This window comes from Pituophis catenifer, unplaced genomic scaffold, assembly GCF_029215685.1.
Source record: "Pituophis catenifer annectens isolate HBS135680 unplaced genomic scaffold, rPitCat1.0.hap2 SCAF_6, whole genome shotgun sequence".
NCBI lineage: Eukaryota > Metazoa > Chordata > Lepidosauria > Squamata > Colubridae > Pituophis > Pituophis catenifer.
This window is the reverse complement of record NW_027256886.1, coordinates 92,274,679-92,346,767: the sequence shown is the minus strand read 5'-3', so window position 1 is coordinate 92,346,767 and position 72,089 is coordinate 92,274,679.

The window sequence follows — 72,089 nt, the reverse complement described above, 5'->3', positions numbered from 1 at the left end:
ACATTGCTGAAAAAAAGTGACATATGCCTATTTTTCATACTGGCAACCGCTGCTGCAATCCCCGTGGTCACAAAACTCACATGCTTGGCAACTGATTCGTATTTATGACAGTTGCAGTGTCCCAGGGTCATGTGATCACTTTTTGTGACCTTCTGACAAGCGGAGTCAATGGGGAAACCTAGATTCACTTAACAGCCGTGTTACTAATTTAACAAGTGCAGTGATTCACTTAACAAGTGGCAAAAAAGGTTGTAAAATGGGGCAAAACTCACTTAACAAATGTCTCACTTAGCAACAGAAATTTTGGCTAAATTGTGGTCATATATTGAGGACTACCTGTATATCTGTTCTGCCCCAGCTACGGACCCCAAAGAACGCAGCACACACAAAGTCCGTTCAAACCTTGGTTTACTGAATAAACCAGTCTTTTACAACAACAGCTGTTAATTAACTGCATTAACAGCCGCCAAGAATTCAAAGAATAACTGAAAGCTTACTGTGGTTGGCAGAATGCCCAGAAGCAATTTGCAGGAAGCTGATAAGATAAGCAAGACAAGACACAAAGGTATGTGAACGAAGTTGTTCCCTGCAAATTGCTTCAGTCGGCGTTCCTCCTTAAATAGGCTAAGGGAGTGGCCAATTAGCCCCAAGCCTTACTCTTGAGGAGACCTCCTCCTGAGGAGCCACTCCTGCCTTTTGGCAGCTCTGTGCACCTGTGCATCGAGAAGAGGCTCCTCCTTTTTCATCCTCTTCACTTAAGGGAGCTTCTGGAGGTTCTGAAAGCCCTGGCTGAATCCCCGCCTCTGGCACCACATTTTCTCCAGCCTCCTCATTGTCTGACTCGAGTGCCAGCTGCACAGGCTGCTGGTGCAGCACCACACCAGCCTCCTCGCTGTCTGAATCAGCTACTAGCTGCATAGGCTGCGTACAGGCCACAACAATATCTATGCATTACCAGTAAATACAGATACGACCACAATGGAGCCCAAAATTTTGGTTGCTAAATGAGGCAGTTGATAGGTGAGTTTTGCCCCATTTTATGACCTTTCTTGCCACAGTTGTTAAGTGAATCACTGCAGTAACATGGTTGTTAAGTGAACCTGGCTTCCCCCTTGACTTTGCTTGTCAGAAGGACTCATGATCTCAGCACACTGTAATGGTCATAAATATGAGACAGTTGCCAAGTGTCTGAATTTTGATCACATGACCCTGGGGATCCTGCAGCAGTCATAAGTGTGAAACATAGTCATAAGTAATTTTTTTCAGTGTCGTTGCGACTTGGAACGATCAAGAAATGAATGGTTGTAAGTCAAGGACTATCTGTACATAACAAATGCTTTGCACTCCCGTCTTTAAATAAAACTGTGGTTGGGCTATAAGCCATGAAATAATAGGGGAGCTGAGTCTGTATGGATTTATAAATAGCGAAAAGGGCCTTTCTCTTTGGAAGTACCCAAATGGAATTGCTTTTCCCAGGTTACCTATTACTGGTGCCAAATTAGCTTTCTTTTTATTGTCAGCTCAAATCCTTCTCCTAACATAGAGCTTTAGTAATGCAATTATGGGTGCACACAAGAATGAGAAATGTTTCAGTTAAAAAAAAAAAAGCAGGAAGAGTGGAAAAATGGGACTCTGACTTCGGCCCCAACTCAGGTTTCAAACTTGCAATAATTTTAAAAGCAATCCATATAACAGATTCTAAGAGAAGCAGAGCAAGTAATTTAAGAAATCTCCGTCTTTTTTATGTGTCTGTTGTGTAGAAGCTGTTAAACAATTATTTTCTGCAGCCAAGATTCATGAAACAAAAAAAAATATATCTGTGAAATATTGTGTAATAATGCCCAACATTTCACTTAATTGGAAACCAAGCAAATATTCCAACTTCCAACTGAGTTTCCAAGGCATTCTGCTTTAGCTCATACACTCTAATTTGACAAGGGATATGAGAGTAAACAAACAAAATTAATAAAGTTAAGCAGAATCGAAGCTACATTATTTCCAGTGTAACAAGAAAATAGTTTTAGAGTTATTGGTTTCACAGTATAGAGAGAATGCAATAATATTTAGCATTAACACAACACATTTCCAATGCTCAAGACATTATAGATTCATCCAAGACTTTTTCCCAGTGCTAAACCATTATAATTCTGTCCATTATACACACAAGGCCAAGTCTATTTATTGAATTTCTCACCCTGTCTTTCCTTCCTAAAAAGTTCATTCAGCTATTTCTCAAACCAGACCAATCTCATCATGGACTTGTACTTTTTATACATTTATTTATTTTATTTATAGCCTGCCTTTGTCATAAACAATTCAAAGCGGCACTCTATCTAATACTCCTATTTTCTCTATAGCAACCACCATTTTTATTACAGAAAATTAAAAAGAAAGAAAGTAATATAATGAAAGAGAAAAAAAATTCAAAGAGAGAGCTAAAAGTGCAAGGGAGAAAAGTAAAAGAAAAATAGAAAATAAAGATACAAAGTAGTTTCTGATCTACTTTAAAGCAATGATAAGTACAATTATAAATTTACCTCTGACTCTTTCCTAACAACAAAACGTTCGTCTTTCTATAATCTATCCTGCTTAATCATCAAAATTATAATTATAAATTCATTTTTTTCTGTTTTATGCAAAAAAAAAAAAAAACCCACAAAGGTTTTCCAGCCAGCAACAAATATAGATATTGCAATTTCTCTGATCAAAGTCAATTTAGCCATCCCAGCAAATTCCATTGTCTTCACCAACCATTCTTCCATTGTTGTAGTACTGAATCTTTTCATCTTTGTGCATAAAATGATCTCACTGCAGTTATCATGTAGAAAAACAAAGTTCCATGACTTTTTTCCAGCTGTTTGTTCATCAATCCCAAAAGACCTGCTTCTGATTTCAATTGTATATTAATCTTTAAGATCCTACGAATTAGTGTTAGTATTTGAATCCAAATGATTCCATTGAATGTGAATTTTCTAGATTTTTTCTAGATTTTTTTACATGCCTACCAAACATGATAAAATGTTCCTTCTTCTTGTTCACATTTCCAACATAAATTTGAAGTGCCTTTTTACATTCTAGACAATTTCTGGAGTGATATATACCAATGGCACATCATTTTATAAAAATTCTCTTTAACATTATACCAGAGTAAATTTCAAACCTTTCATATTTGTGCATTTATATTGATTGAGACAGAATACTAAATCTGCTCAAAATTAATGTGTAGAGTAGATTTGCTAGAAGAACTTCCATTAATTTAATGTACAATAAAAATTCATTGTCAAACAAACGAAACACTATTTGTTTGTGGAAAGTGAATGCCAAAGCTAATGGATTTCACTTGAGTTTTACAAGATGGTACATTTTACTGGTATGGATTTTCTTTATGAGTTCTTTAATATAATATAGATAATATTACTTGATGAGAAATGATAGACCAGCAAAATGAGGATGCAACAAAGTTATCTTCTAAGCTTTTGGTCCATAAAAATAATCAATACTGTTTTTCATTTTGTAGTGATAATAATCATACTACAAAATTAAGCTAAACTAAGAACACGTGACCACATTCTGTAAATACCATACTCTGACATTAAACTTTGAAGGTAGAATCCAAAAATGAGGAGCAGAAGTTGGCCTGGAGGGGGGGGGAGGAGGAGGAGGAGGAGGAGGAGGAGGAGGAGGAGGAGGAGGAGGAGGAGGAGGAGGAGGAGGAGGAGGAGGAGAGAGGAGGAAGAAGAAGAAGAAGAAGAGGAAGAGGAAGAGGAGGAAGAGGAAGAGGAAGGGGAAGGGGAAGGGGAAGGGGAAGGGGAAGGAGAAGGAGAAGGAGAAGGAGAAGAAGAAGAAGAAGAAGAAGAAGAAGAAGAAGAAGAAGAAGAAGAAGAAGAAGAAGAAGAAGAAGAAGAAGAAGAAGAAGAAGAAGAAGAAGAAGAAGAAGAAGAAGAAGAAGAAGAAGAAGAAGAAGAAGAAGAAGAAGAAGAAAACATCTTTGGAAAGAATTATTTGGAAAGATTTCTGTTTCTGTCCTCACATCATTTATGGTTAGCATATGGAGTTATATTATCTCACGAAGGCTGAGGCACAGTCTTTGCATTCTGGTGCATTCTCCCAGTATCCCATTTTTCTTGATTTGTTTTGTCCAGAACGCAAATTTCCCTTTTTTAATGTCAATTTTATATGGTGTTGGATAGTAATTCAGAACATGGCTTTCTAATATTTGTATAACATAAAATTTTAATTTGATATTTTAGTTCCTATTAAGCTGTAACTCTTTTTTCTCTTTAATAAAACAAAATGGTTTGTACATTCTAGTGAATCATTGTAATAGCATCTGCAATACAGCTTTGCATATTCTTCCATATTAGCCCAACTGTGGCCTCTTCGACCAATGCTTCCAAACCATTCTATGCAGCGAGTGAAATAGGGACCTTAAGTCTAAAATTAGTACCTTGAAATAGTCTGGGTTGATATAAACTAGTTTTTCTCAGTCTCAGCAACTTGAAGAGGGGTGGACCAACTCCCAGAATTCCCCAGACTGCATGCTGTCTGGGGAATTCTGAGAGTTGAAGTCCATGCATCTTAAAGTTGTTCAGATTGAGAAAAACTGATATAAATGATTTCTATACTAGCTATGCCTCCAAACTGTGCACCTTCCAAAAGTGATGGATTACCATTGCTAACATCTCCAGCCAAGATGCCTATGCTGGCTAAGGATGATGGAAATTGCAATCCACCACACTCAGAAGATGCAATTCTGGGAAAGCTACTAACAGTGTGCAAGTTCCTGTTTCAATGGATTGTGCTGGAAGGTCAGTCTTTTTCAGAACGCACAAGACTTGCTCAAATGCCATTAAAACTCGATCTACAGCTCAACGGTACTTCTTCCTGGTCCAGAAAGAGAGAGAGGTCATGCTGTTTGCTGACATCCCCTTGAAGTAATTCATGCCGGCGGCACCAAAAGTGATCCAAAAGTATTTTTATTTATGTGGCTTTGTGCGAAGATGGTTCTTTCTGAACTGAAGGGAGAATAGACGTAGCAGGGATCCATATAACAGGATCACGCATCCAGGAAGATAATGAGACTTCAAACTCATGTGTGAAAATTGCCAGCGTTAACAGCACAAATGTACATTGCCTCATTACTCAGAATTATTTATTGTATGCCATCCTTTGCAAAGCAAGGATGACAAAATACATTCCTGTCCCAGTCACACAAGAGCCTCACAAGGGATTAAAATTAACCTGTGAACTATAAGTTTCATCTGTTCTTGCCCCAGGTATGAATGGGTTATACCCTTGTTTCTTAGCATTGAACACTTTGGGATGGGTGGACTTCAGTTCCCAGAATTTACCAGCCAACATGCCTAAGCCTAGTTTCTTGGGATGTAGAATGGTGGTTATCTGGATTTTAAACCCAGTTTCTTAGGGTGACATAACATGTTAAACCTAAAGCCTGATTAACAAGCACAACTGCTTTGTTCTCCATACTTTCTACATCCAAACCAGGAGTGAAAGCCAGCAGGTTCTGACATGTTTTGGAGAACCGGTAGCAGATATTTTGAGCAGTTTGGAGAACCAGTAGCGGAAATTTTGAGTAGTTCGGAGAAATACCACCTCTGGCTGGCCCCAGAGTAGGAAGAGAATGGGGATTTTTTTTTTTAATTTGATTTATATGCCGCCCTTCTCCGGAGACTCAGGGCGGCTTACAGTGCGTTAAGCAATAGCCTTCATACTTTTGTATATTTTATACAAAGTCAGCTTATTGCCCCCACAATTGGGTCCTCAATTTACCTACCTTAGAAAGGATGGAAGGCTGAGTCAACCTTGAGCCTTGGCGAGATTCGAACCCTGCAGTAATTGCAGGCAGCTGGTCTTAATAAGCTTAATAACAGGGTGCAGTATCCTTTTTTATCCTATTTTGCAGTATCCTTCCCCTGGAGTGGGGTGGGAATGGAGATTTTGCAATATCCTTCCCGTGCCACACCCACCAAGCCATGCCCACCATGCCACACCATGCCCACCAAAAAAATTTGGATTTCACCGCTGATCCAAACTACTATAGTAAATCACATTGGGATTTAACCTAAGGCCCTGGTTACCCTAATAGACTGAGATGCCAGCTTCATTCTCATATCGTCCTGATCCACAAACTATCTATGTTTCATAGCCTAATCTAGCATGTTTTATGAATTTCACTGGAGCCCCAAGGGTTTTTTCCCTCAAAAAAAGAAACTGGACCTTCTTGGTTTTTTTCTCTGAAAACGTTTCACTTCTCCTCCAAGAACTGAAGATGGGGAATAGAAGGATTTATATTCTTTGCAATCATCGGATCATTAACTTTCTGAGAGTCATTGAGTCCACCTAGAAGTGAAACATTTTTAGAGAAAACACCAAGGAAGTCCTGCTGCCTTTTGGAAAAAGCACCTTTGGGACAATCATGACCTGGATGATGGAAAATCTCTGCAGACAATCTCACTGGAGACTTCTGAGCTTTGGGTCAGATGGAGCTTCTGGGGCAGATGAAAATCACTTAAACATCCCCTGAAGACTGGGCATTTCTGCCCTGTTTGATGGCCAAGATCTAAGAAGAGAAGTTGTATTTGGGAGAAACAATGGAGCTTCATATGAGCCGTGGTGGCGCAGTGGTCAGAGTGCAATACTGCAGGCTACTTCTGCTGATCACCGGCTGCCAGAAGTTTGGCAGATCGAATCCCACCAGGCTCAAGGCTGATTCAGCCTTCCATCCTTCTGAGGTCGGACCCAGATTGTTGGGGACAATATGCTGACTCTGTAAACTGCTTAGAGAGGGCTGTAAAAGCACTATGAAGTGGTATATAAGTCTAAGTGCTATTGCTATACGAAGCCAACAAATTCACAGTCCAGAATCCTGCCCCATGTCCTTAACTAAGCCAGTGCTTTTAAATAATCTTCTCTGAAGCCACCCCAGTCTCCCCTGTATTTTTGTGTAGGGAAGTGGGGAGAAATATCTCCTTCTTTGAACCCAACAGATGGGCATGGCTTCTCATCAAAAATAATTATTATAATTCGCTCGTCTACCAAGAATATCCACATCGCTATTTTCCTCTACCATAAGGCCACTAATGCAAACAAACACTGTTTTAAAATCATTTTTCCCCATGCAGCCTCCATAGGGATTGGTGTTATTAATTAATAGAGTCGAAACATGAATCCCAGACTCTTCCGTGCAGCCCATTAACGCCCTCATTTACGACAGGGATCAAAATGCAGTCTCACTGGTAACCGAGGTGTTTGGATAATCTATTTCGCACAATGCAGCATCAAAACAAAAGAACCTGTAACGAGAGCGGTTTGCCTGTTTTCCTCCTGGAAAATAAGAAGCTCTTTTTTTTAGTAAACAGGCATCTTAAAATGGAAGGCTGGGAAAAGAACAACAGTGCCATCCCCTGTTTGGAAAGATCATTGATTGTTCCTACGGTTAGCAAGAGGAAATTCCACAAACTTCCTTCCTTCAGTTCAGACCTGAAACACAGCAATAAAAGTTAATCTCCAAACTTTTTTTTTTCTCTTCTCCATTTAGACCAGTGTTTCTCAACCTTGGCAGCTTGAAGATGGGTGGACTTCAACTCCCAGAATCCCCCAGCCAGCGCTGCTGGCTGGGGGATTCTGGGAGTTGAAGTCCACCCATCTTCAAGCTGCCAAGGTTGAGAAACACTGATTTAGACAGTTTAAAGCCATCGTGCATTTTAGAGCCATTCAAAAAGGGATGGAGTTGTGTTAATAAAACACAGACTTGCAGCTGCTATTAACACCAACGCTCTCTCTGGTTTTCGAAAGGTGTTATTGGCACCGCTCTGCTCTTTGCCTCAGATGCAGGGGTGGGCTTCAAAAATATTTAGCAAGGGGTTCTTTGCCCGGTTGCTGGGTGGGCATGGCCATGGTAGGCGTGGCCTAGTTGGCCTCCTGCACCATGATGGGGGGCGTTTTTGCCCTCCCTGGGCTCTGGAGGCTTTCCTTGAGCCTCTGAGAGGGCAAAAATGGTCTCCCCAAGCTCTGGAGGCCCTCTGGAGGCCAGAAACAGACCTGCTCTGGCCTTCCCAAATTTCCAGTAGACCCGTTTTTTCACCTTCCCCGAGCCTCCGAGTGCACCCTGCACTTACCTGTATCCAAAATGGGCCACGTGGGGACTCCGGGGAGGGGAGGGGTGGGTGGGGCCAGCCAGGAGTGGGATTTGGGGGTTCTCCAAACTGCACAGAATCTTAGCTAGAGGTTCTCCCGAACCCCTGCGAACCCCCAGCAGCCCACCCCTTCTCAGATGTAGCTATCTCTGAGCTGGCATCACAGACACCCATGCTTAAACTACCTCAAAGTGCTCTTCCTGGTGCTCCCCTGAATAACAGCCCACTGGGGAAGATGCATTGTTTGCCAGCCCAATCAGCCAGATGTTCAGACTAGATTGGGCATTTTTATCCACCTGTATTGCGTCCTTTCAGGGATCTGGAATAGACAGATCTGGATATTATTGCAGGATGAAAGGTGTTCTAAGTAAAGCTGCCTTCTGTGATTGACTGCTGGTGATTTTGTCAATGCCAATGGGGTGTTTAAGTGGTGCTCCGGTTCTTTTTATCAAATGTATTTGCCACTCATCTCATGGTTTGGGGCAACTCTTGAAAATTATCCTTTTTCAGAGAGGAGTAGAGGGTAGGAAGAGAAGAGGGAGGGAGAGGAATGGAAAAAAGGGAAAAGGAGAGGAAGGAAGGGTAGGGGACAGGAGTAGGAGAGAAGGTGAGAAGGGGGAAAAGAAGAGAGGAGTGGGGGAAAGGAAGGGGAAGTAGGATGAGGTAGGAGAGGAGGAAGGAGAAAGTAGGAGAGGAGAGAGGGAGGGATGGGAAAGAGGAGAAGAAGAAGAAGAAGAAGAAGAAGAAGAAGAAGAAGAAGAAGAAGAAGAAGAAGAAGAAGAAGAAGAAGAAGAGAGGAGGAGGAGGAGGAGGAGGAGGAGGAGGAGGAGGAGGAGGAGGAGGAGGAGGAGGAGGAGGAGGAGGAGGAGGAAGAAGAAGAAGAAGAAGAAGAAGAAGAAGAAGAAGAAGAAGAAGAAGAAGAAGAAGAAGAAGAAGAAGAAGAAGAAGAAGAAGAAGAAGAAGGGGGTTGTTTTGAAATGAGGGGAGAAAGGGTAGGAGAGCAACTCCGAATGTAAATTAAAATGCCTTATTTTAATGCTTTCTGTAAGGAAAACATGTATATATATGGTTAATTATGTATAAGAAAATGTACATTTTATGTTATGTGTATAAGAAATAAAACTGAAAAACTTTAAAAAAAGAAAAAGAAATTAATCTTTTGTTTTCAGGTGAAGAATAAAGAGGGTAAGGAACTTCTGTGTTTGGGGAGATCTGAGCATATGAATACGACTCAGGTTTCAGTGACAAGGGAACAGCGCAGATTTTGTCAGTTCTGCAGCAACCTCTAAACATTTCCCAGGCTTACTATGAGAAGAGACTAATAAGCAAACCCTTCAGGAAATACGTGTCTGCACTAGGTGTATCTCCCTTTGTTCTCAATTAGCAAATGCCAACGAAACATACATCTTGTTGGCTTTTTGCTCCCATTTCAGGAGGCCATCTGAGCAACATGAGAATGGACTGCCTGCAATATCTGACGCTTGCAAGGAATGTCCCCACAAGAAGAACTTTTAAAATATTAGATCTTTTTCCTCTCCTCACGCAAACATTCAACATCCTCCTGTTCCTTGCAATTCATAACAAATTCAAAGAATTCCTTGGAAGGAAAAAGAGGTCCTGAAATAAGCTTGGTCTTCTGAAAAGAAAGCTTTGCTGTCCAGCCAGGTGCCCGTACTCTTATCCAGGAAGAACCATAGCCCAGGACTTCCAATCAGGGGTGGGATTCAGCCAGTTTGAACCAGTTCAGGCAAACCGGATGTTAATTTTACATCTCATTCGCCAAACCGGGTAGTTGCAAGGACTGGCTGGACCCTCCCCTCCAGGGGTCTCCATGCGGCCCCTTTTGGATGCCAGGTAAGTGTAGGGCCCATGCGGAGGCTCTGGGAGGGCAGAAAATAGGCCTCCTGGAAGTTCTGGAAGGCCAAAAACAGGCCTGTTTCCAGCCTCCAGAGGGCCTCCAGAGCTGGGGGAGGCCATTTTCACCCTCCCAGAAGCTCAAGGAAAGCCTCCGGAACTTGGAGTGGGCAAAAACACCACCATCCCACCATGGTGTAGGAGGCTGGGTAGGCCACACCCACCATGGCCCGGCCCACCCAGGAACCAGGCAGAAAACCCGGTTGCTAAAATTTTTGAATCCCACCCCTGCTTGTTTATTTAATTTATTTAAAAGATTTTATATGAACCACCTATCTTGTAAAACTCAAGTCTGGGCAGCACACAACAATATTAAAACCACAACCATGTAAATAATCTAAAAAGAAAAATAAAGTGCCTGATCTATCATTTCCATCCATTTTTCTCTGGTCTCCGAACCTATTATTCCATTGTCTAGGCTAGTGGGAAAGCCAATTCTTTCCCGCTTCTCTAAAGGTTAAGACTCTTTCTGGATGGAGAAATTTCAGATAGGCATGAGCTCTTTGGGCCTCACTCAAGAGATGGTCCACTTTTCAAGAGGAAAGAAGACAGGATGGAAGCCTCCTTAAGTTCCTGAGAAATAAATCCTAACTTCCTAAAAGTCTGGTATAACTCAGTGACTTTCTTTATTAATATAGACCACAAACTTTGAAAATGTCTGTAGATATGGTGTCTGCCCTGGGGTTTCCACTGGATAGCTGATTGACAGCTTCCATGACTTCAGCTACTACCACTGGTAGATCATTCACGGTGCTGTTGATGTTGACCTGGGGAATCCTGTCTACCACCTCATTTTTAACAGATGATTAAACTGTTGAGGACAGTTTCAAATTATGCATTCCATCTCTAGAGAATCTGAATCTTCTCTGTAATGAGAGTTGTAGTAAGTATACTCAGGAGGTGGGGAGGGACTGAAGTATGTAGAGTGTGTTAAAGGCTTCATAGAACCATTGAGAAGAGCAATAAAGATGATAAGGGGACTGGAGGCTAAAACATATGAAGAACAGTTGCAGGAACTGGGCGAGAAGAGAAGAGAAGGGAAGGGAAGGGAAGAGAAGAGAAGAGAAGAGAAGAGAAGAGAAGAGAAGAGAAGAGAAGAGAAGAGAAGAGAAGAGAAGAGAAGAGAAGAGAAGAGAAGAGAAGAGAAGAGAAGAGAAGAGAAGGACTAGGAGACATGATAGCAGTCTTCCAATATCTCAGGGGCTGCCACAAAGAAGAGGGAGTCAAGCTATTCTCCAAAGCACCTGAGGGCAGGACAAGAAGCAACGGATGGAAACTAATCAAGAAGAGAAACAACTTAGAAGAAATTTCCTGACAGTTAGAACAATTAATCAGTGGAATAACTTGCCTCCAGAAATTGTGAATGCTCCAACATTGGATGTTTTTAAGAAGATGTTGGATAACCATTTGTCTGAAGTGGTGTACGGTTTCCTGCCTAAACAGGGGTTGGACTAGAAGACCTCCAAGGTCCCTTCCAATTCTGTTATTCTATTCTATTCTATTTCAGGTTCTGTCAATCAGCCTATCCCTGTAATTCATCTGCTTTGGTGTTCAGCCAGGCAGCATCTTGCATTTCATGCAGTTTATTCTGGACTCCCCTACAAGCACTGGTAAAAGGCGTTTTTCCTGGCAGCTGATGATAAGTCATTCTGATGGACATGGTGAAGGCAATACTTTTCAAGATGTAAACTCTGTACCTCCTCATCATTCTCATCAAACCAGTCAGGCTGCTTGCGAGCAGAGGGCCCTGGCATCTTCCGTGCAGTTGACTGGACAGCCTCCCTGAAGCATTTCCAGGCATCCTCAGAACTGCCAGCAATATGTAGGTCATCAAGCTGAGCTTCTAAGCCTTCAGCCAGTGCTGAAGTCAGGATGGGATTCTTCAGCCTGGCCACATTCATTCATTCATTCTTTCCTTTGCTTCCTTGTGGTCACTTCTGGGGCCTAATGTGGAGCTTCAGTTTGGAAAGTCTGGGATCTGCCCAACAGTCAACAACACCACATAATACTCTGCATGTCTTTCCTCCTGACAATAACATAGTCCATAAGTTGTCAATGCTTAGATCAGGCTCCATCAGGGGTGAAATCCAGCAGGTTTTGACAGGTTCTGGAGAACCGGTAGCGGAAATGTTGAGCAGTTCGGAGAACCGGCAAATGCCACCTCTGGCTGGTCCCAGAGTGGGGTGGGAATGGAGATTTTGCAATATCCTTCCCTTGGAGTGGGGTGGGAATGGAGATTTTGCAGTATCCTTCCCCTGGAGTGGGGTGGGAATGGAGATTTTGCAGTATCCTTCCCTTGGAGTGGGGTGGGAATGGAGATTTTGCAATATCCTTCCCTTGGAGAGGGGTGGGAATGGAGATTTTGCAATATCCTTCCCTTGGAGAGGGGAGGGAATGGAGATTTTGCAATATCCTTCCCCTCTACACCGACCAAGCCACACCATGCCCACCAAGCCACGCCCACAGAACCGGTAGTAAAAAAGTTTGGATTTCACCACTGGGCTACATCCAGGTGGTCTTGTATATGAAGTAAAAAGCTGTATTGATGAAGAGGATGGTTGTGTGCTGCACAGCTCTTCAGTAAGAGGAGCCTGAAAAGATGTGACCTGTTTCCCTGCCAAAGGTCTTACCCCTCCATGACACCCCATACACCCCTGGCTATATTATATTGATGCAAAGATACGAGGATCAACTTGCTGGCATCAATCCCACCTATTATTTTTAAAAATTCTGGATGACTAAGTATCCAAGGCAACAATTCTCTGGCTGTGCAGAAATAGAGCTTCCAAAAACAGAGGAAAAAGGAAAGGAAAGGGCTACGTGGGCAGGAAGAACCTTGGAGAAGCTCTTACAAACCAAGATAACAATGGGTTCTCCCCTCAAACTCTCCAAATATTATGAAACTGAGATTAGCAAGACTTCACACACGGAGTTTCAGCATCATGCTTGACACTATGCAGTGGGCACAGAAAAGTGTTCAGCAGAGTTTAAGCCAGAATTATTTTTACTAGGTATTATACCAAATAGTTATGATAAAGGGACAATATACCTAATATACCGTATTTTTTTGGAGTATAAGACGCACCTTTTTCCCCCAGAAAAGAGGGTGAAAATCTGGGTGCATCTTATATTCCGAATGTAGCCCCACCCAGCTTCTCAAACGGAGGTTTCAGAGGCTGAAAAAAGCATCAGAAAAGAAGCTTCAGAAAAAAAGCCTCCAAACAGAGCTTCAGAAACGAAGCCCCCAAACAGAGCTTCAGAGGTTTTTTCCCTGAAGCTCTGTTTCGGAGGCTTTCAGAGGCAGGAAAAAAAGTTTTTTCTGACACAGAGTTTCAGAAGTTTCAAAGGCAGAAAAAAAAAGCAAGGCACAGAGCTCACAACAAAGGGCCCTGTTACTAAAATTCACCTCTGGGAACAGCTGATTGTGGGTATTCCAGGAGGCCGATCCACCTGCCAATCAGCTTTTTTCTTATTTTCCTCTCCAAAAACTAAGGTGTGTCTTATCTCTGAAAAATATGGTAATATTACACATCTTGACCGCAGCAAGAATTGTGTAGGCATAGCAATGGAAAAGCAAAAACACCCTTTCAGAGGAGGAGACGATAAGGAAGATACTATGTGTGGAAATGGACAGACAAATGCTAAAAATAAAAGATAACGGAGATACAGAATACTATCCTACATGCGATAGTGTCTATCAATGGTTAGAAAAATGAGGTAGAAGTTGGAATGCAAAAGAATCAGGTTAAGTGGACATGGAAAGAAACATTATGTAGATATTAGAATGATAGATAAGTTGACATACTAGAATATGATGGTCAGAAATTACTGTACAACACTAGCACTGTTTAAAATAGTATATATGTTATTTTGTTTTTAACCTTTGTTTTATGGCAAGTAGAACGCCAGGACAGTGACACTGTATTCAATATGTTCGTATGTAAACAATAAAAAATAGTTTAAAAAAGAAAAGTGTTCAGCAGGGTTGGCAATGCTGGGAGTAGCATTGCATTTGATAATTAATTTAAAAAGTAATGACTCAGAGGTCACGGTCCAACTCTGGGGATACCATTCAAAGGTTCGTGATAGTATCTGTCTCTCTAGCTGAAAAAATAGTTACCGAGAAAACTCCTCTTCCAGGGGTCCATTACAGGAACTGCAAAGAAGAATAACTCCTTTTCCCATATCTGTTTCGAAAATGTTTCCGTGCCAGCGTTCAGCGATATCAAAGGATGTCTAGAAGCTTTAGGCATTGTGTCAGTCTTTGAAGGAGCAGGAGGGTAGATCAACCTCACTGGATTAGAAGTGAAGAGCATTGCCAGGATGGATCTCTTCAAGAGCGATTAAATTGAGGACACCCATCTTGCATGGGTGAAGTATTCTAGGTGAACTGATCTCTTGTTTAGGACAAGCCTTCTGCTATGGAAAGCTGACCATTTATGGTTTTTGCCTGCCCAGCTCCATTCACAAAAAGAGACTCCATCGCTTTAAAGCATTTAATGTTGGAGTATCAGTTGGATGGGCATTTTACAGGGCCGCCTTTGTCCAATCTCTTTGATTCTGCCGACCTCCCTATCATGTGAAGGATGATCCTGAGCCCAATCTCCCTTGAGAGAAAATATCTAAAATCAGGATATATCACCGTGTCATTCATGTTTGCTGTGTTTTGAATGATAAACTTTCCCCCATGAATAAGGTAAATATAGTAAAGCTCAAAAAGATTCTGGGAAAACAATTAGAAAGAAAGACTAGTCCAACTGCACCAACTCAGGAAACTCAAACTGCCCAAGGAGCTGCTGATTCAGTTCTACAGAGGAATTATTGAGTCTGTCATCTACACCTCCATAACTGTCTGGTTTGGCTCTGCAACCCAACAAGACAGACACAGACTTCAGAGGATAATTAAAACTGCAGAAAAAACAATGGCTACCAATCTGCCTTCCATTGAGGACCTGTATACTGCACGAGTCAAAAAGAGGGCGGTGAAAATATTTACAGACCCCTCACATCCTGGACATAAATTGTTTCAACTCCTACCCTCAAAACGATGCTATAGAGCACTGCACACCAGAACAACTAGACACAAGAACAGTTTCCCCCCCCAAATGCCATCATTCTGCTAAACAAATAATTCCCTCAACACTGTCAAACTACTTACTAAGTCTGCATTACTATTAATCTTCTTGTTCCTATCACCCATCTCCTCCCACTTATGACTGTATGACTATAACTTTGTTGCTGGTATCCTTACGATTTATATTGACTGTTTCCTAGAATGATTTGATTGCTTACTTGTACCCTATGACTATCATTAAGTGTTCTACCTTATGATTCTTAACGAATGTATCTTTTCTTTTATGTACTCTGAGAGCATATGCACCAAGACAAATTCCTTGTGTGTCCAATCACACTTGGCCAATGAAGAATTCTATTCTATTCTATTCTATTCTATTCTATTCTATTCTATTCTATTCTATTCTATTCTCAAACCACACAAGCGACTCACCTATTAAGAATGTTTTTGTTGTTTGAACTTTTCAGTCAAGAAAAAGGTAAGAAACGTATTTATATATCAGTCCTTATTTAGTACTGAATGTTCTGGATATTTAAAAACTATGTTCTCCTCTTTTCTCTTTCTACTGGTTAATGGCCACAATATAGTTATTTGATTTGAATTGAATTTATAATCTTTTCACTTGCATAGCAGCTCATGGCACCTTGTTTCTTCCCCTTAATTGTCCTCACAACCACAGTTCACCGCCTTTAATAAATAAACTCCTTATTTACCTTTTTCTAGACTGAAAAACTCAAACATCGAAATCTTTCTCAATAGTTCAGTTGCCTTTGTGGTTTGATAATTGTTTTCCCAGAATTTTTTTGAGTTTCACTGTATTTATTCATGGGGGAAAGTATATCATTTAAAACATTTTACACCTATATATCTCTGGAAAATATACACTACTGTGCTTGATGCAAGAGTATTTTACAAGCTTGGAGAAAAGGTCAGCATTTTTTGCCATAAACATCTGCAGAACATGAACTATAAAGTATTAAAAACATTAGATTAGGAACAGCATCAAAGGAGCAATTTACACTGAAACCATTTGAGCTATCTAAAATGGCCAATTCTTTTTTTTTTTTACTTATGTCTAGTCTGAATAAATAATTCTGCTTTAGCCAAAAGCTGAACTAAAAGGGGAGAGATAGAATTAATCTCTCGCAGGAGTCGCAGGAGTCACGTAAGACTTCAATAAAAGTTGGTATTAAATATGTAATATTTATCCAGAATTTTATCCTGAATGTGTCCTTATAATGCAAGTATCTCCTAGATTTCAGGATGTTGTTTTACAAGATTGTCTCTGGATTAAAGTCTCTAGATTAAAGTCCCTAGTTTGCATAAAACAGGGTGAGAAAACTTGGGGTTGTACATAAACATAGGAATTCATAATTTGCTGATAGTTGAAAAGTTACACTCCAATGAAAAGTGACAATAGAAAAAGCAGAGATAGGTTTGGAAAAATGTGCAACATTTTGAATGAATAACATTCAGTGGCGAGGAAAGCATCTGATTAGATTACATGAATGGATGGATGAGAATGAGATTTTAAAAATACAGGAAAAAAACACTGGGACATTCAGAGACTCAAATTCTGTGAGTCACTGCCTGTAAAATGCCTCTTTTGAACATGCATTTTGAGTTCTTATTTATTCACATAGATACCTAAAAGAAGGGATGAATCTAAAAGCACAATTGATTTGATGCCTTATAGAGAGAGGCCCGCCCTGGAAACAGCGAAGGACCGGCCTGCGGTGCTTCTGCCAGACAAAACAGAGCTCAGGAGGGCTACGTGCAGGCTTCCTGAGCTCTGTTTTCAGTTGTGATGGCCTCCTGCAGCCCTCTGCCAGTGAAAATGGAGCTTGGGAAGGCATGTGCAGGCCTCTTGGGTTCCATTTTCAGCTGTGATGGCCTCCTGCAGCCCTCTGCCAGTGAAAACAGAGCTCAGGAAAGAGGGACCTCCCAAGCTCTGCTTTCACTGGTGGAGGGCTGCAGGAGGCCATCACAGCCGAAAACGGAGCCTCGATGAGTGACAGCGAGCTGGCCACGCCCACCCTGGCCACTCCCCCTGGCCTCTCCAAGGTCAAGCATAATCCTGATGTGACCCTCAATTAAAGTCTAATCTAACACCCCTGCCCTATACCATTTCAGACAAATGTTTATCCAATCTCTTCTTAAAAACCTCCAGTGTTGGAATACCCATGACATCTGGAGGCAAGTTGTTCCACTGATTGTTTTTGCTGTGAGGATATTTTTCCTTAGTTCTAGGTTGGATCTCTCCTGGATAAGCGTCCATCCATTGCTTCTTGTCCTGCCTACAGGTCAGGGGGGAAATCTACTTGCCTTCTCTATCGGTTTGGAAGTGCATGCGCCGCATGTGTCATGTGTGATTTTGGACCCTCTGCACATGCGCAAAGCCTTATGTGCATGCTCAGTGGGTAAAAAACAGATTACTTCCTGGTTTTAATGGCGTCTGGGTGGGTGGGCGGAGCCTCACGCTGCCGCCGCTACCGCTTCTCCGGAGCACCCGCCACTGCTGCTACCGGTTCGCCTGAACCGGTGCGAACCAGTAGGATTTCACCCCTTCAGGTGCTCTGGAGAATAGGTTGCCCCCCCTCCCCCCCCGCTTTTCTTTGTGGCAGCCATTCAGATACTGGAACACTGCGATCATGTCTTCCTTAGTCCTTCTTTTCTCTAGATCAGGATACTCAAATCCTGCAACCGTTCTTTGTATCTTTCAGCTTCCAGTCCTCTAATCAGCTCTAAGAGTTCTTTTTTAAACTGGAACAGATCATTTTGTGATCCTGGATTCTAAAAATATTAGAAGAAAGGTGAATCTCTCAGCAAAATGAATGGACGTAACAAAAGAGATGAAGTGCTGTCTCACACCAAATGAAATGACATGGGATGAAATTGAATTTTGGCAGTGCTAGAAGGAGATTTTTTTGGAGATCTATCTAGGAATGATTTGATATGTGGAAAAGGAGACTTGAAACAAACACTATAAATATTGGTGCTGGAGAAAGGATGCCATTCATGTGGTCAGATGTTAAAAAAAGAATATTCAGGCCACAGGTGTGGATAGTCTAACTGGATGAGCATTTCTAAAAGGAGGCAGGCCACGATGCCTTTCTCCCTCCCTAATGCAGAAAATGCCATTATTGTGTCTTTATATAAAGAGCAAAGCCACAACAGTAGTGAGTGCAGAAACAACCAGAGGGTAATTTGTCCTGCATGCTTAAAAATAAATTTCTTTCCATTTTTTTTCTTTGTTGCTTCTCCCGACAGTCTTCAAAATTTTAGCAAGCCTCTTTGTAAATATAATATAGGGAAAATTATCCAGGTCACTCTCTGGGTTTGTTGTTTGTTTCTCTCTCTTAATTATTATTAAATTATTAATTATTAAAACATCATCTGATTTCTTTGATATGTCCAATGTAACATCTTTTTCCACGTCATTCTTGTAGTGATGTCATTTGTAATCTCACATTCAATCCAGCCTTCATCTTGTCAGGTAAAACCTGTTCTTCTTCCATAACATCTTCTAGACACAATTCCTCCACAGAGTTAGATGTTTCTGTTGACGTTGCTAATATTAACTTCTGAGTCCATTTTTCAAAAAATGTATTTCGGTAGCTGCATTGTAATGTTAGAACATTTGGCTTCATTCTATAAGTCAAGTGTATGTGTCCTTCTCCCTGAATTGTACTCTAGTTCCATCTATTGTTCGTTTTTAAAAATCTTGTTTTATTATGTTTTTCTTTAAATCAAAACCAAAGCATTTTCCCGCAGGAAGGATTCTTATAATTAATTCCAAAATCTTGTTTCAGATTTATTTGGACCTTCCTTTAGTCCATTTGTAACCTTCTAGAATCAAAGTTTCTCTCTCTCTCTCTCTCTCTCCCTCTCTCTCTCTCTCTCTCTCTCTCTCTCTCTCTCTCTCTCTCTCTCTCTCCCTCCCTCCCTCCCTCCCTCCCTCCCCCTCTCTCTGTTTCTGTCTCTCTGTGTGTATATAAATGTTCTTAAACTTGTAGTTAAAACTTTTTTCACTAAGAACTGAACAGTGGTCGGAAGCTCCGCCCACCTGCCCGAACATTTCTGCGCATGCACAGAAGCTTCTGCGCATGTGCAAAACCATCACGCTCAAGCGCGCAAGCACCCACGAGCAAACCGGTAGTGACAAGATTTGAATCCCACTACTGGAACTGAAGGACACTCAAGCGGTGCTATAAAACCTGTCAATCCAAAGATTCCTAATAGCTGAAAAGCAATTAACAAGTCATTTCTGAAAGTGATTATGAAAGGATGCATAAACCCAGTGTACTTTCAAAGTCCCAACCATGGTTTGAGCAAGATGGCTATTCCCTCACCTCCCAGAGCTCTAACCTCACCAGAGAATTCTACCTTGCAGTCTCCTCATGAGGAGCAACTGTCTGGAGGATTTGTGGGTGATCTCAGGTCCTTTCCTTATCCAGACAGCTTTAATGAGTTATTCTGCTTGCCAGTTCTTCATTCTTTCCTCTGGTCATCTTCAGTCCACCATTTCTTCCTCCAGAGGTCCACAAAGATGATGTTATGTTGTTGACTGGGAATCTGGCAGATGTGCAATGGATGTGAGATAGTACAAATGCAACTGAAAACTAATGTACCAAAACCAAAGTAGTTGTGCTTGACAGGAAAAAAGGAGTAAGTAACTGCAAGTAATATATAAATAAAGAAAAATTAGGGCATTTAGATGAATTTGTGCAGCTTGGTAAAATAATTAGTAAAAAGAGGAAAATGGATGGGAACATTTTAAGATGCAGAAATGCTAATAGAAAATAAGTAGCATATGTATGCAAGGAATGAATGTTTGTCAAAATAAGTTAAAATGGTTGTGCATCAAAGCATGCATTTAGCCACTGTGTCTCATGAAAGTGAAACTTGGATATGTCAGAAGAAATGTAAAGTGAATGCAGCGGGAATAATTTATTTACTGGAGGAAGGAGGCATGATTAAAATGAAGAATGTGACACGGTCAAGAAGAAACAGATGCTGAATGAATGTAGACTGATTGAATATTCAAGTGAGTGGACACTATGAAGGAAGGACACAGTGAGGTGGTTTGGTCACACAGAGAGGATAAATGAGCATTGAATTGCAAAACAAATCTAAGAGCTAAGGTTGAGTGTGGGGAGAAGATGGGAAAGACTGAGAAAGTCATGGAATGGATGCAATTCTCAAAAAGAGATTGATGTTTGAGGAACAAATAATGATGCTGAAGAGGAGTATTGATATGGTGGACGCAAGAATGGTTGATTCAAGCATTCTTACGTTCATTAGGAAAGTCAACTATCTACAGCAAGTGCCTAGACATGGTTTACCCTGACCTTCTGTCTTAGTGTTTCTCAACCATGACAACTTTAAGATGTGTGGACTGTGACTCCCAGAATTCCCCAACCAGCAAACCAGGGGTGAAATGCTACTGGTTCACACCAGTTCGGGAGAACCAGTATCTCAGCTCTCTCGCTTCACACCTGAGGTCGGTAATAAACCACGCTGCAGTCAAGGCTCGTTAAGGCAGGAAACAGTTTATTCAGCGTCCGGAGGTGCTGCAAACGCTTGCTGAGTTCAGGTAAAGATAATACAAAGTCGGCGTTGGGCGTCACCGCCACTCAGCGCAGGTTAAATAAGCACGCCCATTAGCCGTATTTCCGGGCTCCTCTCTGCCGGCGCGCCCCAGCAATTAGGAACGGCAACGCGCAGCAGCTGTTCAGCATCCTATCTCGGCCGCATTGTGACCGCCCGCCTACTCCTTCTCACACCCACCGTCACCAGATCGTGCTCAGAACTGACATCCCGAATCACACCCCACCACCCCCCCTGCTCGGTACTTCCGCTTCTACAGGAAAGATCCCATCGTCAGATTGTCGAGCATGGGGTCTCGACAGGCGGCTCCCCCTACCAGGGGTCCACCTGTAAGAGATAAGATAAGAGATTAACATGTAATTATGCAGTTGCTTGTACACTATTCCCAGGCTTGTGGGGGTATTTCTTGTGATACCGTTTAAGCAACTTTTCAGCCCGAAGATTTTCAACTGGTACCCATGAGGCATCTTCCAGAGGATAGCCCTTCCACCTCACTAGATATTTTAATGTCCCTCTACTTAATTTGGAATCCAAGATTTCTATAATTTCGTAATGGGAGCCGACTAAAGGCCCTGGACGTTGTGGAGGGTTACGCATACCAGTTGCGGGCTTTAACAGGCTGCTATGAAACACCGGATGGATCTTTCCCAGTAATGGTGGTAACCGAAGTTCAACTGTTACTGGATTTATAAGCTTTACAACAGTAAAAGGCCCGAGGTATTTGGGACCTAGCTTTTTACTGGGTATCTGTAACCTAATGTATTTAGTGGATACATATACCTGATCTCCAACCTGAAACGGTTTGTGGTCTTTCCGTTTCCTGTCTGCGAATGTTTTATACTCTTGTGCCGCTTTTTGTAACGCCTCTTTGATTTTCGGCCATTGGACTCCAATCCGTATTCCCCACTCCTTAGGAGATACCTTCTCCAGCTCACCTACGTCAAGTTCGGGGATTGCAATAAAGTCTCGTCCATACACGATTTGGAATGGAGTAGCACCAGTACTTCGGTGTACCGCGTTGTTGTAGGCTACCTCAGCGAGTGGTATGAGCTCTGACCAATCGGACTGCTGATATGATACATAACAACGTAGATATCTCTCTATCATAGCGTTCGCCCTTTCTGCAGCCCCATTGGTACTAGGGTGGTAAGCGGAGCTTAACCCTTGGGATGAACCGATCAAACCAATAAACTCACGCCAAAAGCGCGCTGTAAATTGTACCCCCCTGTCCGATATGATTCGTTGGGGCGTCCCATGCAACCGGTATATGTGTCGTATGAACAACCGAGCCAATTGTCTTGCAGTTGGCAGGCCTTTACAGGGGATGAAATGAGCCTGCTTAGAAAAAAGATCAACCACAGTCCATATAACCGTGTGGCCTTTACTATCAGGCAGGTCTACCACGAAATCCATCCCTATTTCTTCCCATGGTCTGCTGGGCCTAGCGACCGGTTGTAACAAACCGAGTGGTTTACCGGGCTTTGTTTTCATTACAGCACATACGTGACACTCTTTCACATATTTTTCTACCTCCTTCCGCATACGAGGCCACCAGAACTGTCGCCGAACGAGATGGAGTGTTTTCAGAAACCCAAAATGTCCAGCGGTTTTGGAATCATGACATTTATTCAACACTGTTGTCCGCATGGATTGTGGTATATATATCTTGGATCCCATCCACGCTAAGCCCTCACGCATGGTTACCATTGTTCTGTGCTCAACCAACCAAGGGTCGCACTGCACTGCCTTTTCCAATTCTACCTTCCACTCGAATCGGGTTGATTTATCGCCCACCCCTGCTATCGGTTGGGGTTGTGGGATTATCGCTTGCACCACATCTTCCCGTTTACTATCGAATTGAGGCATCCGGGACAATGCATCGGCTAGGAAGTTCCTGCCCCCTGGGACATATTTTAACTCGAAATTAAATCGCTGAAAGTACTGTGCCCAACGAACCTGTTTTGGCGACAGTTTCCTAGGGGTTTGCAAGGCCTCTAGGTTCTTATGGTCTGTCCAGACCTCGAACCTTCTGTCCGTTCCTTCCAACAAATGTCGCCAGGTCATTAAAGCCCATCGCACCGCAAAGGCCTCCTTCTCCCAAACAGCCCAACCCCGCTCTGTGGGTGTCAATTTGCGGGATGTGTACGCACACGGACACAGGGTTCCATCTAATGTCCGCTGCAACAGCACAGCCCCCACCGCCACGTCACTAGCATCTGCCTGTACTACAAACTCCAACGAGGGATCTGGATGTTTTAATACAGGTTCCCTAGCGAACAGCGGTTCCCAACCGCTCGAACGATTGTTGACATTCCATGGTCCATGGTAACAGTTGTCCTGGTTTTACCTTACCCCCTCCTAGATGCTTCGTCTTTAACAAGTTTGTCAATGGGAGGGCTACCTGTGCGAACGATGGGATAAATTGCCGATAGAAATTGGCAAAACCAAGAAAGCTTTGTAATTGCTTCCGAGTTTTGGGTGCTTGCCACTCCAGTACTGTTGACACTTTTTTCGGATCCATCTCCACCCCTCGTGCTGAAATACGATACCCAAGATAGTCTAACGTAGTGCAGTGGAATTCGCACTTCGACAATTTGACAAAGAGTTTTGCGTCCAGTAATTTAGACAGCACTTTCCTCACTAGCTGGACATGTTCCTCCATCGTATCGGAGTATATCAAAATGTCGTCCAGGTACACAAGAACGCCCCGATATAGATGCTCATGCAACACCTCGTTTATAACCTGCATAAACACGGCAGGTGCGCCTTGCAACCCAAAAGGCATGACACGGAACTTATAGCTTCCTAACGGGCAATTGAAAGTTGTTTTCCACTCATCTCCTGCTCTTATTCTTATTCTGTAGTAAGCTTCCCGTAAATCCAGTTTCGTGAACACCTTCCCAGTCGCCAGTGTGGCTAATAAATCCTTCATCAACGGCAAAGGGTAAAGGTGTTCGACACAAACAGCATTCAGGCCCCTGAAGTCAACACAGAGACGGAGACCACCGTCTTTCTTTTCGCGAAACAGAACCGGGGCTGCCATACGCGCCCGACTGGGCTGGATAAACCCCCTAGCTAGGTTTTTATCAATGTAACGCCGCAGCTCTTCTAACTCTGGTTTTGTCATGGCGTACATACGCGGTTTAGGAAACTTCGCCCCCGGTATCAGCTCTATGGCACAGTCTGTCGCTCTGTGAGGCGGCAGCGTCTCACACTCACGTTCGTCGAATACAGCTGCTAAATCTTTATATACATCCGGATATCCTGACCCAGCATGTCCTAAGCCATGACACTGCTGGACCTGTGATTGGGGTTCGGGAATTGGGTCTGGCCCTAAACTGATCTGCAGCTTCCGGTAACCTCCCTCCCACCATATAGTGGGACGCCACTTATCCAACCATGCAAGGCCCAGGATAATCGACTCGACCATCCGGTCGACTACAATAAACCGGATCCGCTCCGTGTGTTCCCCGATCTCCAAGTAGACGGCCTCTGTAACGTGAGAGGCCGGTAAACCTCCTAACAATGACCCATCCATCTGTTCAAAACGGATAGGGGTCTTTAGTTTCACCCGTTGTAGTCCCAAACGATCCGCAACTGTACTGCGGATAAGACAACGAGTACACCCCGAATCTATGAGCGCTCCCTGTGGAACCCCCTTTAGAGTGCGTATATTGTGTAGCACCACTGGTATTACAAACGGACGTATAGGACCGCTTACCATAGGGTCCTCTGGTCCACTGTCATCGCTGCCATCCGTTACCGTTGGCAAAGCCCCTTCCCCCGAAGGGCTCTGCACACCGGTTAACGTGGATCGGGAACAGCTAGCGGGCATCGGTGTGGACGTGGATGTTCGCTCTGATGTTGACCGTGCCCTTTCCCGCACCTTGGCTCCAGACGGCGGGGTGCGTGCTGGTGAAGCTTGCAAGGGGGGTATGGGACACTCGGCAGCCCGGTGTCCTAGTTGGTTGCACCGGAAGCAACGGAAAGCCCCTCGTCCTCCGCCTGCTGTTGGTCTGCCGGGCGCGGGGCTCACCCCATACTCCTTTGGTTTCGGTCCGGTTGGTACAAATCGTTGGGGTTGTTGGCCCACGCGCCCCCGAAACTCCCGTAGTCCAACCTCTAACTCCACTGCGGCCTTAAACCATTCGGACAGTTTTGGGGGTAACCCACGGTATACGCAGGCTTGTTTCACCTCCCTGTCCAGGCCAGATCGAAACTGGTGTACTAGTAACCGTTCGGGCCAAGACCTAAGTCTTCCTGCCAGCGTCCGGAAGTCCTTCACGTATTCTTTGGCCGGCCGGCCTCTCTGTCGCAGCGCCAATAATTCCCCCTCGGTGACCTGGACTCTGGCGCTGTCTTCAAAACGTCCCCGCAGCGCCTCTAAAAACAGCCCCACGTCGGCCAGTTCCCTAGCATGTTCGCTATGTAAGTCTGCAACCCAATTAGCAGCCTCCCCCTGGAGAACTGCGGTTATGGCCATAATTACAGCCCACTGAGAGGGATACAGATGGCCATAGAGATCCGTGTGACTGAGCACCTGGCTTAGGAAGATAGAGACCCTATCAGGGCTCCCGTCAAACGTAGCCTGTATAGGGGGAGGACCCCACACAGCGGGGAGTTGCTGAGGCCACATTCCGGGTGGCAACATCATGGGGGGCAGATGGCTGCTGGCTCCACTGTCCTGCACCGGTGCCCCTGACCGAGGCTGTCCTCCAGCACCACTCTGGTCCATCCCCCTCCTTGCCACCCTTGGCTGCCGTTCGTGGGTAGTGTCGCGGGGCGGCTCGCTTACTGAAGAACCCCTGGGTCGGGACTGTCCCATTGGCTGGCCTCTGCTGCCTTCCCTCCGTTCTACCCGCAACTTTGGGCTTGCTAAATGGAAGCGGGACTCCCGACCCCCTCCTCCTCTCTGCCACGAGTCAGGGACTTCCGTTCCCATCCAGGGCTGCCAGGACGCTGCATCTCTGAAACTCCCTTCCCCGAATTTTTCCCTTAAGATATCCAGAGTGGATGCTCCAAGGCCAGTAGACTGACTCTCATCCCATTCTTCGTCTTCTAGCCATTTCCTCTCCCTCCAGCCACGGAAGGAAGACTCCCCCGAGTAACCCCCGGGGGTTGGGGCTTTATAGGTGCCAGAGCCCACGAGAGCGGAGCTCTGCCACCACTCTCCTGCCGAGCTCTTCAGCCGCTGCGTCTCGGTCGAGTCCTGGGTCTCAACGGCACCTTCGGCGGGTTGAAGCTTCCTCTCCTTCGCTCTAACCACTGGAAGGTCTTTGGGGCTCGGTTCCTCCGCCTGCAACACGGCGTTGTCGTCCTCCAGTCCCTCGGGAATCGCCGCCCCGGCATCCGCTCCCTCCGCCATCCCTTCGCTCTCGGCGTTACTCACGGTGAAAAGGGGGGGGCAACGCCGACTTTCTCTCAGCTCTCTCGCTTCACACCTGAGGTCGGTAATAAACCACGCTGCAGTCAAGGCTCGTTAAGGCAGGAAACAGTTTATTCAGCGTCCGGAGGTGCTGCAAACGCTTGCTGAGTTCAGGTAAAGATAATACAAAGTCGGCGTTGGGCGTCACCGCCACTCAGCGCAGGTTAAATAAGCACGCCCATTAGCCGTATTTCCGGGCTCCTCTCTGCCGGCGCGCCCCAGCAATTAGGAACGGCAACGCGCAGCAGCTGTTCAGCATCCTATCTCGGCCGCATTGTGACCGCCCGCCTACTCCTTCTCACACCCACCGTCACCAGATCGTGCTCAGAACTGACATCCCGAATCACACCCCACCACCCCCCCTGCTCGGTACTTCCGCTTCTACAGGAAAGATCCCATCGTCAGATTGTCGAGCATGGGGTCTCGACACAGTAGTGATAAAAATTACCGGTTCACATGAACCGGTAATAAAAAAAGCTACCAGTTTTCCCGAACCAGTGCAAACCAGTAGCATTTCACCCCTGGTTTGCTGGTTGGGGAATTCTGGGAATCACAGTCCACACATCTTAAAGTTGCCATGGTTGAGAAATCTGAACTGGTATTTCTGACGATCAGCTGTGCCATGCAGTTTATATTCGCTTGAAAGCTAAATCACGCGGCACAGCTGTTCCCCCCCCCAGTTCTACTTACCTTGTGAAGTCATCTTTTTGCGTGCGAAGCGTGCATTTGGCACGCAGTGCACATGTGTGCACAGCATGCTTTTGGGACATGCTGTGCTTGTGCACGGGCAGCGTGCTTTTGGCGCACACTGTGCATGTATGCGTGCAGTGAGTGTTTGGTGCACACCGCACATGTGTGGGCAGCAAACCAGTGGCAATCCACTGAGGATTTCACCACTGCAGCAAACATTAGTCCTTCTGCAACTGCTTTTGAAACTAATAAAATGTTCTGACCTAGGCTTCCTGAGTCATTAAAACACACGAGAAGTCCGAAAAATGTCTTTTATTGCAACAGCTGTGAATTCTGTTCATTCACAGCTGAGTCCAAATTAGTTATAAAGAGTCCTTCGGGAGAAGTCCTTCAGGATAATCACCCACCTTTATCTCCCTTGACACGCTGCCAAAGACCTAATTGGCAAAGCCACATGGAGTCCAGAATCAAACAGAGCTTCAGGCTTTAAACTGAACCGAATGAACAAACGTTGTTTCCTGCAAAGGCCCACGTGCCTTTGCTCCTCTTTTAAGTCGTATGGGAGGGGCCAATCATCTCCCAGCCTTACTCCCGAGTCAACCCTTTTGTTTTAGCTGTTCTTGCCTTCTGGCAGCTCTGCGCATGTGAGCACTGGAAACAGGCTTGCCCTGTTCCTCTGCCTCGCTGAGGTCCGACTCTGGAGCCTCAGGAGGCAGCACATAATGCCTCCCAGATGGCCCTTTCTCTGTCTCTGATGCAGAGCCCTCATCCGAACCTTCCCCAGACTCCAGGACTGGCCCATGTTCTTCCTCAGCCTCCTCACTGTCCGACTCTGCTGCCAGCTCCGCAGCAGAGGACCACAACATAAACTACCCAATTTTCAGTCCTTACGTTAGAAATATTTGCTAATGCTTCAAAAGGCACACACACAGAGAGAAAGAATTTCATCAACAACTGTAAAACAATCTAGTTGTATAACTGCTTCACAGTCTTGTTGGTAATACGGACATTTATGTCCTCTTGAAAATAGAGGTACCATCTTGAAGTTATATTTTTAGAAAATATTCTTTTACAGAAAGAAAAAGAAAACCTAGGATGATTATTAACACAATAACTGTCAAACCAAGTGAACGGAATTTAGGGGCAGCTCTTCAATTGCTGCTTTCAAAAAGAAAGGCCTTTCTTTCTTTCTTTCTTTCTTTCTTTTTCTTTCTTTCTTTCTTTCTTTCTTTCTCTCTCTCTCTCTCTCTCCCTCCCTCCCTCCCTCCCTTCCTTCCTTTCTACTTTCTATAATTGTAATTTACACACATTCACAATTCAAGGTTAATCTTTTGAACACAATGACTGCCAATAATACTACAGCAAACCAGTGTATTTGTAAGACAACAAAAGCAGACAATGGAAACTCCTTTTTGATAAACTGAAAGAAATATTCTTGAAAGCCATTTTGTTCTTAATTCACTTTGGTGGATACAAGATTCAGAAGATCTGGTAAAGCTCCAAAAAGTTGTGTATTTGACAAACTATATCTATTTTTGCAAACTGGACAATTTTGCACAAGGTTACATGAATCTGCTATCCGCCCCCCAAAAAATCTAGAATTCATATAAATCCACATGTGAGGCAATGAGGGCATGAATGTGTGTCTGAAAAACATCCCAGTCCATGAATGGGTGCAACTAGTGCTCAAAAATGGACCTGGCAAAGGTCTTCTTGGCCACTGCTGTTGTCTGATCTTCAAGCAGGAGCTGTGACTCCAGGAAGATGCCCAAATTGAGCACCAAAATGGAAAATGCAACCCCAATGTTTCAGGAATTGGAGGCCCCAAATACCAGCAACCATTCAAACTTGCTGAGTCAGTTCCTCCTCATCCAGACCCTCATAGCCTCCAGACACCAGGACTAAACTTTGCCAGAATCATCATTGGAATAAGCCGGGGTTGAGATGTACAACCGGATATTAACAACATGCTGATGATTCCTGACCTGAACCAACCAATGGCCTCAGATAAATGTTAAACAGAAGGGATGAGAGCACCAAGCTCTGAAAGACCTTATGACAGTGATGGCCAGAAGTGGCAAGCAGCGCCTTATCTGTGGGCATGCAAGCAGTCGCCCCAGCTCAGCTCCATCGTGCATGTGTGTGTGCCTCCCACTGGCCAGCTGGTCTGCCGTGCATGCACAGGGGATGAGTGCATGCAGGGGGCATGTGCACATGTGCGGGGGTGAAGTACATGCGGGGGGAACGCACACATGTGGGGGGCAGGGTGCATGCAGGGGGCCACACACGTATGCACGGGGCATATGCACAGGGCCATGCGCACATGCATGGGGCTGCACATACATGGAGCTGCACATACATGCACAGGCCAGGCCATGTATGGGGCCCCACATGCATTGCATTTTGGGGGTTCACATGTACATGCACGCACGCTTTGGGCACTCGGTCCGGAAAAGATTAGCCATCACTGCCTTATAAATTAGAAACTTTGTCTTCAAACTCTCCCATTCTGCTCATACCAACCACAACCTGGTGTCCTTCACTGCCAGTTTTGTAGCTGTTCTGAGCTTTTCTAACATTTCCACAAAACTTCCTCCACTGACATCAAGGGGAACCAGCATGAGAGGTACAACCTGTCCCAGGTCCACCAGAAGCCACATCCACTAGTATGACCACAATGCTGTCTCACTACCATGCACTGGTGCCAAACCCAGCTAAAAAGAATGGACTTTAATTCCTTTTCTGCAGGGTTTTCTGGAACAGCATCCCATCCACCTTCTCAAAAACTTTCCCTAAAAGGAGAAAGTTGGAGACCGAATGAAAATTAGTCAGGACTGTTGGGACCAGCAATGGTTTTTTGAGAAGGGGGTACTGTATATCACACCTCTTTCAAGATTGGTGAAACTCTCAAGGAGTCAGGTACCACCACCTGGATCCAACCCCATGTCACCTCCCAGGTGGCCTTGGGCGTGAGCCTCATCCCACCAGCAGTGACCTTCATATTATCCATCTTGTCTCCCAGACCCCTCTTGCTTTTTTTGCCCTCCCCCTCTTACAGCCCACTCCCAACATTTTCTAGAGTCGTCTTCCTCTCACTTTCTGCCTTCCAAATTTCCCCACAAAAATCACAATCACAAGTCTGATTCCCTCATCAATGGATCCCAAATCACCAAAGTATAAGAGAATAGAAGAAATTTCCAAGTCAGGATCCTAGGAACTGATTCAGGAGCAGTAATTTACATTTTAAAAACTTTGCACGGAAAGCAGAAGAGGCATTTAGCGTTAGTTGATTATTTTAGGCAATATAAATATGTTAGGACAAAGGAAGCTCACCTGTGGATGGATAGATCTGACCTTAAATTCTTTCCAAATACAGGAACCTCAACCCACAATTGTGTGACTTGCTCAATAGATTTCATTTGGGCAATGTCTGAAAAAGGCAGCAACTTAACAAATGTGATCACATATTTCTCCTTCCAACAACTCCTTCCATCTCTAACTATATTACTCTCACAATAACATTTTTCAAATTGAGGTCTGAGAGGGCAGACTGAGCTCTGTTTGCAAAAGATTTAGGCAATACAGAGAATAGGGAAAAAACATCAGATTGGAGAAAGCTGATGTAAAACAAGCAGGAACCATGTAAGCATGTGGGCGAAGGATCTCGAGGGAAGGAGCATTACTGGGGAGGAAATACATAGCTATAACATTGCATGTCAAATAGCAGAAAAACAGAAGAAAAACTATATTACTGTCAAACTTTCATACAATAGAACTCAAGCATAAGGTTTGTGATGGCTACAAATTCTTTGTGATGAATTGGATAATAGATGTGGAAGAATCAATTTAATGAAAGAAAAATAGTTTGAGCATTGAGAGTAAAAACAAAACATGGCACTGGAATCTGGGCACAGTGTGGGTCTTTAAGGATAGTGGGATTCTGCATTTTGAAGGATCTAGGCCAAGGGTGTCAAACTCAAAGGCTGTGGGCTGGATTCGGCCCTCGAGGTGCTTAAATCTGGCCCGCAGGGCCGCCCTGGAAATAGCAAAGGACTGGCCCACAGTGCCTCTGCCAGTGAAAATGGAGCTGGGGGGTGGGGAGGCGCGTGCATCCCCAGGTTCCATTTTTGCTGGCAGAGAGCTAACAAAACAAAAGGAGAAATGTTTCCCCTTTTGCATTTGAGCATGCAAGAAGGGACAGGAAAGGAGAAAGGGAAAGAGGAAAGACAAAGAAAAAGATGGGAAGATGGGAAGAGATCAAAGAAAGAAAAATAAGGAAAGATGGGTAGGAAGAAGAAAGAATGAAGGAAAAGGAAGGAAGGAAGGAAGGAAGGAAGGAAGGAAGGAAGGAAGGAAGGAAAAGGAAGGAAGAAAAAGAAAGAAAGAAAGAAAGAAAGAAGGAAGGAAGGAAGGAAGGAAGGAAGGAAGGAAGGAAGGAAGGAAGGAAGGAAGGAAGGATTATAATGAGAATGAGGGAAGGTCTAAAGGAAGTCCTGTCTTGGCCACCACAGGTGTCCCCGACACGAGTGAAGTTGAGCTGGCCACGCCCACCATGGCCACACCCACCATGGCTATGCCACCCCAACCCCCCCCCCCCCCCGAGATCAAACACAACCCTGATGTGGCCCTCAATGAAATCAAGTTTGACACCCCTGGTCTAGGTCCTAGGTTATATGACATATATAACCCAACAATATTTGGAAATGTGTTTGGTATCCCTCTAGACCAGGAATGTCAAACTCAAGGTCCGGGGGCCAGATCTGGCCTGTGGGGCCACCCTGGAAACAGTGAAGGACCGGCCCATGATGCCCCTGCCAGCAAAAATGGAGCTTGGGAGGGCCACATGCGAGCTCCATTTTCACTGGCAGAGGATCACAGGAGTCTGTTGCAGCCAAAAATGGAGCTTGGGAGCCTGTTTTCTCTGGCAGAGCATTCAGGCTGCCACAGGCACCCCTAACATACATACATACATACATACATACATACATACATACATACATACATTCATTCATTCATTCATTCATTCATTCATTCATTCATTCATTCATTCATTCATTCATTCATTTATTTATTTATTTATTTATTTATTTATTTATTTATTTATTTATTTATTTATTTATTGGTTCGATTTATATGCCGCCCTTCTCCGGAGACTCAGGGTGGCTTACAATGTGTTAAGCAATAGCCTTCATACTTTTGTATATTTATACAAAGTCAGCTTATTGCCCCCACAAACCGGGTCCTCAATTTACCTACCTTAGAAAGGATGGAAGGCTGAGTCAACCTTGAGCCTTGGAGAGATTCGAACCTGCAGTAATTGAAGGCATCTGGTTTTAATAACCAGCTTATTAACAGGGTGCCTTAGACCACTGTACTACCAAGGCAAGTATATATCTGCTTAGTAGGGCTTTCGGACCCCCCTAAGCGGTGTTTTTTTTATACAAAGTCAGCTTATTGTCCCCACAATCCGGGTCCTCATTTTACCTGCCTTGGAAGTATGGAAGGCTGAGTCAACCTTGAGCATGGTGAGATTTGAACTTGCAGTAATTGCAGGCAGCTGGCAGCTAAGTGCTACTTAACAGCACTTTAGTCCGCTGCGCCACCAAGGCTCCTTTCACATGAATGACATAGAGCCGGCAATTCCCACCCTGGCCACGCCCACCCTGGCCCCCCAAGCTCAAACATAACCCTGATGCGGCCCTCAATGAAATCGAGTTCGACACCCCTGACCTAGATTCTATATCAGAAATACATCAGAATACATCAGAAAGACCTGTCAGATAAAAGAAATGCATTTCTTAAATTGGACGTGTCTTATCAGATGAGAATGCAGAAGGGAAAAAGATTGTCTCCTCAGAAAAGGACAAATTCCTAGTGGACGTGATGCTTATTGAGAAGTAGCTGAAGGACTGAAATATGTACTTTCAAAGGATTGGTTCCTTCCATTAGGAAGAAGGAGCCAAGGAAAACAGTCTTTAAAAACCTGGTGAGGACAATACAGGTTTTATGGACCTTGATATAATAGACTTTGATAAAATTGGCCTCACCTAGAAGTCATGGGCAAATCCTTATTTCCAAAATCCAATTTCTTGATTGGTTTAAAAGCCAGCAACATATTCAAAAGATCCAAAACCAAGTCACAATTCTGGTATCTACTGAGACAAACAAAAAGAGGAATTCGACCTATTAAACCTAGCAAAAAGGATTATATTTCTCCAAACTAAATCAAAAATAACTGGTGTGGTGTATCCCAACATCTCCCACTTTTTATAAGTTCATTTTCCATGGCAACAATTTTCTCTAGCTTTTCATACCAAGCATCTAGTGATGGAGCTTCTGGGTTTTACTATAAATCATGGTTCGTAAACTACAATAGATGGTTCATTCAACAATCAGAGATAAACCACTGAATGATTGAGCACAATCTATATACTCCGAATCTAGGCAATATAAGAGGAACTATAACTATCACTGAACTACTGAAGTCTAGGCAAGTCCAAGCGATTTGAAAGTAAGAGGCTTAGGAATGACTGGGCAAATCTTTATAACCTAGCTGGTCAGTTTTAGGACTTTGAGGTCTTTGAATTTGTCATGAATCAAAGTTGTCCCAATTTTTTTCCCTTAAAGAGGTTGTCCTCTGGCATTTTGACTCATCTGTTCAATCTTGTTCAAAGGCATTTGGTAGATTTGTGTCATCACACAGATGAGGCAAACTACACAATTCACATCATTTGCCCAAGGATGTCATTGAGGTGCCATCACATGACTTCCTCCTACAGACACTCACTCAGAAAGGCAGCGATGCCAACACAGTTCTAGGCTGCATTAACAGAGGGATAGAATCAAGATCACATGAAGTGTTAATACTACTCTATAATGCTTGGTAATACCACACTTGGAATATTGCATCCAGTTTTCGTCAACACAATATAAAAAAGATGTTGAGACTGTAGAAAGAGTGCAGAGAAGATCAACAAAGATTATTAGGGGATGATTGGAGGCTAAAACATATGAAGAACAGTTGCTGGAACTGAGTATGTCTAGTTTAATGAAAAGAAGGACTAGGGGTGACATGATAGCAGGGTTCTGATATCTCAGGGGCTGCCACAAAGAAGAGGGAGTCAAGCTATACTCCAAAGCACCCGAGGGTAGGACAAGAAGCAATGGATGGAAACTCATCAAGGAGAGAATCAACTTAGAACTAAGGAGAAATTCTCTGACAGTGAGAACAATTAATCAGTGAAACAGTTTGCCTCCAGAAGTTGTGGGTGCTCCATCACTGGAGGTTTTAAAAAAGAGATTGGACAACAATTTGTCCAAAATGGTGTAGGGTGTCCTGCTTGAACAGGGGGTTGGACTAGAAGAACTCCAAGGTACCTTCCAACTCTATTATTCTGGAAGTACCAAGAAAAGATTGACGCTGACAACTCTGTTGAAAGAGTTAATGGCACAGTCTGATTTTTTAATCTAAGACTAAGGTAAATGCCACCGAATAAATGATTGTGTCAGTCAATCTTGCTTCAAGGGTACCATTAAACCCAAATACCAGTAGAAAAAAGATAAGTGCAGAACCACCTAGGCAACTGTGTGGCTTCAATCAGTGTTTACTTCCTAGGATACAATCCTATTCACTTAATTGATTCTGTAAGGCAGAGCTAAAGGGATGGGGGGGAAACGGAACTTAATGGGCCTTGTGTGAATCCATGCATTTAAAATGGCAGCACTGCCAAAAGTTGTGTTTGATTTTCAATCTGCAGCCGTGATGATTCCCTAAGAAATCAATTAGGAATTAGCGGAAGCTCCTGAATGACTTCTGAGGGGGAGGAAAGAGAAAGGTCTGAGATGAATCAGATACACCTGGAAGGCTAAGATGACTGAGGGGAGGGTTCAAGACACAGTCCAGCTACCAATGAATCAATTACAACAGGATGAGTGACAGGTTAGAGAAATAAGGCTGCTTTTCATCTTGTGTTTGGGTGGGCAGGTCTACTTTGCAATTTTGGAGGTCCGTGGAATTTAGACTTCTTTCCCCACATATTCCTTTTCCTCCTCTTCCTCCCAGCTCCTTTGCTGGCACAGTGCCATGGGGTCCTGGCATCGGCCTTTAGTAGAGCACAGGGTCTGCTTAGCAGCTAATGACCTGCGTTTTATGTTGCCATAAAGACAAATGAGGCAGAGAAAAGAGGGAAGTAGGGGTTGGGGGTGTTGGAAGGGCTGCCTCCTTCAATCTGCTGGAGGCCATGGGCATTTGGCACAGTTGCAATGAGAACAAACGAGCGGTGTGTGAGAATCAGTCTGAGGTTTGGGGGATTTTCTTCCTTGGGTGAGTCATGATGGCCTTCATTGAGAAAATATTTCTGCTTTTTTGTATGTTCCTCCTCCATTCACAGACTTTCCCTAGGATACCAATAATTAATAAGCATTCGCTCACCCTATTCAACTGTGCCAAGACTTTCAATGTAGGTAAGGAAGGATTCTCACCCTGTTTTTAGATTTGGAGGGTACTTGAAGTTGGTGCCACTCTTAGAAGACTACAAGCCTTTAAACTCAATACTACTACTACATTCGTATCAGAAGCACCTACCAAGGTACTTCTGGGTTGAAAGGATTAGCAGGTGACATCGCCATTGCCAAGGGGATGCCTGAGGGCACCTGGTATTTTCCAACCAAAATGGTACTATTTATCTACTTGCATTTGCATACTTTGAATTGCTAGGTTGACAGGAGCTAGGGCAAATTGATAGGAGCTCATTCCATCATGTGGCTTGCACTCTTGGGCTTTGAACTGCCAAGCTTTTGACCTCTCAATGGATTTCCAACTCAGCGTCATAACCACATGAGCCACTGTGGCCCCTAACTCAACATTGAGAGCCAAACTATCAATTACATCTCTCAACTGGCAAATTGGCCAATGGATTTGGTCTTCAGCAAATGCGCAGCCTTAATCCTTAACCCCAGTGAGAAGAAAGGTCCCTCGGAAAACCAACAGCAACCCTCTCAGATGTCACTCCTGTAGATTAAAAAAAATCTCAGTGTTCTCAAACACTACAGCTCCAAGGAAACAGCACTGATATGGAAGTACAAAACAACAAACGTGCAAGGAAAGAGGATGGTACAAATCAGAAAAAGAAAAGAAATTGTTGAGTGCAACCAATCAATTCCCATCAACATCCATAAACAATATTAAGTGAATTCATCTGAGGAACAGGCATTCATAATTTAAAAATATGACAAATGCATGGATTGTCCTCTACCAACTTGATATTAATAGCGTTTGAGATGTTATCAATATGTCTCAGGCATCCAGGGGACTATTGTCCTATTAATTGTAAGATCAGTGATGCAATATGTTTCTAATTAGGACAGAAATGAGTGCTGAAAGAAAAGCTTTCAGTATTTAGATTCAGGTCCAGGGAGCAGATGCTTCTGAAGCTCTTTCTTCAACCCACAACTCATTTTGTGTGGTCAGAAGTTTCAGAGATCTCAGCCAACAATCCTCACTTGCCTCCTCTAAGACAAGAGAAGAAGAGAGTTATTTTCAATCTTAGACTGTAACCTTTAGGGTACTACTAACTTTTAATTAACCACATTGGTCAGATTCTGAGAAATACCTGCACTGATTGTTCTTTCTACAGTAAATCGCCTGAAGCCAAGAAACATAGCCAACAGCTTCCCAAATCCCTGTTTGTGAAAAAGAACTTCATTCTGAAGCTTTATGAACACAACAAGACCTTAGGGGCCATGATTCAGCAAGCATGACCACCACTTCAGTTTTTTTTATTATATTATTATTATTATTATTATTATTATTATTATTATTATTATTATTATTATTATTATTATTAAATTTCTATACTGCCCTTCTCCCTGAGGACTCAGGGCAATGTACAGCCAGAATTAAAAAACATACATTTTGAGGTCTTCCCTCTAATCAGCCGATGCAACTTCTAACATTGGTGCCCCTGTTAAGCTGATTTTGAGAATGTTCATCCTATCTGTCATCTGAATGAACTTCAAGGTATCTCTCTGCAAGGATAACAAACAAAGAAAAATAACAAACAAAGAAAAAATTCAGTTTCGCTTTGATAGACAGCATCTTTGCTGTTGAAGTTCGAGAATAACGAGAGGCACAAGCAAGCAAGTGACAACAGCTCTTTAATATACAGTGAGACTTCAGCAAAAACTCAGAGGCTGCAGCCCTCCTTATATACAATCCCGGAGAGGCTGTCAGCCAATCAGCAATTAAGGCAGGTTTGAAACTCCTGCTGAAATGTATCAATACATAACACCCCTCCCTTCCCAGAAGGCACTGACATTCAAATATTTACATAAATACACACAAAATCTCGCAGGTGACCTGGGCGAGTTCTCGTTCTGGCCGACCTGCGCAGTTCAGTGTTTGGTGGGGCATCGAGCTGGTCGGAGGGACTCTCTGTCTCTCCCGGCTCCGCCAATGGAACCTCCTGGATTTTGTCCGGGGCGTGGTTATCCCCGGCTGGGAGTGGCGACTCGCTGGGGCAGTGCTGGAACCAGGGCTTGTCAGCTAAGTATTCCCTCAAACTCGGGCTTGAGTTAGCTGTTTTGGGAAAGTTGTTGTAGTTAGGTTCGGAGATTTCTAAGCTGATGTTTGCCTCGCTGACTATTCTCTTCCTTAGTTGGTCTATGTGGCGTTTCCAGATTCTGTCTACCCCTACGTCTACCGTGTAAGATTTTGGGCCCGTTATGCCCACTATGGTTCCTGCAACCCATAGAGGTCCGCTAGCATAATTGCGAGCGAACACCGGGGACCCAACCTGGAACTGCCTTAGTCCGGTGGTCTCTCCCTTAAAGTTCTCATGTGAGTAGTTAGGGTGAAGCCTGTCTAACACGCACCGAAGCTTCCTGCCCATGAGGAGTTCGGCTGGGCTTCTCCCTGTGGCCGTGCATGGTGTGGCATGCTGGACCGCTAAAAATTGGTCTATCCTGGCCTGCCAGTCCCCGTCGTTTAGCCTGGACAAAGTCTCTTTGGACGTTCTTACAAAACGTTCAACAAGGCCATTAGAAGCCGGATGGAAAGGGGCCAACAGGGCATGGCGGATGCCCAGTCCGGCCAGGTAGCTCTCAAACAGAGTCACTGTAAATTGAGGCCCGTTATCAGATACAAGGGTATCCGGTAGCCCGTGGGTGGCAAATAATTTCCGAAGAGCCTTAATGACTGCTTCGGCTGTGGTTGAAGACATGAGTATGATTTCGAGCCATTTTGAAAAGGCATCGACTATGATTAAAAATGTTTGCCTGTGGAATGGCCCGGCAAAATCAATATGGATCCTCCCCATGGCCCCTTTGGTTTCTCCCACTCTCGGATAGGCGCTATCGGGGAATCGGGGCGAGATTCCTGGCAGGGCCTGCACTTCCCCACCCACTCGGAGATGACTTGGTCCATGTTGGGCCACCAAACGTAACTGCGGGCTAAGCTTTTCATCCGAACTATTCCTGGGTGCCCCTCGTGCAGCAACTCCAAGACCCTCGTTCTCAGTTTTGTTGGTACCACCACCCTATCACCCCACAACAAACATCCCCCTTGCATAAACAATTCGTTACATTTGTTAACATAACTCTGGTATTCCCCACCGTCCACCTTGACAGGCCACCCCTTAAGGACCCAGCCCATCACAGTGCGAATCACAGGGTCCCTAGCAGAGGCTTTAGCCACCTCGCAAGAGGAGATAGGTCCCAAAGTCATAGCGTCGATCAAAAGGACGGGGGCTTCTGGCGTGGGGTTGACAAGCAGCTCGGGGAGGGGACAGCGGCTGAGGGCATCCGCGTGACCCAAGGTCCGTCCGGGTCGATGGACAAGCTGGTACGAATAGTCCGACAGGAAGATGGCCCACCTGGTTAAGCGTGGGGACAGAGCAGCGGGGGTGGGCTTGTCACCGGCCAAAAGTCCCAGCAAGGGTCGGTGGTCTGTCACAAGTTCGAATTGACGGCCATAGAGATATTCATGAAACTTCTTAACCCCCGCAATTGCAGCCAGAGCCTCTCTGTCCAACTGACTATAGTTACGCTCTGCGCTGGACAGAGTGCGAGAGTAAAATGCAATGGGCGCCTCTAGGCCGTTTGGCAGTCTATGGCCTAGGACGGCACCAACTCCAAAGGGGGAGGCGTCACAAACCAATACAAGCGGTAGCGCCGAGTTGTATTGAATGAGGAAGCTGTCCTCAGACAAAAGTTGCTTTACAGCCTCAAATGCAGCTGTCTCTGCCTTGCCCCAAAACCACGGAACATTCTTCCCTAACAGTTTGTGCAGAGGATCTGTGACGGTAGCCTTGTCTTTTAAAAACATTTAGTAAAAGTTGAGGAGTCCAAGGAAGGCTTGGAGCTCCGATTTGGATTTGGGGGCAGGTGCGTTCTTGATGGCCCTAACTTTACTTTCGGTGGGGTGGATGCCTGTGCCATCAACCTTGTACCCCAAAAATTCGACAGAGGGAACAGCGATCATGCACTTGTTCTTTTTCAGTTTGAGTCCCGCTTCCCTAAATCTGGTTAGGACGTTCCTCACTCTGTCCCCCAGTTGACATTCATCTTGGGCGCCGATTAAAATGTCGTCAAAATAGGGCACCACCCCCGGAAGCCCTTGCAAAAGGCGCTCCATGGTGCTCTGGAAAAGGCCGGGTGCGACGCTCACCCCAAACTGGAGCCTGGTGCACTTGAATGCACCCCTGTGAGTCACGATTGTTTGCGCCTCTGCCGTGGTGTCGTCAATGGGTAACTGTTGATAGGCCTGTGCTAGGTCTAATTTGGCAAAAAATTTTCCTGGCCCCAGGGAGTGTAGTAGATGATGCACGATCGGCACCAGATAGGTGCTCGGCTGCAAGGCCTTGTTGATCATGCACTTGTAGTCGGCACAAATTCTGATTGAGCTGTCAGATTTAACTGGGGTCACTATGGGGGTTTCCCATTTCGCATGGTCAACGGGGACCAGCACCCCTTGTTTAATTAATTTGTCCAGTTCTGCATCGAACTTTGGTTTCAATGCGAAAGGCACCCGTCTGGCTTTAAGTCTTATTTGGGCTATGTTGGGGTCTAAATTTAGGGAGATAGGGGTCCCCACATACTTGCCCAACGTGTCCCCGAAGACGTCCTGGAACTCGGTCAGGAGGCTGTCCTTCAGTGACAGCTCGAACATCCGGTGGACGCCGGTGAAACCCATGCCAAGGGCTCGGAACCATCCCATGCCCAGAAGGCTGGGCAGCTGCTTTGTGACGACTGTTAGCAGCAGGTCTTTTTCGAAGTCTCCGTAGGTGATTCGGAACGTATCTACTCCTTCGACGGGGACCCAGTTCCCCTGGTAGTCTAGGATGCGCAGTCTCTGTTTGGATAGCTGGTCCTTCCGGAATGACGGCAGGATGGTCTTCAGGGTCGCCCACGACATTATGGAGAGAGCTGATCCGGTGTCGATCTCCATCGTGCATGGTTTGCCGTTGATTTCGACCACAGTGCTGACCTTGTCTTCGATTGCTGTGCTGGCCTGGTCGACGTGTATGCTGCGGCCATCTCGCGGTTCAAATTCGCGCCGTTTTCTAGTGCTGCCCTCTCTCATTGGATGCTTCTGGCGCGTTGGTTCTGGTTGGCTGCGGCGCTCACGTGGTTGATGTTTTCTGGGCAGTATGGCTCTACAGACTCGTGCCAAGTGCCCTTTTTTCTCGCAACGCCTGCAAATAGCCTCTCTGTATTTGCAGGACAGTCTATCGTGATTCCCGCCACAGCTGGGGCAGTTACGCCGGGGGCTGCCTGCGTCTTTTCTTTGGTGCTCTGTGCGGAAGACGTCCTCATCAGACTCGGACTCCGAGCTGGATCCGGCGTCTTCCCTGTGCACTGGTGTAGACTTGGGATTGTCCTTGCTGGTCAGCGGGCGCTGCAGTGTTTCTGTAGCTTTTGTGGAGGCTTCATGAGCCCTGGCCTCGTCTAGGGCTCCGGCAAGCGTTAGATCAGGCTTAGCGAGTAGTCGCCTTTGTAGTCTTATGTCTCGAACGCCACAGATTAGCTGCTCAAGCAGCGCATCGTCCAAGTCCCTATAGTCGCAATGTGTTGCGGCTTTATGCAGGCTCGCCATGTAAGCGCTGACCGGTTCCCCCTCTTGTTGCACGTGTTGTCTTAATTGGTATCGTTGCACGAATTTGGAGGGCACAGGAGCGTAGTGAGCCCAAAGAGTTGCCATCAGGGTGTCCCAGGAAACGGTCTGGACCGGCGTTGGTTCACATAGTGACTCCACCATCTCGAACACATCTGGTCCGCAGTGGCTTAGAAAGAGGGCTCTCTTCCGATTTGCGGAGAGTCCTTGCATGTTGCTGGCTTCTAGCGAGCACTCGAACCTTGTTAGGTACGAGACCCATTTTTCGCGGGCCGGATCAAAAGGCTTGGGCGGAATGTAGGCAGACATGTCCGGTATGCCTCCTGTAGTTCGCCTCGTTGCCTAGCTGAAGCTCGTGGTCTCACTGGTTCGCTTCTTGTGGCCTCAATCCCACCTTCGTCGCCAATGTTGAAGTTCGAGAATAACGAGAGGCACAAGCAAGCAAGTGACAACAGCTCTTTAATATACAGTGAGACTTCAGCAAAAACTCTGAGGCTGCAGCCTTCCTTATATACAATCCCGGAGAGGCTGTCAGCCAATCAGCAATTAAGGCAGGTTTGAAACTCCCGCTGAAATGTATCAATACATAACATTTGCAATCCCAGGATCTTTTCAAACAGACTGGGAAAGCAAGGTAGCTTATGAAAGTCAAGAAAGATTTTGTCTTGGAAGGAAACACTGAAGTCTAGTGCTCTTTCATTTTGCAATGGCTACTCTGTGTGGAGTTAGAATGGGGACACAGACAGAAACAGTGAGGTTTGAATCTGGAGATGGATTTATTTATCTCTACATTTTTTTTTTATTATATGTAATAAATCTAGCTTAGCAAAAAGTCCTGTCCAAGAACTTCTTGCTGCTAGCTTCTCAGTACAAGTTGCCCTCCATTAAACAAATGTGATGATGATGAGGTGGTGCAGTGGCTAGAGTGCAGTACTGCAAGCTACTTCAGCTGACTGCTAGCTGCAGTTCAAATCTCACTGGCTCAAGGTTGACTCAGCCTTCCATTTTACCATGGGTAAAATGAGGACCCAGATTGTTGAGGGCAATATGCTGACTCTGTAAACCTCTTAGAGAGGGCTGTAAAAGCACTATGAAGTGGTATTGCTATTGCTATTCAGTTGAGTCTGACTCTCAGCGATTCTATGGGCCTGGTCTCTCCACATTTTCCCATCTTGCACTACTTCTTTGAGTTGAGTTCTAAACTTGGGCTGGTGTCAGCTTTGATGGTTTCCAGCCACTCTATTCTTTGGTGGTCTGGTGTTGTGACCTAGGCCCAAGTAGTTATTACCAAACACAATCAGTCCTAAACAAACATATTTTATTAAAACAGCTGAGAATTACTTCATTCTCAACTTAGTCCAAAACAAATTGTTTATAAACAGTCCTTCGGCCTTATCACCAACCTTTGTCTTCTTTGGCACCCTGCCAAAGGCTTTTCTTGGCAAAAGTTCAGAAGCAAGAGCAGGGCCGGATTTTCCTATAGGCTAACTAGGCTTCAGCCTAGGGCCTCAAGATCAAGAGGGGCCTACATTCAAATTGTTAGCAAAATTAAAATTACACTTTCACTATAGGTGAAAGGGCCTCATAAGTGGAATAGCCTAGGGCCTCTTTTCATCTAAATCCGGCCCTGAGCAAGTGGCATTGACAAGAAACAAATGTAGCAACGTTGCTTTCCTACAAAGATCCCAGGAGCTGTTGCTGCTCTTTTGAGCTTTCTGGGAGGGGCCAATCATTTCCTGGCCTTACTCCCTAGTCGTCCTTTTAGCTTTAGCTGCTCTTGCCTTCTGGAGCTCTTCACATGCGTGCACTAGGAACAGGTTCCTCCTGTTCCTCTGCCTCTCTGCTATCTGCCTCTGGAGGCTCCGGAGTCTATGCATCGCTTCCAAATGGCCCTGGCCCCATCTCTGCCTCCGACATAGAGCCCTCGTCTGGGCCTTCTCCTGACTCCAGGACTGGCCCATTGTTCTCCCCAGCCTCCTCACTGTCCGACTCTGCAGCCAACTCCACAGGCTGCTGGCAGACCACAACAGTCTGGTTTCCTTTTACCACTAACTCTTCCAAACACCATTGCTTTCTCCAGTGAATTCCTATGCATGGCATGGCCAAAGTAAGTGAGAAACGTAATTTTGTGATTTTGCCTACTAGAGACACGCATTATGTTATGCACTCCAGGACTTGCTTGCTAGCTAGGGTATTTCTTGGCTCCATCACTATCATTGGAGGCCTAAGCGCTCTTGTTGCTAGGACAGTGTAAAGATTTTAGGGATTCAGGTTAAGTGAGAGTTCATCTAGGAAATATTTATTAAATTTATATAGCAATAGCACTTAGACTGATATACTGCTTCATAGTGCTTTTACAGCCCTCTCTAAGAGGTTTACAGAGTCAGCCTCTGACCCCCAACAATTTGGGTCCTCATGTTACCCACCTTGGAAGAATGGAAGGCTGAGTCCTCCTTGAGCCTGGTGAGATTTGAACTCCCGAACTGCAGCTTGCAGTCAGCTGAAGTAGCCTGCAGTGCTGCAGTCTAACCACTGTGCCACCTCAACTCTATTACATTATATGAAATATCTTGCAGATATTTCCACACGTTTGTTGATAGAGTCTAACACTGCACCTCTGTCACTCTTTTCCTAAGGTACAAAATCATGTTTAAAATTATTCTAGAGTCTTTCCTGCAGATCAACGTTCATACATTTTTGTGCTGATTATGAGTTTTGTCACTGGCAAAAACATTTCATCCACATGGAGAGAAAAAAAACACAGTTTTTACTCGCCAGGCCTTGAGGGAAAAACTTTTAGATAAATGCATGACAAAGAGGCTAAAGCAGATTGCTCCTGAGTATTTGGCATGTTAAATCCTTAAGCATCAATTATTCATAGCAACAGAGCCCCCACAATTTATCACAATTCAAACAGCATCCTCCTTGAAATTCAGTGCAACTAATATATAGCACAACAGGAGGAAAGTTGTGCGGTCTATAGCTTATTCATTAAAACAGCAATGGAAAAACAAAATGATTTGTGATGATCACAATATTTCCCACCGTATCTTTTACTGTATTTTAAAACTTACACAATCCTCAAGTGAAAAGCCCTGTTTTATCACATGTATCTTCAGAGAGGCAAGGAACTTTAATCTCTTAGAGAACTGTGTTTATTATGTTGTCATTTCACCAAAAAAAAAAAAAAAAATGAGATGACCAGGCGCAGAATTAGACTAAATCAGAATTTTGCTGTATTTGTACTTGTAACTGCTAAGATCTAAAGCTGAGTCCTTGTAACTTTTCCTTTCCTTTCTTTCTCTTCTTCTTTATCTCTGTTTTTACATGTTTTTCCACTTATTTTTTTTACTTTTCTTTACTTTTATAAACGTATTAAATTTATATGTCACCCATCTCACTATCACATGATTCTGAGAGGCTTAACTTGATAAAAACAAGGTTATGAAACATTAAAACAATAAACACAACATCAGAATTAGCAGAAATTGTTTTTTTTTTTAACTTGCATTACTTTTTTCTTCCAAATTTCTGTTGTGTTTTTTAAAACTTCTTTAAAAAAAATTATATAGGAGAAAACCAGGCAGAGAGGAATCAGCCTAGAGTCATTACATTCCCACAAGTGGTCTAAATCCAACTCATCTTGAATTCTGTTGATTCTTATCTGATGCTAATTTAAATGCTGACCGTTAGTTGACCAGATTCCTGTATATAGGTATGAACCAGTGGTGGGTTGCCCCCGGTTCGCACCGGTTCTATAGAACTGGTAGTAAAACCAGCGGGAGGCTCCGCCCACCGACCCCAATGTCATCAAATCGCTTCTGTGCATGACCCACTGTGAACCGGTAGTAAAGGTAAGTAGAGCCCACTCCTGGTATGAACCATAAATCATATGAATTGGAATTCATATGGTCCTGATTCTTTGCACCAATATATCAAGATTTATGAAACAATAAAGAGGGAAAGAGAAAGAGAAAAGGAAAAAAGAAAAAAGAAAAAGAGAGAAGACAGCCAAAAGGAATGCTATTCTGTTACTATGCTAAATCCTTGTCAGAGTGCAAGAGACAACCGAGGAGCAAATATAGTAAACAGAGGTTTGTATTTAAATAGTTGTTTTTTATCTACAAATAATATATACAGTACATACAAGTACTTTAGTCGGACCTCAAACAAACAGCAATCAACAATTACAGCATGGAAGCATACATGGGCAGAGAGAGATACACCCCAACAGGGCCTCTCTTATAATACAGACTCTTAAAGTGGTAACAGTCAAATAACCCTGCTGACTCATTACTACCATTGCATCATCATTACAGTATTACAGCATTACAGCAGCTGGTCAGCTATTAAATCATCGATCATTACCCTGACAATCCTATAATATGTTTGAACCAAGCTATCAACCCCACAATGTATTGGTTGATGCAGTAAGGTCATCCTTGCCAAGAAGATAGAATATCTGATCTTATGGAGGTCTGGTGGTCTTATTTTACTGAAGAGCATCATGCCTTGAAGGACTGCCCAGCCTATCCATGCTTTTAGGATATCTATAATATAATAACAGAGTTGGAAGGGACCTTGGAGGTATTCTAGCTTAGGTAGGAAACCCTACACCACTTCAGGCAAATCGTTATCCAACATCTTCTTAAAAACTTCCAGTGTTGGAGCATTCACAACTTCTGGAGGCAAGTTGCTCCACTGATTAATTGTTCTAACTGTCAGGAACATTCTCCTTAGTTCTAAGTTGCTTCTCTCCTTGATAAGTTTCCACCCATTGCTTCTTGTCCTACTCTCAGGTGCTTTGGGGAATAGCTTGACTCCCTCTTCTTTGTGGTAACCCCTGAGATATTGGAACACTGCTATCATGCCTCCCCTAGTCCTTCTTTTCATTAAACTACACATGCCCAGTTCCTGCAGCTATTCTTCATATGTTTTAGCCTCCAGTCTCCTAATCCTCTTTGTTGCTCTTCTCTGCACTCTTTTTAGAGTCTCCACATCCTTTTTACATTGTGGTGACCAAAATTGGATGCAGTATTCAAAGTGTGGCTTTACCAAGGCATTATAAAGTGGCATTAACACTTCACATGATCTTGATTCTATCCCTCTGTTTATGCAGCCTACAACTGTGTTGGCTTTTTGGGAAGCTGTAGCACACGGCTGGCTCATATTTAAATGGTTGTCCACTAGGACTCCATGATACCTCTCACAGTTAGAACTATTGAGTGAGGTACTACATATACTGCACCTGTGCATTTTGTTTTTGTTGCCTAAATGTAGAGCCTTACTTTTTTCACCCTTGAATTTAATTTTGTTAGATAGCGCCCAACGTTCAAGTCTGTTAAGATCCTTCTGTATCTTAAGCCTCTCTTCTGGAGTGTTGGCTATTCCTATCTTAAGAAAGGAAGAACCTTGAACTTTTCACCAATAGTTATCAAAATGAGATGGTGTACCTTGTGGCCTTCCTCACTCTCTGGAATACTTCCAGTGACATTTTAGCCCCTTTTTAAGATAAGCTCCTGTAAAAATAAATTAGCATGTGATCAAACCTGCTCTCTCTTTTTAAGGTGATGTGTCAATGGCCATTCCCATCTGTGGCTATTTTCTCTATCTCCCTCATGCATGGCTAATTAGTCATTTAATTCAATCAGACTGTGCTCATGCATGAAGAAATTGAGATGAGACTAAGTTTTTTGTAAAACAAACAAACAAACAAACAAAAAATCTTGTTTAATTTCCAGCCAGATTTTTTCCCTTTTGATAGGATGTCTTGTTCATTTCCTTTGTTATATTTTAATTGGTCCTAATAAAGCTATTAAATTACTGTAGCTTCTTGCGGTTTTTTCCTGTCATCTTGTGGCCCTATTTCTACTAACCTTGAAATATATAGATTTTCTGGGCCAAGAAAAACACTACCAAATTTGATAAAGGAGCAAACATCAGGAGATTTGTACCTGTTGGAAAATCTGGCACAAAATCTAAATTCCTTGCCTTATTGATGCCACAGGGCTCAGGTTGAAATTAGAGATTTTCATTTTTCTATATAGACCTCTGTCACTGGTGAGCCAACCAAAAAGTTCATTCTATGGTTTGTCCGCCCTTCACATGCATGTACGCTGACATGCATACACATTTACTATGTGGTAGAAGTGCTGAAAAAAATTATTACTGCTACCAACAAGAAGCAAACAGCATCACAGATTCCATGCTTGTTTGGTGCGCTTCTACGAAGCAAGATAATTGTGATTTATTTGTATTCCAAAAATGAAAAAAATATTTAATTTTCCTTTCAGTTGACTGAAAAAGACTCCATTATTCATGGCAACTCTGCGCATCCCAAATCTATTTAATTAACTAAGCAATTCAAGCTTAAGTTAGTATTTTGGTGTATTGCCAACGGATAGCTTAGGCCTCAGGCTCATAAGGCTTTGAATACTAAAGTGAACATCTTGATTGGGATTTTGAGACCAACTGGAAACCAGTGTAGTTGTTTCTGCAAAGGATGAGTGTGCTACTTGTCAAGCTCTTGGCAGCTGCTTGCAACCAAAGAGCCAAGATATTCACAGAGTCTTCTTTAACCAGATTTGTTGAAATAAAAAATGGTAATGGGTATCTTGGCAGCTGTTTGTTTACTGCAGCCCAGTTCAGAGGCATAGATACAGATTAACAGAGTTGGAAGGGACCTTGTAGGTCATTTAGTTCAACCCGCTGCCCAAGCAAGAGACCCTATACCACTTTTGACAGATGGCAGTCCAGTGTGTCTTTTTGAAAGCTTCCAGTAATGAAGCTCCCACAACTTCTGAAGGCAAGCTGTTTCATTGGTTAATGGTTCTCACTGTCAGAAAATTTCTCCTTATTTCCAGGTTGAATGTCAAGGTCAGCACTTCAAGCTGCATTTACTCTAGTGCTGACATAAGAAGGAGAAGCGGAGGCGTCTGGAAAGGGATGTTTGACTTTTCACCTACTTATTTTCCCTGGAGATAATATCCCCTAGGAGATGGGATGGGAGGGGGGAAATTCCTTTGAGCTGGAGCAGTAGATTAGGGACTTGGAAGATGGCCAATGAGTGCAGGGGAGTGGGGAACGGAAAGGGAGGGTTTTGGGTCTGGAAGTCAGTGTTGGCTGTGATGAAGTCGGAGTTAGAATGTCGTGCTTAATAAATGGGAGTTTTTCTTCAAAGACTTTGTTTGAAATGCAATTTATTTGAGACGACCTCGAAACCTGACAGTCTCCTTGTTCAGTTTCCATCCATTATTCCTTATCTGGCCTTCAGGTGCTTTGGAAAATAGCTTGACCCCCTCCTTGCTGTGGGAGCCCCTCACATGTTGGAACACTGTTATCATGTCTCTCTGGTCCTTCTCTTCACTAGACTAGCCATACCCAGTTCCTGTAACCGTTCATCATATATTTTAGCCAGTCCCATAATCATCTTTGTTGCTCTTCTCTGCACTCTTTCCAGAGTCTCAACATCTTTTTTTATAGCACAGTGACCAAAACTGGATGCAATATTCTAGGTGTGGTCTTACTAAGGTTTTATAGAGTGGTATTAGTACCTCACTTGACCTTGATTGTATCCCTTTGTTAATGCAATTTAGGATTGCACTGGCTTTTTTGGCTGCCGCATACTGTTGATTCATATTTAGCTGGTTGTCCACTAAGACTCCAAGATCCCTCTCACAGTCACTGCTATTAAGCCTGGTTTCACCCAGTCTGTATGTGTACTTTTGGTTTTTCTTGCCTAAGTGTAAGACTTTACTTTTCTCTACATTGAATTTCATTTTGTTAGATAGGGCCCAGGGTTCAAGTCTATCAAGATCTCTCTGGATCTTGAGCCTATCTTCTAGAGTGTTAGCTTTCCTGCCGGTTTAGTATCATCTGCAAATTTGGTAAGTTCCTCTTCTATTCCCTCATCTAAGACGTTCATGAAGATATTGAAGAGTACTGAGCCTAAGACAGAACCTTGTGGTACCCCACTGCTTATTTCCCTCCATGTAGATGTAGTACCATTGAATTGAGTACGGTTTGTCAGCCATTTACAAATCCATCTGATGGTGATGATATCTATCCCACTTTTTTCTAGATTTCTTGATCCACTTGATAACCAGGTAGTTCATGCACTGGGGATGTACAGTAGCTACTCATTTTCTTGATAATGGAAGAATGTATAGAGCAGGGGTGAATTCTACTTACCTTCCTTACCGGTTCGGAAGCGCATGTGCCATGCATCATGTGCACACCTTCTGTGCATACGCAAACCTGAGCATGTGCAGAAGGTAAAAAACACTGGATTGCCGAACCACCAGCCAAGATCACTATCGGCCCAGGTGATTCGGCCCAATCCAGGAGCATTTCACCCCTGGTGCAGAGGTTCTGAGCTTGCCATACTTGTAAACCACCACCCTTTTTCCCAGACTCTGAAAACCGACTCAACAATTTATGCTACTGAATTCTAAGCCAGGTCTGGATCCCCTTATAAAGAAAACATCTCACTAATCCAATCCTGTGATCATCAATACATGCATCATGAACACCAAATCTCTTTCTTACAGGAAGAGACGCAACCAAAACTAATATAAACACTGTGTCAGATCCCTATCGTGAAACTGCCATTCAAATGGGGAGGAGACCCCGGATCCTTTTACTCACTTATTGCTCTCATCCTGTTTTGCTATGTATCCTGTAATTCCCTAGTTTATAACTTTTACCTTGTCACCTATTCTGTGCTGTGCTTGGATTTACCTTGGGTGATGTACAAGTGGGGAGGACCATCTGTTCTCTCTCAGTTTGGAAGCCTCACAGAAGAAACGCAAGGGAACAAATAGCAATAGCACTTAGACTTATATACCGCTTCATAGTGCTTCTACAGCCCTCTCTAAGCAGTTTACAGAGTCAGCCTCTTGCCCCCAACAATCTGGGCCCTCACTTCCGGTTTGGCGCCATGGCGATCCAGTCGGGGAAATAGCGGGGCTCTGATGAGCCCCCCGAAAACCCCGACTGTCGAGCCGCCGCCAACAGGTCTGCAGACCTACCCTGTCCTGCAGGAACAGGGGGAAAGAGAGGGACCCCTTGGATGGCCAAGAGGAACGGGCAGGTTCCTCAGGGCCAGAGGAAGCCCTCTGAGCCAGCGGCAGGGGAGTGGCAGCCATGGCAGCTGCCTCGAAGCCGGGGCCAACCGGAGAAGCTTCGTGCAGGAGGAAGAAAGAAGAGTGAAGTGCTCGGAATCCGGGTAAGTGAGACCAAACCCAGGCAGAACAGCGCTTAAATTATGGTTATCTACAAGAGAGCCGCTAGCCTTAATTAGCGGCTATAGACCATCGGGGCAAGAAGACCTAGTAAAACAACTTACAGGAGGAAAAGACCCATAAATGAATTATTGCTATTATTGAGTGATTTGGAATGTTCGTTCTTTGGAAAGTTACAAAACTTTGAAAATTTCTTTTTTCTAAATGGGAATGGATTATCTTTGAAGAGAAAAAGAGGGAAGAGGCGATAAACAGGAACTTTTTAAAATAAGGGGAAAAGACAAGCGGATAACTATACAGTAGCCAAAATGGAAAACTGCCGTGACGAAGTGAAAGTGCAAATTGTGGATTGCTTGCGACTTGAAAGAGAAACTATGTGTCTTGCTATTTAAATTGGATTATTTTGGAAACAATCAAGAAGGTCTGACTCTGGAGATATCCAATCTGTCGACTGGAGGTTTTACTGATGGAAAGAAAGAAAAAATAAACTGAACAATTAAACAATTAAACAATTAAACAATTAAACAATTAAACAATTAAACAATTAAACAATTAAACAATTAACAATTAACAATTAAAATTGGACTAATAGGCGCAGCAACAAAAGAAAAGGGCGTGGAAATAAAAAAAGAGACAATGATACCATATATGGAATAGATGTCAAAAAAGAACTAAATTTAATAAAACTTTTAACTTCGATAATATTGAAATTGAAAAGGAATAGTTTTGGACAGATTGGAAAAAGAAGAAATGGAATATAGTGGGTTGCAAGATAAGAAAAATAACATAGTTTGATTAAAATGAAAATGTAACGTTTAATGCCTATTCGAAGTTTGAATACTGATAAGAGATGTTTTCTTTCTCCCTTTTTTTCCTTTTGTTTCTTTTTCCTTTTTTTGTTATTCTTTTCCTCTTTATCTTTACTTTCTCTCTTCTCTCTCTATTTCCTTTCTTACTTTTTATTTCCATTCCTTTTAAACTTTACTACATAAATATACATATACTAATTTGGTCATGAAATAAGACTACAAATGATTGAATGAGAATATGATTTTTTAAAAATGTTTTAAATGCTTAAATGAACTTTTGAGTTTTAATAATAGTTATCTATAGACTTAATAATTAGAGGAAATTGATTTTAAGGCAGATAAAAATGTTGTTTTTATAGAAAAATAAGAATAAATATGAAGAGGGATGACTTTAAGGGAAATTTACAATCCAGGAGAAAATATGTGAGAAGATACTTGTTTAAATACATGTTTAGTTAAAAATTATGGGAAAATACGCTGAAAAAGTTACTTATGTAATATGCTGTGAATCAGTTAAAATAAAACAGCAAAAATAATAGATGCAGGAGTGGAGGAAAGCATGCTGCTAATATCAGCCAAACAAGAGATGGAGATCTGGAGGAGAATATGCTGGAAATCAGCAAAAATAAAATATGCTGGAAATCAGCCAAATAACAGTGGGAGATTCGGAGGAGATTATGCTGGAAATCAGCCAAAACACAATATGCTGGAAATCAGCCAAACAATGGACGGAGGTATGGAGGAGTCTATGCTGGAAATCAGCCAAAATAAAAATTGCTGGAAATCAGCCAAATAATAGTAGGAGTTATGGAGGAGGATATGGATTTTGAGACAAATTAGTGTGATATGAAATGTGTAAAATTAAAGGTAAATTGATAAAGTCTAAGATTTAAAGATTTGATGAGGGGGTCTAGAGATTAAGAAATATGGATAGAATTTTGATTTATAAATTGAAATAAAAAATAGAGCTGTAGTCAACTTGAAACTAAGATGTGTGGTGATAAAATTGTAAGGTAAATAATCAGATTAAGAGATTAGAATATTTTTTAAATTTTATGTTTTGATATCGATGCTAAAAGGTGTAATGAAGGGAGCTTGGGAAAGAACCAGATATAATTGAATTATAAATGGATATAAAAATGAATTAAGCTTTTTTTTTGGAAATTAAATTGGTGGTGATATAATAGAATGGTTCTGATTAAGATATTAGAATTTATGTTAAAAAAAAATTTATGTTCTGATCTTTAATTTTAAAAGATGTAATGGGAAATTGTGAATGGAGCTTTTTAACATTTAAGCGATTGTACCTATCTATGACCGGATCGACACTTCACTCTTGAAAGATATATTTTATGTTTATGTTGGAAAAAAAAAATAAAAAAAATATTTTTCAAAAAAAAAAAAATCTGGGCCCTCATTTTACCAACCTCGGAAGGACGGAAGGCTGAGTCAACCTTGAGCTGGTGAGATTCGATCTGCTGGGCCACTCTAACCACTGGGCCACCTCAGCTCTGCGCCATCCTTACCTCTTTCACAGGACAACCGTTTCCACCACACCTTCGTACCTGTGGATTGGCTCATTCAACATCAAACTGAGAGGAGGGGTTTCTAACCACTTTATCCTAATGGAATTGCCTGGGGGCGGGGGACTCAGACCCTGCTTCGCTTTTGTCTTGCAATCACTCCCTTTCAATAAAAGGTTCCTTTTGAAATGCTGCTGTCTCAAGAGTCTTTCTTGATTGGGGAGTAGAGGCAGGACCTTACACACCGCACTCTGCCACAGGGTCAGTGCCAGATTCAGAGAGATGCCACCTTCACCTTTTAGAAGATGTGCAAACTCTTCCAGGACTCTAGCAGGATAGCAAGCAAACTTTGTGTTACCTGGGACTAATAACAACTTTGTAAGAGATTCTGGGGAGGCTGGGGAAATAATGGAAGGAAAATTAGACTTGAGCGTTTGAGGAGCACAAGTCTACTGACTGGTCATCTTATAAACTGCAACTCAGTCCACATCACCAGAAATCTAGGAAGAAGCATTCAAGGAGTCTCCATCTCAATGAGCTCACTATAAATGAGGACTGGAAAGTCCCGTTGCAGTTTCTGTATTTACACCAAGAGTAAGCATCAAAGATCCCTTTCTAAAGTCTGTATCCTTCTTACATCCTTGTTCCTGTATGGGACTTGGTAATACAGGTAGTCCTCGACTTACAACAGTTCATTTAGTGACCATTCAAAGTTACAATGGCACTTACGAAAAAAGTGACTTACGAATGTTTTTCACACATATGACCGTTGCAGCATCCCCATGGTCACATGATTTACATTTGTTGTGGCCCCGCCCTCTGAGCCTGTCCCATCGGAGGAAGAAAGCTCCGAGCATGAGGAAGAGGAGTCAGCCAGGCCTCCCTCTCCAGGCCCCTCCCCTCTGGCACTGTCTCAGGTGCCGGCCGAGGGAGAGGAGATTAACAGGGAGACAGGTGGCTCAGATGAGAGTGAGGGAGAGACATCATTCCTGGATGCATGCCTCCAAAGGCATGAGAAACGATTGCAGCAGCTCAGGAGGCGTGCTAGGGATTAGAACTGAGTCACTGGACCACACCCCAGAGACTATATAATAGAGGGTGGTGGCCAGTGATCCTTGTGACGAACAAAAGTAAACCTTGGATAGTCACTAAAGCCTCGTCCGGAACTGCTGAGAGAAATATTATTCTGATTGGACTTTTTGTACACTAAGTATCTTATCTTTGTTTTGTGGAAATAAACGCACTTGGCAGACGGTGTGTAAATCGCTGCCAAGTTGGAGATAAAGACCTGGGTGTGTGCCAAAGTGTTTCCTTAACCCTCGGCTGGCTGTGTTTGTGTGTGTGTGTGGACGGGGACAGATCAACATTTGGATACTTGGCAACTGTGTTAGGAAAGGACTATTACCTAACTCGTTGGGTTGGCAATATATAAACCATCAATGTAGCTTTAAGACTGCTGTATTGCATCATACTGTGTCCTGATTGGTTAGCTCTGTAGCCAATGTCCTTAAGAGGGAGCTAGAAACATGGTTTGTTTCTCTTTGCTTTTCGTGCTCTCTGATATCTCTGTATGCTACTGTTTACAACTCCAGAAGAACTGTTTATTGTGAATGACTACGACGACTGGTAAGAAGACTTTGTTATTGGATTATCCCTGGACTATTGTTTTGCTATCTCCTGCTTTATATGTGTATGACCTGGACTGTTTATTGGACTATGCCTTACTATTTTCTGAAAGTAAACACAACTCAGTGTATCTGTGTGTCGACTGTGTTTATTCGTAACTACTCTCAATCGTTTTCATGTGCACACCCTTGCTACTCAAGGGTTACTCTGCAAATTCCTTAACAAACTGGTTCATATTTATGACCGTTGCTGTGTCCCAGGGGTCACGTGATCCCCTTTTGCGACCTTCTGACAAGCAAAGTCAATGGGGGGAACCAGATTCACTTAACAACTGTGTTACTAACTTAACAACGGCAGCGGTTCAGTTAACAACTGTGGCAAAAAAGGTCGTAAATCGGGGGGGAAACTCACTTAACAAATGTCTCACTTAGCAACATAAATTTTGGGCTCAATTGTGGTTGTCAGTCGAGGACTGCCTGTATGTCTTGTCAGAATTCAGTTTCAGTTCTGTTTCCTAAACCCAGATGCACAAAGGCTCTTCAATCACCTTTGCACAGGAATAGCTGGGTATCATCAGCAAACTCATGACAAAGAGCTTCAGGTCCATCCAATTCCCAAATACAGATAAAAATAAGCATCTCCAATGACAAAACTATACTAACCTAATCTGGTATCAATCCAGCTCACTATGCTGACCTTTCAATCGACCAGCTCAGCGTCTTAGCCACTGAGCCACCGCGTTCCATATATATATACATAAATATATACATATACATATACATATACATATACATATATAGACACACACACACACATACATACAGTATGTACATATACATATAGATATACAGTAAACATATACTTATACATACATATACATATATATATATATATACATATATAATCTATCAATATAATCATTATTTTTATTTACAACTATAATAAATATACATGTATATAATATATTTATTTATTTATTTGTTTATTTATTTATTTATTTATATTTCTATACCACCTTTCTCTCATAGGAATCAAGGCGGTGTACAGTCAAGAAAAATATAGATACACAAACATCATAAAATTTCTAATTAATATTATTATTATAACATAGTTTGGCCCAATTAAATAGAACCTAAAATTAGATAACATTTTAAAATGTATATAAATATAAATTAAGTCTGGTCTGAACAATTTAGTTTAGCAAATCAGAAAAAAAACTAAAAGTGATCTAATATTATGAGAAATACACACTGTGCAGATGAAATGAACCTCTCTTAACATTTCAAAAGCAATTTCAAATGGCTATGTCAACATTCTTGAGTACAAACAATTTGCATCTAAATTCAAAACCCATGGATGTAGTGCAGAGCCAAAGATTTGTTATACAATTACTTATTAAACATTCTTAACCAACTGCCTTAACATCCATAATTAAATGGCAAGGCTACATAAGAATTTAAAATTCCCTCTTTCATAACCAGGAAAAAAAAATGTCTGCACTCTTTAAGAATAAGGCACATGGAAATACTAAAATCTTGACCGCTTTCTAGGAACTACATTATTGCTATTATGCAGTTAACAATTCTGCAATTCAACTAAAGATAAAGTTGTCTGGTCAATGAATCCAATTTGCCACCATGTAATTAATCAAGTTTTCTTAAAGACTCGATGGGCAATATAAATTATTATTCTGAAAGAGAAATGCTTGTATCTCAGTATTTGCAAACAGCACCGGCAAATTTAAAATCTGAACGGGAAATGATTAGTTAACCATCCTGAATTATTTTTCATTCCTGATAGAAAGCTTCACTTCTCCCAGTAGAAAGCTGCAGGAGTCAGTTCCTGCCCCAGGCAGCATGTTGGACTCAATCAGCATTTTTCAAACTTGGCAACATTCAGTTGTGGACTTCAAAAAGAATTCTGGAAGCTGAAGTCCACATCTCTTAACATTGCCAAGTTTGCAAAACATTGATCTCTGCTTCCAACCCTGACATTCCAAAATTCCATGAATTTATTTATCAGCAATCTTCCCATGGTAGAGGCATCTCCACCGTACCATGATCTACTGGCTTTCCCCAACTTCACAGACCTGTTCCAGATCCAGAAGCCTTTGCACAAACTCTGTTGAAGAGGATCAGTTCCTCAAGAGCAGGGGTATCAAACTCAAGGCCCGGGGGGCGGATCCGGCCCGCAGTGGGTGCTTAGATCTGGCCCGCAGAGCCACTCTGGAAACAGCGAAGGACCAGCCCATGGTGCCTCTGCCAATGAAAACAGAGCTTGGGAGGGCTACAGGCAGCGCTCCCAAGCTCCATTTTCACTGGCAGAGGGTTGCAAGAGGCCATCGCAGCCGAAATGGTGGTCGGGAACCTGTTTTCGCTGGCAGAATGCTCAGACCACCACAGGCGCCCCCTGACACAAGTGACATCATACTGGCCACGTCCACCCTGGCCACCCTCACCCCAGTCCCCTGAGGTCAAACACAACCCTGATGCGACCTTCAATGCAATCGAGTTTGACACCCCTGCTCAAGAGCAACAACTCCACCTAATCCCCAGGCCTCTTGTCAGCCAGAGCTCTGCTTTACAAGAACGGGGCACAGGGGAATGGAATCATAACTTAATGTTTTATTCCACATCTCCAAATCTACCAACCAGAGTTCAGGGGCCATACTGTTGTGACCTAGGCTTAGTGAGTCATTAAAACATACCAGTAGTCCCAAATACCTCTTTTATTTCAACAGCTGTGAATTACATTCATTCACAGCTGAGTCCCAATTAGTTGCAAAAAGTCCTTCGGGATAATCCCCAACCTTTATCTCCCTTGACACTCTGCTAAAGACCTACTTGGCAAAGTCACATGGAGTCCAGAATCAAACAGAGATGCCGACTGGGAACAGAATTAACAATGTTGCTTTCCTGAAAAGGGCCCACGTGCCTTTGCTCCTCTTTTAAGCCTTATGGGAGGGACCAATCATCTCCAGGTCTTACTCCCAAGTCGTCCCTTTTGTTTTAACTGTTCTCGACTTCTGGCAGCTCTGTGCATGTGCGCACTAGGAACAGGCTCCTCCTGTTCCTCTGCCTCTCTGATGTCCGACTCTGGAGGCTCCGGAGTCTGCTCATCACTCCCCGATGGCCCTGGCCCCATCTCTGCCTCCAACTCATAGCCCTCGTCCAAGCCTTCCCCAGACTCCAGAACTGAACCATGTTCCTCCCCGGCCTCCTCACTGTCTGACTCCACTGCCAGATCCGCAGGCTGCTGGCAGACCACAACACATACATTGGCACCAAGAGGCAAACTTCTTGAATAAATAACTGGATCAAACCCAGACAAGGAGATGAAAGTGCACTCCCAAAAGACAAAACAAAGGAAAACAATCCCCAGATTGTTGACTCCTACTCTCTGATTATAACAATCACACTAAGTCTAGGGAGAGAGAGAGAAATAAGAGCATACAACTGAATTTAAAAGGGTGTGATTTCAAGAGGAGAAATAGTTTAGAAGCAACGTTGTTCATATGTTCCTTCTTTCGCTCTTCATTGTCAAAATCCTAGAAGCCTTAAGTTTATAACATTTTACTGGGAAACATAAGAACAAAGATAATCATATAGATTTTGCTCAAGGCAAAGCATGATAAATGGGCCTATCAGCCGAGGACGCTGTGGCAGAATATTATTTCAAAAAAAAGCACCACCGAGATGAAAATTTTGGAAGAAATATAGAGGGTGGCAGAAGGGAAGGTTTAATGAACCACAGAGCTGAAGTCAATCCAGCCACCATTCCTTGTTTGAAAAGAAGGACCGCAAAGATGTGAGAGTCAAAGCTTTCTAATATGTTAAATAAATGTGCCTTCATTTTTACTCACACATTTTTAGATCTAGGTGATATATAACTGTATCATATTAAAGAAACCATGTTGAATTAAACCCATATTGGGTTTAATGAAATTACATTTCAATAATGCTAGACAAAGTTAAAATTTTTATTTAAAACTTCATTAAAGATGGGAGGGAATAACGGATGGAAACTGACCAAGGAGAGATTCAACCTAGGAGGTACTTTCTGACAGTGAGAACAATCAACCAGTGGAACAGAAGTTGCCTTCAGAAGTTGTGGGAGCTTCATCACTGGAGGCTTTCAAGAAGAGACTGGACTGACATCTGTCAGAAATGGTGTAGGATCTCCTGCTTGAGCGGGGGGTTGGACTAGTTGACCTACAAGGTCCCTTCCAACTCTGTTAAATCTGTTAATCAGGGTGTCCTCTATGTATAGTCAAAAAAGTTGATTCAACAGTTGAAGATGGTGCCTTTGAAGATCAACCTGTTTTTCCATGCAAGTTAAAACATAACTCATACCTTTGTACCTTGACATTTTTGACAGTGTCTTGCAGATCCTAGATGATAAATACAGTAGGGACCAGAACTGTAATGTCCCTTTCTCCTAAAGCTGAAATCCTGGCAGGTTCATATCAGCATAGACTAGATTGGACTGACCCACTCAATCTTGTAGGGTGAGCCTCCTTCTGGTTTAAATCTTCTGAGAAGTAAGGATAGCTGCAGCTAGAAGATGCTACCTTTGGGGAGCAATGCAAATATCTCTGGCCAGAGTCCAAACTAGATTCCTCCTTTTTTTTTTTTTTTAATTTGATTTATATGCCGCCCTTCTCCGGAGACTCAGGGCGGCTTACAATGCGTTAAGCAATAGCCTTCATTCTTTTGTATATTTTATACAAAGTCAGCTTATTGCCCCCACAAACTGGGTCCTCATTTCCCCTACCTTAGAAAGGATGGAAGGCTGAGTCAACCTTGAGCCTTGGAGAGATTCGAACCAGCAGAAATTGCAGGCAGCTGTGTTAATAACAGGGTGCACTAAACCCCTGTACTATCAAGGCTCCTTGCTGTTCTGTTAAACAGAAAAATTATTTCAGAAGTCCTTTCCTTAAGCTCAAGCTCTGCACCGGTTTTCACTTCGTTATTTTTGTTTTTCACTAGTTATTTGTGTTGCTCTTCTAGTTGGTGGGTTTAACAAGGTTATTTATTGTCATTTTAACCATTCTTCAGATGTTTCAGTCTTTGTTATATAGTAGGCACAGATAGATAGATGATAGATACGGGATGGATGGATGGATGGATGACAAATAGATGAGGGAGAGAGGGAGGGAGAGGGAGGGAGGGAGAGAGTGTGAGAGAGAGAGATTTATCTCAGCCTGATTGAGCATCAGCCCTTGAAATATCCTAGTGCATTTCTTTCAAACTGTGTGCTTGATGCCTAAGCAGAGATCCCGTGGACATTTAAAAAGATGAAGCAAAGTACAGCTTGCCCTATCCAAATTTGCTGACTAATAGCCTTGCTCGTGCGACTCTAATCACCATAACTAATACCCAGCAACCAGGAAGAAATGGCAAATCATCTCTCTGACGTTTCTGTTCTTGAAACAACTTATCTATAATTAAGCTTTTAAATGCATTGGTTCACTAAGAAAACATCCAGGGAGACCAGATTAACCCTTTCCAACCGAACAGTAATGAACCACAGTTGTTCAGGCTCCACAAAATAGAAAATATTAGCCATGGTGGCAGGTAGATGGTGGAGGACAGGGCTGTAGATATCAAATCCATAGCAATAGCAATAGCACTTAGACTTATATGCCGCTTCACAGTGCTTTATAGCCCTCCCTAAGCGGTTTACAGAGTCAACCTATTGCCCCCAACAATCTGGGTCCTCATTTTACCCACCTCAGAAGGACGGAAGGCTGAGTCAACCTTGAACCTGGTGAGATTTGAATTGGCAAATTGCAGGCAGCCGGCAGTCAGCAGACGTAGCCTGTAGTACTGCATTCTAACTACTGCGCCACTGCGGCTCTTAAAAACTCATGAGCCATGGGAGCTGAAAGCTCAATATTTTTCCAGATTTAGTCAACCTGGCACTTCAAGAGATGATGGGCATCACCAGCCACAATTCTTAGCTGGTGCTTAGGGTCTGTAGCTGTTGAAAATTTATATATCTTGAGGATCTTAGGCAGGGGTGAAATGTAAAATTTGTTACTACTGGTTCTGTGGGCGTGGCTTGGTGGTGGGTAATGTGACTGGGTGGGCGTGGCCAACTTTTTTTTTTTATTTTAACTTTTCAAAGCATTTTTTCTACAAATGCAAAAAAAATGCTTTGAAAAGCCTCTGCCAATCAGGAACACAGCTGCGATCGTCAGAGCCTTTTCAAAGCAGTTTTTTAACCAACTCTTCCGCTGAAGAAGTTGCAGAAAAAAATGCTTTAAAGGTCTCTCTGATGATCCCAGCTGAGTTGCCTGATGTTTTAAAAAATGCTTTGAAAAGTCTCTCTGACAATCAGGCAACTCAGCTGGGAGTTTTAAAGCATTTTTTTCTGCAACCTCTTCAGCGGAAGAGGTGGTTAAAAAAATGCTTTGAAAAGCCTCTGAGATCCCAGCTGAGCCGTGCAATCATCAGAGGCTTTTTTTTTTTACTTTTAAAAGCATTTTTTCGGTGGAAGAAGTTGTAGAAAAAATGCTTTTAAAAGTAAAAAAAAAAAAAAAAAAACCTCTGATGATTTTGTGGCTCAGCTGGGCATGGAGGTGGGGGTGGGCGCAGGGATTTTTGCTACCAGTTCTCTGAACCACCCACCGCCATCGCTACTGGATCGGGCGATCCGGTCCAAACCAGTTGTCAAGTTTCCAAAAGATGACCTAATTAATTCAAAGCTTTCAGTGATGAAGCTCCCACAACTTTTGAAGGCAACTTCTGTTCCATTGGTTGATTGTTCTCACTGTCAGAAAATGTCTCCTGATTTCTAGGTTGAATCTCTCTTTGATCAATTTCCATCCATTATTCCTTGTCTGGCCTTCAGGTGCTTTGGAAAATAGCTTGACCCCCTCCTCCTCTCTGTGGCAGCCCCTCAAATATTGGAAGACTGCTATCATGTTGCGCCTGGTCCTTCTCTTCACTAAACTAGTCATGCTCAGTTCCTGTAATCGTTCTTCATGTGTTTTAGTCTCCAGGTAGATGGTCTCCATTATAATGGCAAGGAATACACCATTAAAGTAAAGGTAAAGGTTCCCCTCGCACATATGTGCTAGTCGTTCCCGACTCTAGGGGGCAGTGCTCATGTGCGTTTCAAAGCCAAAGAGCCAGCACTGTCTGAAGATGTCTCCATGATCATGTGGCTGGCATGTCTAAACATCATTGGGAGACTTAAAAAAGGATACTGCATTTAAATTAATTAACTTCAAATAAATAAACTTATCAAATATAATATGGTATAGTTATCTGGTTAAGTTTAAAAAAAACAAATTATTCCGTTATAAATGCTTAAGAAGAAAGGCTAATAAGTTGCAAAATCTCCATTCCCACCCCACTCTGGGGCCAGCCAGAGGTGGTATTTATCAGTTCTCCGAACTGCTCAAAATTTCCACTACCGGTTCTCCAGAACCTGTCAGAACCTGCTGGATTTCACCCCTGTGTAGCCCCTTCCTCATATTTAGAGATTACTAATTGATGGTTTCCTGTGACAAGATTCATTCACTCCTGTTGAGGAACCTTAAAGCAGCATCAGCTTATTTATTTATTTATTTATTTATTTATTTTATTTTATTTCTATACTGCCCTACTCCCGAAGGACTCAGGGCGGTGCACAGCCAAAGCTTAGTAACCGAGTCTGAAGACAGAGTGGGTTTTTCTGTAGGAAAACCAAGGAAAGCTCAGAACTAGGAGAAGATTCAACCCCACCAGATCTGAGCAAAACCTACTAGAGGTTGAAGTTAACAGGTTTTTTTTTTTTTTTTAATTTGATTTATATGCCGCCCTTCTCCGGAGACTCAGGGCGGCTTACAATGCGTTAAGCAATAGCCTTCATCCTTTTGTATATTTTATACAAAGTCAGCTTATTGCCCCCACAAACTGGGTCCTCAATTTACCTACCTTAGAAAGGATGGAAGGCTGAGTCAACCTGGAGCCTGGTGAGATTCGAACTTACAGTAATTGCAGACAGCTGGTGTTAATCACAATGCTATCAGTCTGCTGAGCCACCAGGCCCCTATGAAACAGTGAACTGTATAACAGAAACAGTAATCCCCAAAAGTATGCAGAAAGCTCAGTAACCTAAGGATCTATGACTAAGAAATAGCTTTGCAAAAAGAAAGTGAGTCCCCTTAGAAACTGTAGAAAACAAAGCATTTTATCACATTTTGTTCTGACTGGGTGGGTGGGACTGAGCAAGATCAGGATTTTAAGCCATTTGTGACAGTTTCATAGTTGCAAGAGGTCTTCAGGTTTTGTTGGAAAGGAAATAAATAAATAAATAAATAAATAAATAAATAAATAGTTGGGAAAGTGCAGTAGTGAGTAAAGTAGTTCTTGGAGCCTGTGCAATTCAACCTGATTGGCTCGGACATAGATGTTCCTTGTTATAAAGATCATGTAAGAAACAGTAGTGGTTTTCAAATCCCAGCACTACCGCAGAGCGTTTTTGATGATGTTGCTATAGGTTCTCCCGCCGCTACAGGTTTGCCCAAACTGGGGCAAACCACTGGTAAGAAAGCCAGATGAAGGAACAGTCCACTGCAAGTCCCTTCAGAAAAAAAATGCAGACTGGAACACAGAATAACAGAGTTGAAAGGTCCAGTCCAGCCACCTGTCAAGCAGGAGATCCTATACCAGTGATGGCTAACCTTTTTGCCGTCGCATGCCAAAAGCAGGGGGAAGGCGGGGGGGTCATGCACACGTGCCCACACCCATAATTCAATGTGCCCTGCGTAGGCGCTTGTGACCCTCCCCCCACGCTCCCCCTGCTTTTGGCAGGTGATGGCCCAATGGGCCTGTTAGGCCCGTTTTTTGCCCTCCCCAGGCTCCAGAGGCTTTCTTGGAGCTTGGGGAGGGTGAAAACGGCCTTCCCCACCCCCACCCCCAGAGGCCCTCCGGAGGCCAGAAACAGCCCATTTCCCGACTTCCGGTGGGACTGAAAGGCCCATTTTTCACTCTCCCCAGGCTCCAGAGCCTTTCTAGGAGCCTGGGGAGGGCAAAAAACGGCCTTCCCCGGCCCTCCGGAGGCCAGAAACAGCTTGTTTCCCAACTTCCAGTGGGCCCAGAAATCCCGAAAATCAGCTGGCCGGTTCACACGTGCGCGCTGGAGCTGAGCTAGGGCAGCACTTGCGTACCTATAGATATGGTTCTGCATGCCACCTGTGGCACACCTGCCATAGGTTTGTCATCACGGTCCTATACCATTCTGGACAAATAGCTGCACAATCTCTTCTTAAAAAACTCCAGCAATGGAGCATCCACAACTTCTGGAGGCAAGTCATTCCACTGATTGTTTTGTCAGAAATTTCTCCTCCATTCTCCTTAATTAGTTAGAGGGCAACTCCATACAGAAATAGCTGCCCACTATCCTAATTCAACTGGTGAAACATCTACCCAGCAGAACCCCATTTTATCAAGATGATGCTCCAGTTAATTGATGCCTTGTGGCCCAAATCTTAAAACAATTCAGTCTTTCATAGTCTCACAGAGACAGGGAAAGTGTATGCTATCAGCATACTGATGGTACTTAATCTACCCTTAATCTATGTAGGAAGCTGGTTTACATACAGCCACACAATTGGGTCACCTAATTTGGTATTACAGATACTGACCAATGGCATCGTACACATTTTCAACAACATGGGGGAATGAGGCTGAGCTTTGCAGAGCTCTTGTAATACAAATGCGAAGAGACATCCACTGAGAATGCAACTAGCTTTCCATTATTCATATGAACGCACATGGAATTCTCAGCATGGAGAAGTGGTGAACTGTCAGGGCAGACCAGCAGGTACGTCAGGATGACAAGAGGCCAGAAGAGAAGGCTTTCTAGATAGACTTCAGCCCTGGTGCATTTTGGGAAACCCTGGACGAGAGCTATTAAGGTTCAGATACTCCATTCTAGATCTTCCTTTTAATATTTACCCTTCCACTACTTTGACTCACCCCATGATCTGGAAAATAACTTTTTCCCCCCTACAACACCCAGTCTAGTCTAGGCTCCTTGGCATAAAGTCAGTTTGGTCTAGTGGTGAAGCCACCAGGGTAGAAAGTGGGGGACCATAGGTTCAAGGTTCATCTTAGCCATGAAAGCCTGCTGGGTGACTTTGGACCAATCACCAGGAGACTGGGAGTTATAGTTCCACCTTAGCCATGAAAGCTGGCTGGGTGACTTTGGACCAATCACCAGGAGACTGGGAGTTATAGTTCCACCTTAACCATGAAAGCCAGCTAGGTGACTTTGGGCCAATCACCAGGAGACTGGGAGTTATAGTTCCACCTTAACCATGAAAGCCGGCTGGGTGACTTTGGGCCAATCACCAGGAGACTGGGAGTTATAGTTTCACCTTTGGCATGAAAGCCAGCTAGGTGACTTTGGGCCCATTCCTCTATCTCACAGGGTCGTTGTCGTTGTGGGAAAAATAGGAAGTGTTCCCCAACTTTTTTGGCTTTACAGACAGAGGCAATGCTTCCATATGAGTGGCAGGCACATGCTCCTGTTGCTCGCAAAAATGGAACATATGTGCATGCGCTCGCCCACTGCGTGAATGAGTGACCTTCCACAGCCCAGTTCTGAAAGCCTCGAGATTTGATAGTGGGCCACATGCTGGGGGTTGGGGACTCCTCGTCTATTGGATGTTGCCACACCTTTGAGTTATTTGTAAGAATAATAAAGGTGGAGTAAAGGTAAAGGTTCCCCTCGCACATATGTGCTAGTCGTTCCCGACTCTAGGGGGCGGTGCTCATCTCCGTTTCAAAGCCGAAGAGCCAGCGCTGTCCAAAGACGTCTCCGTGGTCATGTGGCCAGCATGACTAAACGCCAAAGGCGCACGGAACGCTGTTAGCTTCCCACCAAAGGTGGTCCCTATTTTTCTACTTGCATTTTTTATGTGCTTTCGAACTGCTAGCTGGGACAAGTAATGGGAGCTCACCCTGTTACATGGCACTAGGGATTCGAACCGCTGAACTGCCAACCTTTCAATTGACAAGCTCAGCGTCTTAGCCACTGAGCCACCGCATCCCTTCGGGTGGAGTACAAATAAATAAATAAGATCCCTTAGTTTTACTGAGATTAACTTTTCTGTAAAAGCACTAAAAAGGTGGACCTTTTCAAATACATCTGGTATGTCGCACGTCTTGTCACATAATAAATAATGCCTTTTATACTGTTTTGCTTCAAAATTTTAATTGTTGCTCTTCATATTTATTCCTTTTTGACATCGGTTGAATTCAAAAGTATTTCACAAACAACCCTTCCTGGAATTTATTTCCGGCTACTTATGATAATTGCCTGTTTTGAAAAGGACCGATTATTTTGTGGCAGAATTGGTTACGCCTTTTGTAGGAGCTCCACAAAGGCCATTCATTCCTCTCCCTCCACCCTGCTTTAATTACCAACAAGGGACGGGATGCAATTGTGCTTTGTGATCTGCTAATTTAAACCTCGCCCACCCAAATGAGCAACAATGGACTGGAGGAAATTATATTTAAACTGATAAAAAATTAACCAGGGGAGAAAGCTGCATCTTCTTGATCGGCTACTCAAGATCAAAGAACGGCTGGCTCAGTTGGGAGGTCATTAAAGGACAACTGAAAACACAATAGCTATCGATGTCAAAAGAAAAGAAGTAATTGGCTGTTTCAACGGAATTGCTGTTGAAGTAGGAAGCAGAACCCAGACCTGGAGGTCAGCTGATGCTCCAATCTCCATGCCTGATTGACTGCTTATTTGTTTGGCAAGTTTTGAATGGCTGCTCACTTCCTAATTGATCCCACTGGGACCACGGCTGCATTTAATCCTAAGCAATTATTGAATATTTCATTGTGGCATTCACTTGCCATTTCTGGGTTGATGGTGTGCCGGATGGCAGAGTTTCAGCAAGTCAGAGGAAGAGATCACAGACTGGAAACCTTAGTCTCACTAACAAAGTCATAGGAGAAGCTGGAAACCGTGAGCTTCCTTGCATGGCCAAAATCTTCAGCACAGGTGCAAAGAGCTGTTTGATTCCTGGTGATCGCCTATGAACTGCCGATGTATTGCAAATGACTTTTGAAATTCTAGTCCTTTCAAAAATGTTAGCCCATGTGGGTTTGCAGTCTTCATGGAACAGATCCAACAGCTCTTACTTAGGCAGATAGCATGAGTCCAATTATTTTATGGCTCCGTGCCAGTTTATTTGAAAATATTTAGAGGCATATATTTCAGTGTTATATTATCACACTGTTATTAACTGGGCTTGGGTAGTGCTTCAAACTGGAAGGAAGACAAATGGTTCATTTCCGAGGATTACATCCCGCCCCCAGCTGCAGTGTGATCATGGGAAATGGCACAGTTGGTATAAAGAGTTGTGGAAAGGTACAACAGGCAAACTCACACACCCACGTACTTCAGAATATGCCTTTGAATCCGAAGCACTCCTTGCCCAGTCCTTTGATCAGCTAACTGCTTTTTTTTTTTTTTAAAGCACTTTTCGCTTGCTGGGTTCTTAGGCTCATCTTCAGAGTTGATCACCAGGACAGGCAATCTATCTGGTGCCCCAAAGCAGGGCTGAAATGTTACCAGTTCGCTCCGGTTTGGGTGAATCGGTAGTGATAAAAACTACCGGTTCGGGCGAACCGGTAGTTAAAAAAGGCTACGATCTGATGATCACCTGTGCCACGTGGTTTAGCTTTGCTAGAAAGCAGGATGCCCTGCTTTCTAGTGAAGCTAAACTGCACTGCACAGCTGATCCCCCCTTTGCTATTCTACTTACCTGCCCAAGCCTCCTTTTGATGCGCACTGCACATGCGCACACAGCATGTGTTTGGTGTGCACTGTGCATGCACATGCAGCACACATTTGGTATGCATGCATGCATGCAGCGGGCGCTTGGCGCGCAGCATGCATATGCAGCCAGCGAATCAATAGCAAACCAGATTTCACCACTGCCCCAAAGATGTTCTGAACACATTCCTGTTCATCCCAACCACCATGACGAAGGCAAAAAGATGTAAAGACTGTAGTGCAAATCATTTCAAAGGTGCCCGTTTGAAATGCATGGGGTTTTAAACATTAGCCACTGCATGTATAGAATGACAGGTAGCATGCATGCAAGGATGAGTAGCATGCAAGGAAAACATCATTACACACACACACACACACACACACACACACACACACACACACATGCAAAGACTCTCCTGTCCTAATTATCTCAGCTACATTAGAATTCCTGATCAGGGAAAGCAAAGAGCTCCATGGAACAGCCCTGGCCCGAAGTCATGGGGGTTGCTTCTCCGCTGAAAAGGTGAGGAAAATTGTCATTTTCTCCAGAGCTCTTTTTGTACTATCCATGGCATACTAAAAAGCAGAGACATCATCCTGCCAACAAAAATGCGTATAGTCAAGGCTATGGTGTTCCCAGTTGCAATGTATGGCTGTGAAAGTTGGACCATAAGGAAGGCTGTGTGCCAAAGAACTGAGGCCTTTGAACTCTAATGCTGGAGAAGACTCCTGCGAGTCCCTTGGACTGCAAGGTGATCAAACCAGTCAGTCCTAAAGGAGATCAACCCTGATTGCTCTTTAGAAGGCCAGATTCTTAAGATGAAACTCAAATACTTTGGCCACCTAATGAGAAGGAAGAACTCACTGGAGAAGAGCCTAATGCTGGGAACAATTGAGGGTAAAAGAAGAAGGGGATGGCAGAGAATGAGGTGGCTGGATGGAGTCACTGAAGCAGTAGGCGTGAGCTTAAATGGACTCCAGAGGATGGTAGAGGACAGGAAGGCCTGGAGGAATGTTGTTCATGGGGTATCAATGGGTTGGACACAACTTCACAACTAACAGCAACCAGAGCTCTAGAGACTCCCACCAAGAAGGTTTCTTGCAGCATGAAAGGGTCTGGAGATGGCACCAAACCAAGCATGCTTTGCCACGTTCCTCCAATGCAAACACAGGAATATCTTTCCCTGTGACTAACACTCACCCAAAGGCTATTCTGTTAATTATTTGCCACTTATTCAGGCAAAGGAGAAGCCCAAGGCTTCCCTTGCTCTCCCTTTGGAAGAGATGATACCAGCGGCATCGTCTTTGTAGCACTTGCTTTTCCCCAGTGACGCCAACAAAGCAGAGCAGCAGCAAAGAACATCAGCAAAGGGATGGAGCCAGCATCAGATGGTCTCCAAAGCAGCAGCGTAAAACCCTGTAGCCATGCAGATGACACATTCATTCCAATTAAGAGCTCTCTAATCCCTGGCTTCTTTTCTCTATCCACATTCAAACTGTCAGTTCTTCCTCTGTTCATCAAATTCTGATGGATGCTGTTAAGTTGGGTGAATGAGGACGCAGCAAGCCAGAGTAGTTCGTGACAACAGCTCTTTATTGTATAGTGAGACTCCAGCAACTAACCCAGGGAGCCAGCTCCCTTTATATACCTTACAGCCGTAGTGGTCAGCCAATCAGCTGAGGGTCAGTTATTTCGAACTTCCTGCCAAACAAACCTATTTACATAACACTCCTCCCCTCCCAGAAGTCACTTGGGGTGTTATTTGCATACAAAGTCTCTCAGGTGACTAGGGCGTGTGCGAGTCCTAGTTGACCTGCGCAGTTCAGTCGGAGGGGCGGCGTCGAGCAGGTCGGAGGGACTTTGTTTCTCCCTGCTCCGCCAATGAGGCCTCGGGGACTTCTTCGTGGGCGGTGACTTCTCCGGCCATTTGGACTACCTCGATGGGGCGGCGCTGGATACCAGAATCCACAGATAAGTCCTCCACTCTACTTGGGCTTGTAGTTTGTGATTCTGGTTGGTAGTCGTGGTCAGAGATGGGGTCATCTAATTTGTCGTCGGTGTCTGCGGTTACTCGTTTTCTTAGTTGGTCAATATGTCTGCGCCAAACTCTCCCATCCCCCATGTCTACCCTGTATGATTTGGGCCCCGTGATTTCGGTGATTGTCCCGGCCTCCCAGAGTGGGCCCTGTCCATAGTTTCTAGCGTGTACCGGTGTTCCTATGCTGAACTCTCTAAGCTTCCTCTCCCCCCCTTTGAAAACCTCTGGGGAGTAATTGGGGTTGAGCCTATCTAGCATTCCTCGGAGTTTCCGTCCCATTAATAGTTCTGCTGGGCTTCGGCCTGTGGCTGTACAGGGTGTGGAGTGCTGAGCTATTAGGAACTTGTCTATCCTTTCCTGCCAGTCTCCGGGGCTTAAACGTGAGAGGGCCTCCTTTGCTGACCTCACAAATCTCTCAGCCTGTCCGTTACTAGCCGGATGAAACGGGGCCGAAAGGACATGTCTGATCCCTAGTCCCGCTAAATAACCCTCGAATTGTGTCGCGGTGAATTGTGGCCCGTTATCTGACACTAGGATGTCCGGTAACCCATGGGTGGCGAATAACTGTCTTAGCTCCCTGATGGTTGCGTCGGTGGTGGTGGCCTTCATTAGCTTGATCTCCAACCATTTGGAGAATGTGTCTACTACGACCATGAAGGTCTGTCCGTGAAATGGGCCTGCAAAGTCAATGTGTATCCTGGACCAGGGTCCCTGGGGTCTTTCCCACTCCCTCACGGGTGCTGATGGGGATCTGATCTGGACTCTTGGCAGGGTTGGCATCTCCCCACCCACTCGGTAATGTCTGCATCCATGCTGGGCCACCAGACGTAGCTCCTGGCTAGCCCCTTCATTCTTACAATCCCAGGGTGCCCATCATGCAACAATGTTAATACTTTTTCCCGTAGGCGCAAGGGAATAACAACCCAATTGCCCCATAGTAAACAACCCCCTTGCATTGTCAGTTCGTCCCGTTTTCCAGTTGTCCCGCGAACGGTTTAAATTCCCCGCTCCCAATCTTTTCCAGCCACCCCCTCATGACCCAACTTGCGACTGTCCGGATCACGTGGTCTTTGGTTGAGGCTCTCGCAACCTCAGCTGATGTTATGGGCCCGGAGTCCAAAACGTCTATCAGCAAGATGGGGATGCCGGGTGTGGGGTCTTCTAGGCTGTCGGGTAGTGGACATCGGCTGAGTGCATCCGCATTGCCCATGTCCGCCCCTGGTCGATGTACCAGGCGATAGGAGTATGCTGCGAGGAAGATGGCCCAGCGTGTCATCCTGGGCGATAGTGCTGCCGGTGTTGGTCGATCTCCCGCGAGGAGACCCAGGAGCGGTCGATGGTCGGTGATTAGTTCAAAGTCCCTCCCGAACAAGTACTCGTGGAATTTCTTTACTCCCGAAACGGCGGCGAGGGCCTCTTTGTCGAGCTGGCTATAATTTCGCTCGGCGCTTGATAGAGTTTGGGAGTAGTATGCAATGGGTGCTTCTAGGCCATTCGGGAGTCTATGGCTCAGGACGGCTCCCACCCCGAACGGGGACGCGTCACATGCTAGAACAAGGGGAAGCGTTGCGTTGTACTGTATTAGAAAGCTTTCAGCTGATAACAGTTTTTTAATGCCGGCGAATGCCCTGTCTTCAGCCTTCCCCCATTTCCAAATGGCTTTCTTGGTTAACAGTCTATGTAGGGGTTCTGCCACTGTTGCCTTGTCTTTAAGAAAAATGGCGTAAAAGTTTAATAGTCCCAGGAAGGCCTGTAATTCTGCCTTGTCTTTGGGGGTGGGAGCTTCTTTGATTGCCCTGATCTTGCTCTCTGTGGGGTGTATGCCGGTGCCATCTACCCTGTATCCTAGGAATTCGACTGAGGGGACTGCGATCATGCATTTGTTTCGTTTTACTCTGAGTCCTGCGTCCCTGAATTTCCGTAGGACCTCCCTCAGCCTTTCTCTTAGCTGCTGCTCATTGTCGGCGGTAATGAGCACGTCATCAAAATAGGGCACCACCTCAGGAATTCCCTGTAGTAGTCGCTCCATGGTACTTTGGAACAGTCCGGGGGCTACACTTACTCCGAATTGCAAACGGGTGCACTTGAAGGCCCCTCTGTGGGTTACGATGGTCTGTGCCTCTGCGGTAGCGCCATCTACTGGCAGTTGCTGGTACGCCTGCGCAAGATCGAGTTTTGCGAAGATCTTGCCAGGGCCCAGGGAATGCAACAAATGGTGAACGATGGGCACTGGATAGGCGCTCTGCTGCAGGGCCTTATTAATTGTGCATTTATAATCAGCGCATATGCACACTGATCCGTCCGGCTTTACCGGTGTAACAATTGGGGTCTCCCATTTGGCGTGGTCGACTGGGACGAGCACCCCTTGCTTGATCAATTTGTCCAGTTCAATGTCAATTTTGGGCTTCAGGGCGAACGGTACCTGCCTAGGCTTTAAAGGAATGGGTGCAATATTGGGGTTGAGGTTAAACAAAATCGGGGTCCCCACATACTTGCCAAGCCTTTCGTCGAACACATCCTGGAACTCCTGCATCAGGTCCTCTTTCAGGGTGCTTCGAACGTTCCTTACTCCGGTGAATCCCATGCCTAGGGCTCTAAACCAGTCCATGCCCAGGAGACTTGGGAGGTTGTCGCTGACGATGGTGAGGGGCAGTTTCTCGGTAAACTCCCCGTACTGTACTTGGAACTCGCCTCTTCCTTCGATGGGTATGCGGTTCCCTTGGTAGTCCTTCAGTCTGCGTTGCTGTGGCTGGAGCTGTCACTTGTGTACGCTGGGGATGACTTTCTTCAGGTTCTCCCAAGACATGATGGATATCGGCGATCCCGTGTCGATCTCCATCTGGCACTCCCGTCCCTCGATCTCAACCGTGGTGTAGGTCTTTTCTCCGGGCGAGGTGCAGGTCTGTGCGATGCGTATGGTGTAGGCCCCAGCGTCTTCAAATTTTGCACCCTTCTGGCTGCCGCCATCTTTGTTGGGCCTACGGTGTGGCGCTGGCTCAGATTGGAAGGTTTGGCCACGTGGTTTGTAGCTCTGGTGTGTCTTGGATCTGCAGACCCGGGCGATGTGGCCCCTTTTCTTGCA